This window comes from Gouania willdenowi, chromosome 8, assembly GCF_900634775.1.
Source record: "Gouania willdenowi chromosome 8, fGouWil2.1, whole genome shotgun sequence".
In the NCBI taxonomy this organism is placed as follows: domain Eukaryota; kingdom Metazoa; phylum Chordata; class Actinopteri; order Blenniiformes; family Gobiesocidae; genus Gouania; species Gouania willdenowi.
This window is the reverse complement of record NC_041051.1, coordinates 832065-895289: the sequence shown is the minus strand read 5'-3', so window position 1 is coordinate 895289 and position 63225 is coordinate 832065. Positions and strand designations below refer to the sequence as shown.

At 41.1% G+C, this 63225-nt stretch overlaps 2 protein-coding genes across 2 annotated transcripts; one reads left to right on the top strand and one right to left on the bottom strand.

The window, feature by feature from the left end:
• Positions 1-5470: 5470 nt before the first annotated feature.
• On the bottom strand, positions 5471-25166 carry LOC114468483 (complement C1q tumor necrosis factor-related protein 1-like). Its single transcript, XM_028455410.1, has 3 exons — positions 25080-25166; positions 9230-9421; positions 5471-6609 (listed from the first exon to the last, which is right to left on the bottom strand). The coding sequence occupies exons 2-3, from the start codon at positions 9417-9419 to the stop codon at positions 6056-6058; spliced, it is 744 nt and encodes a 247-aa protein (XP_028311211.1). The 5' UTR covers positions 9420-9421; positions 25080-25166; the 3' UTR covers positions 5471-6055.
• A 19202-nt stretch (positions 25167-44368) lies between these two features.
• Positions 44369-62222, top strand: LOC114468465 (interleukin-2 receptor subunit beta-like). Its single transcript, XM_028455380.1, has 10 exons — positions 44369-44380; positions 45640-45745; positions 45838-45970; positions 46091-46157; positions 47260-47353; positions 47659-47807; positions 50613-50793; positions 59376-59478; positions 59561-59639; positions 61404-62222. Exons 2-10 carry the CDS (start codon positions 45682-45684, stop codon positions 62127-62129), a joined length of 1596 nt encoding a protein of 531 aa, XP_028311181.1. The 5' UTR covers positions 44369-44380; positions 45640-45681; the 3' UTR covers positions 62130-62222.
• Positions 62223-63225: the final 1003 nt, after the last annotated feature.

Below are 63225 nucleotides of genomic sequence, written 5' to 3'. Positions count from 1 at the left end.
TGTAAGACATTCATATCCCCATTAATAACATCAAATCGTGATGAAATATGTCATCTGTATGTTGAGAAACTAACCTGATATAACTACAAAATTCCATTGAGTACTTTTGACATAATCCTGCAACAGATAAAAAACTAACAGATTCTGGTGGAAGAACAGTTTATTTCACTTAGCACTAACTGCTCCTGTTTATTGGAGATTATAGTTATTATTTATTACACTGGGAGTGTAACTACGATTTAATGATAACATAACTTTATGTTAAGGTTTCGTTTTTTTTAATCTCCTGACATGTTTCAACTGTCTTTCTCAGAGAAGTTCTGCTGATTGCCTTTGATGCTTCCTTTGATGTTTCACTCGACTTCCAGTGAGATTAATTTAGTCTTTTATTTAATAATATGTTAAGTTAAGGTTTCGTTTATTCAGATCAGGTTTTTTAGGACATTATTTTTTAATCTCCTAACGTGTTTCAACAGTTACAGTAACAGTGTCGCAATTTGTTCCGAATGTGTCACTTTATTGTGTGTTAAACAATAAGGTCTAAGGTTGTGGCAAATTTAGCTTAGTGGAGCCATACAGCTAGCTAGCTACTGTAGCATGTTAAATGAACTCTTATTTCCCAGTCGACCCACACACTGTTAAACAATAATTGCATTTTTGTTAAGGAGATTTAGACTCTATGAAGTAGATCTTTCTCTGTATCTGACTTTGTGAAACAGGGGCCTGGTGTTATTAAAAAGTGACACACACACACACACACACCATGATGTCCTAACGGCCTGCTGGCTGTTTTAGCACCACCCACTATGATGTAACGTCGCCATAGCTGCATTTTGTGATCACACTGTTGTGACGCACAAGCTTCATTGAAACTCTTCTGTTTGCTGTTACAGAAATGTTTAGTTTTTGTTGAAGAAAAAACATAGATGTTCTACATTTTATAGTGATCAGATAATTTATTTCACATTGTGCAATGTTTGTTTACCATGAAAGGGATTTTATCCTTTGAAACGTGCATTAAAAAGTGAGATCAGGAGTTGTTTACCTCATCCACACAATAAGCATTTTTTAAATGTTGCACGTCATCCTCTGAACTGCTGACCTTGCTGAATTTTAGATCACGTTTAAACCTTTGAACTGCTGCTTGTTTTTTTTACCATCATGCAGTGCACATGCCGCCATGTAGCGTAGCCTCAGTGAGCAGAAGCACAGCAGCCATGACGGCGTGTTTGTCCCACCCTCAGAGCAGCTTTTTGTTGATGGCGTGCACCAGTAGCCGTTAGCCAGTGACCCTGCACACTTTAACAGTACACATGTTCCTCCAGCTGTTTGTTTGCCTGAGATTCAAACTGAGCACATGGAGTACAGGAGCGTATTGGGGTGATCACAGGAAGAAATAGTGCCTTTGGGTGAAAACGTTTACACCGCAAAAAATAAAGTATTTTTATAGAAGGCGTTACTTTTTACTGGAACCAGAGAAACACTGAGAACGACGTCCACATGCAACGAGGTATATTTGATACGGCGTTAATGTTGTGTGACTTCATATTTAAGACTAAGAATAAGTAAGTAAAGAGTTTTCAGCAGAGGACGGACTGTGTTGTTTTCCATTGTGCTGACAATCCTGACTGGATACAGACAACGTTGTGGAGTCAGTGCTGACTCAGTGCCTTTGTGTTGCTTCTGTTTGTGTGTGTTGACATTGTGTTAGTGTACGACAACAGCATTTCATCACGTGGCAGTAGAAGGACGAGCCTGTGTTACAAGTGTAAACGTGCACCGTACAATCCGACTCCACCATGTTTACATTGACTGTTTTTTTCTGTTTGGTTTTAATTATGTCAAATTGTTTGTATCAACAGTATTAGTTGAACATGTTGCGTAAAAGCTGGAATTGTTTTTTTTTTTTACGAAGCGTTTCTTTAGTGTGAGACAAAGGTTAACGCAGTCGCTCTACACCTACAGTTCAACCTTTGTGGATCAGCATTTTTTCTCCTTCAACACAAGAATCACACATGTTGAGCTCATCCTGATTTCACAGTAAAAACATTTCTAATATTGGTGTTTTTTTTAGTTGTGCAACTGTTCATTCAGCTTTTCCTCATCTTCATGGTTTTTATACAAGTGAAATAAAGGTTGTTGAGCATGAAGGGTTGTGTGTTTTTATGTTTGTGTGTATGTGTGAATTAGCAATCAAATGCAAGGATTTTAATGTTTTCCAGGACAAATTTAACTTTAATGCAATAACTTATCTTTATAATATCTACATCAACAGCCGGATAATCTGCTTTCTATACTAAAAGTATAAGCAACATGTTTTATGTGAATGAAAATCATCTTTTTCAACACAACATTGTTTCTAAAGATTCCTTCATCCACACTGAGATACCAGAAAATATGAAACTGCTTCATGCTGTAATAAATATTCCATTCCTGTATGTTCTGTGGTCCTGCACTATGAAGCTGGATCAGTATATCCTGATATCTCTCCATTAGCGAGCTTCACCTCACCACCTCTGTCAGAGCAGCTGTACTATGAAGCAGGATATAAATGAGTTCACTTAACACAGGTGATGTCAGCCTGGCTTCATGCATGCCCCGTGACAGGAAGAGATTGCAGCATCAGACCAATCACAATCACAGATAAGCTGTGTAAAGCAACTTGAGGAATAAATATTTAAAAATGTGAAGAATTAAAATCCATAATTTAGACTAAAAACAACACTGTTACTGCAGAAAAATCAGGAAGAAAAGCACACAGGCAGGAAGCTGCTGACACTGTTAATATGTAAAGTGTGAGATTATATAATAATAATAATCCATGGGATGATGAACAGTTAGGGTTCTGATCAGTTTCACTTTATTACAGCACAGACGTGTTTCTATTCAGGTATTTATCACACACACACTGGGATGAGAGCACATTGTTTCACTGTAGTATGTTCCTGCTGATGCTGACAGTGTCACTATAGAGGATTTATGAATGAAAGAGTGTTTTTATTTATTTTTGTTTTTTAATGAATGAGAATAAATGAGTTAATCCGCCCACGATACGATGTAAATCTGTATCCTAAATGATGTCATCAGTAAATGAAAGGATTTCATTTTTCCATTAATAATCTTTCTTTTCTAAACACAGCTGTCAGATCTGCACCAACCAGGATCTTTTAACAACGGCAGCTCATTTTACAAAAGAACTGATTGGTCAGGAGGCGGGGCTTTAGTACGCAGATCTGATCCACTTCATAACCTGGTCCTGACCTGGTTAGGTGTTCAGCCTAAGTTACCATGGTGATTTAGCCCGGTAAGAAGTTAGCCAGCGTCGTAGTACAACACATACCGTATAAATCCAGGAAGAGGAAATCCAGCTTCTTAGTACAGGCCCTGTGTGTCACTGTGACATTGCTAATGCTAATGCTAACCAAACATACCTGAAGATAAAAAACAAAAACACAAGCTGCATAGAGCAGCAGCAGGAGGAGGAGTGACCATGATGGTTCACTTCCTGAGCACAGGCATCATTTCTTCTTTATCCTTGGAAAGATTGAAGCTTAAATGTTTCTGTAGTTTATTAACCCTGACATTGGACATGTTACTAAATAAAACCACTTTGTTAAAATATGATTTATAGAGCAGCATGTGTTAATCTTGTGGCTCTTTACTTCCTCAGTTTAAAATAGAATCACTGATGTTATGAAATATAATCATTTGGTTTCTCTGGTGATGGAAACATGATGAATCTGGAGCTTGTGTTTTTAGGAAGATGTCTAATATCTGTTTCCTATCTTTTCACGAGTGCTCAGACATCTAAAGGACTAGTGTTGCAGTAATTACGTGTACATGTGTGGAATGTTTGTCTATAGATCTATTGCACACACAACTGGTGGCTGAAATACACAAAAAACATCTAGAAATACACAAAAAGCCACAATAACATTTTTTACTGCTTAACAATATGTTTACAGTTTGATTTGATCTTTGATTGTTAGACTGTAAGACTATAAGCCTTTTTAACACACATTAGAGAAATAGTTCAACTTCTCTGAAAAGTCTTTTTTTATTTTTTTTACACAAAATGCAAATACAATCCATTGCATTGTTGAACATGTTAGCACCATGTTTAGCACCCATTACTAACAATATTGCATTATTATTATTATTATTTATAAACTGCTGATACACAACTCAACCATCAACAAAATGTATTTAAAAATACAGTAGATAAAATAAAATAAGAAAAAAGTCCTAAAGCTTTAGATGTTATAATATAATATATAAAAATAGTATTAAAAATTTCCTGAAGAAAATGCAAGTGAGGATGCAGGTGGTGGCCTGCACCGCACTGTATTAGCTAAGAATTATCATTAGCTAGCATTGGCTAGCATTAGCTTACCATTAACATTATCCTAGCAATAGCATTAGCATTATCCTAGCAATAGCATTGACCTAACATTAGCATTAGCCTAGCTGTCAGTGCCTGATCCTTTCAGATCCTTTCAACGCATGCACGAAACGCGTCTCCATCTGGTCGTCCGATTTTACAACAGTTTGTTTACTATTTAAAAGGTTGAATTAGAAATGTATGTTTTGAGTGAATTCTGATTTATTTTGATTGTCATTGATGCGTATTGTGTTTTTATCCATTTTATTTTTAAATGAACAATTAAAAACACCACAAAACAGTCACATATTTAAGTGTTAACTATTAACTATTAAAATATTTAGCAAATATCACATCCCAGCAGCTCTGTCGTAAGGATTGCGAGTGAAGGAAGTGACATAGTCTATGCGCATGTGTTGGAAGGATCTGAAAAGATCAGGCCCGCTAAAGGATTGAGCATTAGCATTCACCTATCAATAGCATTAGCCTAGCACTAGCACTGGTCTAGCAATAGCATTAACCTATTAACACTTCCTCTCTCTAACACTCCCTCTATGTCTGCTTCTTCCCTTGTGTGTTTGCTCCTGTTCTCCTTCTGGCTTTTGTCTTGCAGGTCCGTGGGATCCTCAGTGTGGAGTTACAGAGTCTCAACAACTCTGTCTCCACCCTTTCCTCTGCACACACCCAACACAGCATAACGTGGATGGCTGTTCACCATAGGAATGGGATCCACACAAGGTTCCTGCTGCTTAACAGAAGGTTTTCCTTGCCGCCATGATGAATTCATGTTGGGTGTGGGATACATATGTATGTGTATATACGTATATATGCATATATGTGTATCCTTAAGACTGCTCTACTGTAAAGTGTCTTGAGATACCATTGGTTATGATTTGGCGCTATACAAATAAAGATTGATTGATTGATTGATTGAACCTAGCATTAGCTGATTATTAGCAATAAGGTTGAAAAGTGTTGAACGGAGTAGATGAACATGTTAAAGGTTAAATGATCAAAATCAGTTGAAGAATGGCTGGAAATGAAGGGGTTAAAGGTTGAAAAAGCAGAAATTTCCAAAAGAAATAAACGGGAAAGAAAAATGTAACAAGTAGACACACATCAACATCCCCCACCAGATTGGTCGTCCTTATAACTCACAACCTTTGCCTAAATGTCCTAAATCTACGAACTTAGATGTATACATAATAAAGTATTATCTCATCAGAATATAACATTACTAACTATCTTAAACGTTTTCTAAGAAAAGCTGTCCTCTTACTCTAACAGAGTTAAAAAAGCGGAACAAAGGCAATAACTCCGGGAAAAATTATTGTGTGCTTCTCATTTTCGAACTCGAAGGTATTGATACCCTGAAGCCACTTATTATCCCCCTTCCACACTTTGTGGCGGGGGATAATAAGTCAATAGCTTTAAAAGTTACAAATTATAAAAGCGATAGCATAAATCTTGGGAACTTTCTGAATTTTTTGATTGCTTATTTGCCAAAATTGGACAAATGGTCGAGAAGGAGTTAGTGACGATGGAAGAAAAAACAGATAACAATAGTAAGCATGTCTCCTGCATTCTCACGAATTACTTAAAATGATGAGATTAGTTAGAAATACTAGGGAACAATAATCCATAAATGTGTTCATATTTGATTGTAAAGCTCTTTCATTGAGTCTCCACTCTGTCTTTGATGAGGTATCCATTAAAAGTGATGTAAACGTCCACGTCGTCGCTGTAGATGGCCGTCTCTCGCTCTCTCTTGTACAGACGAACCCACACCTGGTCGTGGAGCTCCAACTCCAGCATCAGACTCTGGCTCTGCATGATGGAGCGGTCACTGGGCTGGGCGTACACGATAGCACGCTCCTCCTCGTTCTGCATGATGTGCAGGTACGTCTCCTTGAAGTTCCACGTGTGGATGTTGACGTTGAAGAAGTAGACGCCCGGCACGTGGCAGAAGAACTTCCCGTTGAAAATGTTGAAATGCTCTTCAAGGTTGACGAAGACGGTGTCGAATACCAGGGCTTGGTAGGAATCCAGGCTGTGGAGGGATTTACGGCGTCCTACGGAGAAGGCTGAGTACTGGACTTTACAGGGGTCTCCTGGGGGGCCGGCCTGGCCCTTGGAGCCCTTTGATCCAATTGGGCCCATTGAGCCTGGGGGACCTTCTTGTCCTGCTTTACCAGGTGTTCCTCTGTCTCCTCTGTCCCCTTTATCCCCTGAATAACACAGTAACACGATGAGGTTCTGTTTGACCAATAATAAAAGGAACTAATCAAATACATAATTCATGACAAGTGTCATATTTCGATCCTTTAGATCTTTTTTGGCTCAAGTACCCCCTTTGTTTGACTTCAACATTTTACTCAGAATTCTATGAAAACACAACAACTATAGATCATAATGCTGGAATGAATAAGTGATAACTCACATTTTAAAGAACCCCATTGTAAAAATGTGGAATGAAAACAGTATTAAGTGCCTCCGAATTAATATATTTCTAGAGACTTTTATCATTTCTGGTCATGTCGTGCTGGCACAAGACTGACATTGTATTTTAGGTTCGTGTTCTAATCAAGATCATTATTATGATTATCATTTTTAACTTCAAAAAATGCATTACAAAACCCCATATCTTTAACGTTTTCATTTGTTAGTTTTCCACTTTCTCTCTAGTAGCCCCTGTATTTCTGATTTTTTTGTTACTTGGAGACAGTCCACTACTTATATTATGTCAACATTCAACATCTAATTAGTTTAAATATCTTTTACAACTGCTTTGCTCTTGCAACAAATAAAATAATGTATATTGCATTTGTTATATTGCTTTTTACTAAAAATTATCGTTTGTTGATTTTCCACTTTCTCTCTCTCAAGTAACCCCAATTCGGCTGCAGAAGAAAGCAGAAAAACATGAATTCTTGTCTAATTCAGTTGTAGATATCTTATATTCACCAATTTAACGATTGCATTTTTCCTTTCTTTATATCACATGAATGCAGTTATTTTTAATTGCAAATTGTGGAAACTGGTCTATATTTGACCCCTGAACTAAAAGCAGTTTGACATCCTTGGTTTATGATCTATGAATCAATAAAGGTGGAACGATATCTCTCGCCACAATATATCACGATAATAAAATGTCACAAAATGCCCAAAGGTTTCAATTAGTGCCAGAAAATGTCGTTGTGCTAATATTGTTAATGAAGAACATGTCCATAATTTAAAGCTGCTAGCCTTGATCATAGATAAAATCATATTGTCTGCTTCATAGACATATGTGTGTCAGTAACTTAGTTACTTTAGTATGACCACTTTTTCAGTAACAGGTAATCTAACAAGTTACTATTTAAAAACCAGTAATCAGATTACAGTTACCTATCCAAATCAGAGTTATTATTTATATCATTTTCCTCACCTCACGGTAAGAATGAAGGAACAACACTCTATATGCATCTGTTTACAGGACTCCACATCCCATAATGCATTGCATAAAAATGTCAACAAACAAGACCCTAAAGTAACATGTACAATAATAACCCCCCTTTGCAAAACTACATGCAATAATCTCTGTACCAGCGTCACTTACTGACAACCTGCACTAGAACTGTAAACTTTGCATCTAGATATTCTAGTTTTTATAGTCTGTTCTAACTTTTATTCTATTTGTATTTATTCTTATTTCCTAATTGTTATAACTCCACCTCTTAAGATGTTTGCTTTAACTTACTGTACATAAGATACCTCTTTGTACTATTTAACTGTCTGCACATTTCTTGTCTATTCTGCACAGTGATCGTACTGAATGCCTAATGTAACAAGTGAATTTCTCCATTGTGAGATCAATAAAGGATTATCTTATCTTATCTTATATCTCTCGTTTTGGAGTAAATTATGTTCCATTCATGAGGCATACAGTATGATTTGATAGTAAAAAAAATAGGCCATTATAGTTTGATATTTAGAAAAGATTTATTTTTTGAAAGAATATCATGATGATGACATGATTTGGTTTTAATTTTAGACTAACCTGAATTGTCAATCTCTGATTTTGCATTCTTTTTTGCAGAGCGTCACTTTTTTCATTTTAAAGAAATAAAAATATTATTATAATAATTATTATAAAATATTATTTGTGCTATTTGTTTATTTTTTTTTTTGAGTGATGTATGGTTAGTTTTTTTTCTCTTCCCTTTCCTAAATATCATATTGTATCATGAACTTTGTCTTCCATCCAGGGCCGGCCTTCCCGACAGGCAACACAGGCGGCCACCAAATTTCATCCCCCATTTTTTTATTTTTATATATATATATATATATACATATATATATATATATATATATATATATATATATATATATATATATATATATATTTATATTAATTTAAAAAGGGCATAATAAATGTGAAACACACCCTTTAAAATCACAGTACATGTTTTCTCTAAAATGAATATTAATATTAAGAGTCTAACTATACAGAACCTGCTAATCATCTGCCCATATTTATATTTATTTTAAATATTGTTCTATTCTAGTTCGATAGTGTTGTTTGCACATTGTGTTTTTTGGTTTTAAGATTTTTGTTACTAACTAGTAAAACCCAACAGGAGAGTAGAAATGTCCTTGTACTGAAACTTCTGTATCTTATTATAACTATTGATTGCACTATTTTGCATTGTTTTGATTTTGCACCATTTTTGTTATTTGCACTATACCTGTAGGTGTTATATTGTATTATAAAGCATTATTCTAAATTTCAAAATAGGTTGTATTGTTTTTCAATGGTTTGTTGGGTTGCAGAATTGCATTGTTTTGTCTCGTTGTGGAGGTCTTTACCTTTAAGGATGGTCATGTTGATGTAGGTGTGGACCTCAGGGACGAGGCTGATGCCCTGGGTTGGAGAGGCTCTGCTGCCCCCTGCTGGTTCCTGATGGTCACAGCAGCGTCTGCAGGGAACCTGAGGAGCACTGTGAGGCACTGGGGCCACCAGGGAGGACCCCATGATGAGGAGGGGGACCAAGAACATAGCTGTGCATGTGACAGAGGAGATGTGCATGAGCATGAGCAGAAAACATTGATATATGCACTTATTGAGCTAGATTTGGGCTTCATTTCTTATATCATCAGATGATGATAATCAATAAAAAATAACTAAAAAAGGTGCATTCTCTTACATCAGGGGTCACCAACAAGCTGTCTGGGGCCCCAGGTAGCCCTCATGGACCATGTGAGGGGCCCTCAGCAGCTCTAGTCACCAATGAGCTCCATCTAAAATCTGATTTATTTTCCAGGATTCAAACTCACAAAGATAAATACATGTGAGAGATGTAGTTAGTATTTAGTAGAGTTAAATACGTGATAAAGTTTTAGTATTAAATGACCCATGTTTAAATGTTTTTGGTGTATGGACTGTGGTACGTGGTATATCAGTGGTTCTCAAACTTATTTGGCTCAAGTACCCCCTTTCTCTTGTTTCTGAATCCAAGTACCCCCTTTATCCGACTGCAACATTTTACTCAGGAAACTATTTAAAAACAGCTATAGAACATAATGATGGAAGATGAATTTTGTAAACAAGTGGAAAGAAACAGTATTTAATGCCTCCTGAGGAGAAGATATTTCTGTAGTTTTCTTTAAGCTGGTGTGGGATCAACACTGACCTTTGTATTTTCAGTTCATGTTCTAATCAAGATCATTTCCCTCATCGTTATTATGATTATCATTTTTAACTAAAATAATAATATGCTATAAATAAAATATTTTTGCTAAAAACGCAAGGTGGATTTTACAAATTTTACATCAGGGGTAGGACACATTTATCACAGCATTCATGTCAGCATTTAGGATGATGAACAATCTGAGCATTAATACAGGAAAGAATAAAACATTTTTATAGTCATTTTGTGTGTTTTACTGTCATTCTGTGTGTGTTTGTTGTTGTCTTGCTCATTGTGAGGCATTTGATGCATTTCTGTTGTCCTCATAGTAGTATTTATAATGTAAAATGTATGTTTTTTGGAGTCATGTTGTTTATTTGTGCTGTTATTTTGCATTTTTTTTTACAGTCATTTTTATGTAATCCTGTTGTCATTTTGCTTGTTTGTTAGTACTGTGGGTCATTTTTTGTGTTTTTCTTGTCCCTTTGTGTACTTTTGTTGTCATTTTCTGTAATTTTATAAATATGTGTATTACTTAGGGATGTCCCGCTACTTTTTCATATTGATCTGATATTAGCATGAATCATACATACTTTAATTTATTTGTTTTTTAATACTTTAATAAAATAAAATAAATATTACTTATTATGTAGAATGAAATGTTAGCACAGGTTTGATCAAGTGATGTCACTCAAACAGAGAACAATAGTCAGCAACAGTAGGGATGAGAAAAACCTGAGCCATTTATTCATCAATATTTACCTTAAACATAAAATATCTGCAGTATTTTAGAATTGAATAAAATAAATAAAAAATAAATGATAAGACCCTGAAAAATAACCTAAATAAATCCAATAAGCCTTGGGGGAATATGTTTAAAATGACCCACTATTTCTCTCCCGTTGGCTCGTGCATCACTTACAGCTCGCTGTGACACGTGTCATGGATGAGAAGCTGTAAAACATCCTAAGCTTAGCACACAGCTGATCTATAGCCTCTCATATTAGCAGCATTGTCTATTAAAACAACATGGGCCTTATTTTTGTCAATCTTCCAGTCACGCAGCATCTCCTCCATGGTGTTGGTAATGGATCAGCAGTGTGTGAACCTCTGATCTCTGCAATGTAAAGTCAGCGTCTACCCAGAGAACAGTCAGGATCAATAAGGACAACGGTCGATGGTCTGAGCTACAGATGTCGGTGGTGAAGCTAACAACTTTAGCTTTTTCCACATGTGCGGCAATACACTTTTTATTTATTTACTTATTTATGCATCTGAGGTTTATTCCATAAAGCGGGTTATGTTCAAACTCTGAGTTTGTTCAGGCTGAAATGAGGGAAACTCTGAGTATCTCATTCCTAAACGTGAGGTATGAGTATGTTACCATGGTAACATTGTCCATGAACTAAACCTGGTCACTGACAGGTTTTATCAAAGAAACCCTGGGTTTCTACCTGGCTCCGCCCACCTGAACACTTTAATGAACCTTAACACTTTTCTCTGAAACACATTAGTGACATCACACACCACAGACGTGTTCACATCATTACTAATGTTGTGTTGATTTATGTTTTTTTTGTTTTTGTGATAACAGTAGTTTTCTTTCTAACATTGTAGATGTAGATCATTAGTGAAACACACTGAGAGGTTGATCTACATTAAAACATCTACTGACGTCTGTAGTAAAGTTCACTGGATACAAACCTGATCATTTAAATTAATCCACTTTTAAGGCCTAATTGTTGTTTTATATTGTTATACAGTTAAATCTGTAGATCATATGTCTATGAAGTTATGATGTCACAGTGAAGTGTGACGCTGCTCTTGTAAGTAACGAGTTGTGGGTTCGTGTCCTGCTTCAGTGTTTTTTAATGACATTTTTTATGACGTATAGATGACTCTGGTTATAATATTACATTAAAAATCAATATAAATGATTAGATATGAAGCATCAGTCACTGTGTTTATATCCAGTGTAACAGGAGGACTCTCTATGCAGACATCCTATGATGCTGACACGTCTCCTCAGACACATTTTATTATTATTATTATTATTCACCACTCGTCACGTCACTGAAACAATAAAGTGATGAAGTGATCATAAAGTGTTATTAATTACAGGTGATTTAATCACTATAATCACTGAAGACTGAACACACCTTTAGAACAGGATCATATTCATCAAACACAGGCTTATTTCACCCATTACGGTGAATGAATCACTATTTTCCGTTTGGTTGCCATGGCAGCTCGATTAAATCTCTGATCCATTGATGATGGCTTTTTGTCGCGCGCGTGCATGTCAGTAACCCAAGGTTTACATACTCAGGGTTTATTAACCCACTTCATACCAGCTGTAATGGAATCAGATAAACAGAGTTTATCATGGAGGGTATGTTGACCTAGAGTTTATGGATAGACTCAGAGTTTGTTAAACCTCCTTTATGGAACACACCTCTGGTGTATCGTTTTGTCTACAAGGTAGTGGCGACTAGGAATAATGTAGCGAGGCTGAGGTGCTCAATGAAGCGTTTAAACTTTAAACCCAACATTACTCACCACCAACAGGGGCTGGTCATGGAGCACAATAAACTAAGCTATCTTTTCTGTTGTAGCCAGTGCCTTTTTGCCGTACCGTGAAAGTTTCTTACGCATTTGGTTTTGGCCAGCGATGGTTAAGTGAAGGACTCAGAGGTTTGCTGTTTCTTTGCCTCGGTGGTCTTGTGAAAATCCTCATGCTGTTTCAGATACTGCTGTGTCAAATGCGCGATAAGGTTGGTCATATTAAACTTTGCGGGTTCTGTACCACCACGGGAAACTTGTGCATGACAAGTGTTGCACTCAGCAGCAACGTCTTTGTTCAAGTTTACGGTAAAATATTCCCACACGGCCGACATCACTTCTCCTTCTCCCAGTAGCGCCGCACACACGTTGTTGTTGTGATCATGTCACCTATGAATAGAGGTTCTATCCATATATATATATATATATATATATATATATATATGTATATATATTTTATTGGAGCACCTCTATCGGTGATTTTAGATGCAGACCGATAAAATCCGATATTTGTTTTCTGGCTGATATTGGACCAATATCTGATATCAATATTGAATCGGGACATCCTTAGTATTACTGATGTCGTTTTGTTCATTTTTGTGTTTTATTGGAGTATTTTCTGTTTGTCTCTTGCATTTTAATGTATTTTCCTGCAATGTTGTAATTCTTTGTATTTTTTAATGTATTCTTGCTTTTTTTGGTATAATTTTGTAATTTTTTTGTCATTTTGTACGGGAGCCGCATAAAATTAGACCGAGGGCCTCATTTCTGTTTAATGTAGAAAATGAAACAGCTTTTTAAAAGCCTGATAGACTTTCTTACAGATTAAAGTCAACAATGAAAATGTAATATTTAAGAAGCTCTTTTCTAACTGGTAGCCCTTACATTAGAATAGATACAATCTTAGAAGGAAGGTGCTTTTGAATCTCAGTGACTCTGTGTTATGGAACATTAGTATGTTTATTATCTATTTCTAACTTTGTACATTCTTTCCAGGCTAAGCTAGCTCACTTTTCACCCTACGTATAGTAACTCATATTTATGAAGAAAACTCTGGATTTTCACTGTTGTTTAGTCGTTCAAACCACGTTAAGTTTAGCATTTAGCTCAGCTCACATTCAATCAGTGAAGAGTAGCATCAGCTAATGTACTAATTTATGCTAAATTAGGACATTAATAAATGGGTTGAAGTGCATGTTCACAGTAATACTATTGGCCACTTTCTAAATACATTTAATAAATAAATAAGGCACAAAATAACTTCATAGTTAGACTCAAATGTAACTTTAAATACGTTCAGACCTAATATCAAAGTATTGATATTAAATGTGTACTTCTGAATTATGCTTTAAGTGTACAATAAAATGAGTATGTAAAAAAATTATGTAAAAACTAATTTCAATTAAGTACACAAATTTCAGTTCAAGTATATTTTAGTAAAACATATTTTTGTACAAAGTGGAATATAGTACATTTGTTATGAAGTGTGTTCAAAGTGTTTCCATGAAAGATAGTATATTTTTTTATATATTTACAAAAATAACATTTTAATATACTTAAAGATACAATAAAGTACATGTGTCTTTCACAGGGGTAGGGTATTAATAAACAAAAATTGTTGTGAAATTTAAATGGCAAATGTACTGATTTCTAACTATTGAAGTCGTTTCAAAGCGCTTCACACACCAAAGGGACTGAGTCATGCTAGCTGCTTCGTTGACCATTAGGGTGATTTCACACACATGGTCTGGTGAACTCGGTGCGGTTCAGGAGCATTGCTGCATTTTAATTTGTCTGGTCCACTTTCACACTACTTTTTGCCAAGCGCACCAAACTTTCTGAACAATGTCACACGGGCAAAACGGTCGGTCGCCTATTGGACAGAATACTTGAGCCTCCATAGACGAAAACAACACTTCTGTCAGAAAAATGCATTTTCCAAAGGAAATCCTCAAACAAACCCCTAGAAACATAATTAATAATGACCCATAAACACAATGAGTGTGGAAATATTTGTGTCATGTATGTGTGTGTGTGTGTAGCTGCAGGACAAAGGAGTGCTGGGTGTGTGTGCGGGTTCATGTGTGCGTGTGCTTGTTGCCGTGACTAAAGTTTGTGTTATTGTTGTTTGCCGCTGCCCTATATTTTACAATGGAAATACTAAAACAAACCCCCCAGAAACTTCATTAATAATAATACAAAATAATCCATAATCACACGATCCCACAACCTGCGCTAATGCGCTACATAAACACAGCCAATGCCGCTCCTTTTCACACCTGTCAGCACTCAGAGGCGTCATGTCACCGGTAACTTACCGGATCTAGAAAAAATTCAATACACCTTGACGTCAGCACTTGACTTAGCAACGCACGCCGCCATTTTAAGAGGGGTAATCATTTGCCTGACAACTGCTATTTACTGCTGATTTTGAAGTCTGACTGATTTTTACTGTAAAGCCCAGATCCTGCGTAGTATTTAACTGTCATAACCACGCCTGGCTGAAAGTAAAGATAAACTTTTACAGAATAACGACAGAAAAAGACCAGAAACAGAAAAGATGGATCCAATCACTGAGGAGAACAAACGTAGATAGAACTACATGAAGCCCAAAATCAAAGTGGTCGTATGTTTACAGTAGACATTATGTTAACGGTAGGTTGTGTATTTAAAGGATCTAATTTCTTCCTGACTGATTTTATGACATTGATTATGAATTATCCTACATTTAAATTGTAATTTATTCAGTAATGATTGAAATGTTTATGGCTAGTATGTCTAACTTGAAGACAAGCAACGTTAAATTAACAGTAAATATGCAATGTGTTGACTTGTATATGAACTGTAAGTATATTAAATAAACAAATGTGATTCATATACCATTTATGTTTTAATTTAGGCTGTATCATTATTATTATATTGTTAACGGTGCTAGCTTAGCATAGCCACATCGCGTAACGAGCCAATTATCATGATGACACAGACCTATATAGACACAAACACACATATACAGTAAGTCTATGGAATCAGAACAGTATCATAATGAATGAACTCACAAATGCACACACACTGGTTCACAAATATATATTTGTTTCACAGTTGTATTTCAAATTCACAAATATACACAATCTGTTTTGTGAATATGTATTTTATGCAAACTTGTAATATAAATTCTGAAATGTACACGTTCTACTTCACAAATATTATTTTGAGGCACACGTAATATAAATCAACAGATGATGCAAACTTGTTTATAAATGCACACTCAGCAATTTGTATCATCTGTGGATTTATATTACATGTGTTCCTCAAAATAATATTTGTGAAGTAGAACGTGTACATTTCAGAATTTATATTACAAGTTTGCATAAAATATATATTTGTGAAACAAAGCATGTGCATTTGTGAAAAACCCTGCAAGAGTTCATTCATTTTGATACTGTTCTGATTCCACATAAGCCTCCCTTAAAGAAAATATATGAGCTTTTGTAAGTCCTCATCTTCTCCATTGTGTAGACACCAGAGCTGTTAATGAGCTACTCATAAATATCAGGTCATTAGAGATCTGACCATGTGGTCAGGGTTGTTTTCCATGAACCTTGAGGTGTTTGGTATGGACATGATTCCGACCCAACCAGATGAAACTTCCCATCATATCAGTGCTTGGCCTTGGGCTACAATCTGCTGCAATATTCGTGCGACGTTGAGTAAAACCTTTGTGTTGTCCGCGGTAAAAAGTGGTTGTCAGGCAAATGTAAACCCCTCTTAAAATGGCAGAGGGCGTTGCTAAGGAAAATGTCCCGGATGATGATGTGACCGTGAAAAGGTGTATGAGGTGGCAAGATATAGCAGACGTACATGAAGCATACTGAATTATAGGGCCAGGTATTGTCAGGTAGGGTGTACCGATCCGATATTGATATCGGACATCGATCCGATATCAGCCAGAAAACAATATCGGATTTTATCAGACTGCATCTAAAATCATTGATATAAGCTCTCTGATAAAATGTTCTGCTCCAGCACTTCTATCCATACTGTGGTTCACACTCCAACAAAGTAACTACTGTCTATTGTTGTCCATTGATTATTGTTTTCTGTTTGAGTGACATCACATGATCAATCCGTTTCTAACATTCCACACTACAAAATAAGTCATAAAAGCATGTATGATTTGTGTGGATATCATATCGGATCAATAACGGTATTGGCCGATACGCAAGGCTGCAATATCGGTATCATATCGGAAGTGAAAAAGTTGTATCGGGACATCCCTATCGTCAGGTACCTCGCGATGCGATATATTGTGATATTCTTTTGCCCGTGATAATGATATTATCGCGATAATCAATATATTCATTTAATCCATTTCACAGGAATTACAAAACACTGTCAATCAATTTCACTTGAATTACAGCCACGTTTATACAGCACAGAATAAAAAGTCTGAATACAGTTTTATGACATGGTTAAAATGAGCCTGTGCAATATTTACAGTTAATAACAGTGACTGTTCTTAACACACACTGATCACAACTAGTCACATGACCTTGTGTTATGTTTAAGTCTTTAAGGAAAGCCTGATACTAAATAATGCTTCACCAAAATATGTTTGTGCAAATTAACTTTAAATCATTAAAAACAAAATGAATGCATAAAATATTAATTTCAGTGTTATATTATTAACTTCTCTGTAAACATGGACACATATTAATGCTGCTTAACAAGCATAATAATTATATCCTCTTCATTTCTGTGAGATTCACAAAGTATCTTCACCATGTTTTCTTTGACAGACATTGATTTATAGATGCACAGAAGTGAATAGACATGAACCTCCTAGACCAGCAATCTGTAACCTTCGCTCTTAAAGGAGCCATTTTGTCTAATCTCACCTGGATTAAAGTCCTTCCAGAGCTGAAACAAATACCTTCTCAATTAAAACAATAGAGTGTAAAATTATATACAGTTATGATTATATTGAATAATGTTACATGAACAGTTAATGTATTTGAAGTGCTACAAAAAATAACTTGAATTAGATAACACATGATCATGTGATCAACACATGCTAATTACTAATTTATTGCAACATATCAAACATGCATATAAAGCCGACATGTTGGCAGTTACTGTAAATAAAACACACACACACATAAAATCTGTATTTTCTTCCAGAAATAGTGTTTTTGTTGGTTTAGTTTCTTACCAGGGATTTAAAACTGAAGGTTAGTCACAGGTGGAGGAAAGTTGATGGTCTGTAGATGTTGTAGGAATGTGCTGAGTCATTATTTTAGGTTAACAAATAGTTTTATCATAATTATATTTGAAGTTAATGTCATTAATCATCAATACCGTCTGTAAGAAATAACAATTCTTTATTTTAATATATTTTTGGAAACGATAGGGAGCCATCACAAAAGGTGTCAAAGAGCCACATGAGGCTCCAGAGGTTGCAGAGCCCTGTCCTAGCCAATAGCTGGTTAATAACTGTTAATATTTACTGTAGTGGAGACTAACATCCATTCAAATAAACACGATCATTATCACATTCATTACATTGAAGAACTATTCTGTAACATTTAACAAAGTGTAAAACTTGGAATTGTGTGAGTGATAAAAAGTGTCTAGTCGTTTTATTTAAATTACTGCGATGTAATATGTTTATAATTTTACAAAAATATGGCTTTAAATCAGTAGTTCTATTTCATCCCTTCGGACCGCCAGAGGCGGTGCATAAAGAACAGGATGATCATCCTTGCGCATACGCAGGTCGAGAATTAAATGACAACAAAGTCACATGTGACCTCCTGGTGGCTCACGCTAGTCTATATAGCCACGTGATACCGGAAGCTCAGTCCTTTTTCACCTTCTCACGCGCAGGTAGGATGTGTGTGGTTGTGAGCGTGTGAGCAAACTCCACCTACTTTGCTGTTTGTTGCTGGTGGCCCTGACACTAGTAAGGTCGGAGCTGCGAGTTTTCTCGCCCTCCAAGGGCTGAAGAAGCAGCGTTCTCAGCTTTTCTTCATCACCGTTGTGTGTATTGTTAATCAGCTGGTGAGTTGTTTATTGTTGTTTTTCGCAGTTGCTTTTGCTATCGGTAGTTTTTTGTTAATATAGCCCACCTTTGTTGTGTGCTACTTATTTTGTTTAAAATAAATAAATAAAAAGAATATATATATATATACCTGTATATATATTCTTTTTATTTTATATTATTATTTTAACTACAGACATTGCCGTAATACTGTGTTCGCGTTGATTACAGCTGCTTCAGCTTGTTATCAGTTTCTGCCACGTTATTAGTTTTTTTTTTTTACAGACTCAACGCTGTCTTCCTTGATTCATTGACTGTTTATTTGAAGAATATCGGCTGTTATCTGTGAGCCTATCACAACTCGCAAGTGGTGTTTTCTGCTCGACCCGGGTTGTGGCCCCGTGTTCAAACATTCTAGAGCCACTAGTGGCATTTTCTGCTCGACCTGACTCTAGCTCACCTCATTGTCTGTACGGGACCATGTTGGAACAGCTGTGCTGCATACTCTGCTTGGCCTAGCTCCAACCGGAGGATGGCCATGATTTGTGCCCTTCTTGCATTGGTGTGGACTATCTGCGGGATGCCGTCACCAGCACTACCTGCCCTAATTGCATGGTGATGCCACATTCTGTGAAAGTTGATCTCCTGGCTGCATTCGAGGACCTTCCAGATTGGTGCACCACATCTACTGGGGTAACTGAGGGACGGCCAACTACACACAAACGCACTCCCTCGGAGACCCAGTCTCGTCCGAGGAAGAAGCAGAGGAAGGAGACTCAGGAGGCAGGTTGTCCAATAAGGTGGACAACCTCACATTGGAGCTGGCTCAAATGAAGGATCTGCTCCAAAACCTTCAATCCAACGTGGGACGCAATGTGGTGGTTCCACAGGGACACGAAGTGGCCTCTCAGGAGGATATGATGTCCGTGGCCGTGTCTGATACCCAGTTTCGGGAGGAGCATGATGTGCTAAGCTCTTGAGCCTCAGAGTCCGGTTCTCATAATTCTACGGGCTCTCCTGGCACGGGAGACGAGCCTGTGTCTGTAGCCATTAAGACCGCCCTCACTCGCTTAGGGTTGGATGTGCCACATGCACAACAGGCCCAGTCCAGCGCGTTCTTTCGGCGCCAAATGACCGCTACGTCTTTTGCTGTTCCTCCTTCAGAGGAATATGTGAAGGAGCTACACGCGTGTTGGACAGATACTAATGCGTTTTCACGGAGCACAAGGAATGGGTGAGCGTTAGCAGCAATGCAAGATGCCAATAAGTTTGGCCTCGGACAGATGCCGGTAGTCGAACCAGCCATTGCATCCCTTATTGTACATCCAGAGGAGACCCTGCGACCAAAGGCAAGGTGCCCGAGGCCACGGTGCCGGATTACAGATGACCTGCTGTGTAACGCGTACGACATGGGTGCACACACGGGGCGTATTGGGAACTCTCTCTCTCACCTCATGTTGGGTCTTGCGGCATCACTGAACGGTGGTGCTGTCAACCAGCCCACACAGGGCTTGATGGATGCGTCCCTACAGGCGTTTGCCCTAATGTCAAGGGAGCTTGGGCGTTTAATGTCTACCCTTGTGCAGACTCGACGCCAAGTTTGGCTGGTACAGTCCTCGCTTTCAGAGTCTAGTCGACGAACATTACGGACTGTGTCGGTAGTTCCTGGGGAGCTGTTTGGGTCTGCTGCTCTGGAGGCCCTAGAGCAGGGATGTCAAAGTCAAATACATCAGAGGGCCAAAAAAACAAATTTGCTACAAGCCGAGGGCCGGACTGCTTCAATGTTTATTAAAACATATTAAAATGATTGCACAAAACCTATCCAGTCACTGATGGAGTTGCCTCGTCACAATTGCACTTCAGTGTAAAGTCCTATATTTGGTCCTGGTTGCTTTCTCACATGGTTAAAATGGTAAATGGACTTGATTTTATATAGCGCTTTATCACCACACTGAAGCAGTCTCAAAGCGCTTTACATATCAGCTCATTCACCCAATCACTTTCACATTCACACACCAGTGGGACAGGACTGACATGCAAGGCGCTAGTCGACCACTGGGAGCAACTTGGGGTTCAGTGTCTTGCCCAAGGACACTTCGACACATAGTCAGGTACTGGGATCGAACCCCCAACCTCTTGATCAGAAGACAACCAACTACCACCTGAGCCACGGTTGCCATGCTTCACTTGAGGTGAACCGAGACCTACATTTTATAGAGGAACAGATTTTACTTGTTTGCTCCACATCAGACTTTGAGTGAGCTTCCACACTATCGCTAAAAGACCAGAACTATCAGAGGAAACGAAGCATGGTGCGAATGAAAGAGGTATGTGTGAAAGCACAAGGACACTTCAACACATTGACAGGTACGGGCGGGGCACGTTTCCAGGGCTCCTCCCACCAAACCCTACTTCGCAAACTCCAAATGACGTCACATTTGCAAGATGGAAGCGCCCTTCAGCGCCGTATTTTGGCTTCAGAACATTGCGTGGGAACAGCTACAGTGCACGTCCACTGGTTTGGACACAGAATAATGCTGGATCATTGTCAGTAGCTGCGCTTCCATTATCCTTGGAAATGCACAAAATCTAAAGAGAGCAACAAAAACCCCCCACACACACATCCGAGGAAGCCCCAAGCAGCCGAGCACCCAGCGCATCCCGCCACCGACCCCAACCCCCAACCCCAAGGCCCCCCGCCAGCATCCCGCCCCCCCACCCACCCACACCCAAGCAACCAACCCCCCGAGGGGAGGGACCAGAGAGCCCCCTGCCCGAGACCCCAGCAGAGGAGCCAAGGCCCCTGCCCAGTAGATGGCCAGAGCCGCGCGGAACGGGCAGCCGGCGGGCGCCGCACCCTCAGGTATGGCAGGGCACGGCCCGCACCACCCGCCCCGGAAGACCCCCGCCAGGACCGGCCCAGCCAGCCGGCCAGACCCGCCAGACCCAAAGGGCACCACCGCAGGACAGGGAACCCCTAAGGGCGAGCCCCCGGGCAAAACCCCCGTGGGGGGCACCCCCCCCCCGTCCACGAACAGGCCACAACCCAGCAGCCCCAGACAGTACAAGAACAGGTGCTCAGGCCCCGCCCCCCACCGGACAGCGCAAGCCACGGGGCAATGCCCCCCCCGGCGCAAGAGCGACCGGTGACCACCACGGGAGAGAGGCACCCCAACGGCACACAACCGATGCGGAGCAGCAGCCTGGGTTGTTGGGTGGCGGGGTGTTGCGGTGGGTTGCTCCACCGGACAGTCTAGGCGCCTTGGCCCGGTTCCCTGGGGCGCGCCTTCGCTGAGGGTGCCGCTAGCGCGGTGGGCCGGGCCGCCCGTTCCACCCCCCTCCCCAGGGGCTCACTTGGGGGATCACAGGGGCTGGCTTGTGTAGCTTCGGGGGGAGGGAAGGGTGAGTTGTGCCCTGGGTCGTGCTGGGTGGGTGTGTGTGGGGGCGCGGCCGGTGGCTCCTGTCCTGGCGGATCCGCGTCGGGAGTGGTTTGTCTGCTGACTGGGGTGGGTGCCGTGTCTGGGCGGGGGTGTCTCGGGGGTGGGTCTTTGGGTTCGGCGTCTCGGTGGCCGGGGGCTGCTGTCCTCCGAGATGTGCTGGCGTTGGGGGTGTCCCATGTTGGAGCGTGGGTGATTGGGGGTGGCCTCCATGAGAGGGGGTGCTCTGCTGGCGATGTTGGTGTGGGGTTGCGGTGCCTGGCTGGGGGTGCATGGGTTAGCCTGCCTGTCGGTCAGTGGCTGGCAGGGTGGCCCTGCCTGGGTGGTTGGTGGCGTCCTCTCTCGTCGGGGGGGGCCGGGGCCGCCCACTTGTGGAGGGTGCTATGTCGTGGTGTCGTGCGGGCCTGCGCTGGCCCTGGTGTGGGGGCTGGCCTCTCTCCTGCTCGGCCGCCGCCTGCTTTGGCGGGGCGGGCTGCTCCGGGCCAGCTGGAGGCGGTGGTTGCCTCCTGGGCTGCTGGGGGATGTGGCTGGTGCCTGGCTCCGCCTGGGGGGGGTCCCACCGTGCTCCGTATAGCCGGCATGGTTCGGGGGGGTGCTGCGGGGGGGTCTCCGGTTGGGCTGCTCGGCGCGTCCCTGGGACCCGCAGTGCCGCTTGCCTGTCTGCGCCATCTTCCCTCTCCGGTGGCCCGCCATGCGGACAGGCCGGGCGCCTACCAGACAGGTCTCCTACATGGGCACTTCACATCACTCACTCCCAGCTGGTCTGGCTCACCCACTTGTTGCACCACACTCACATACCCAACCCTTAGGAGGCTCAGGGCTCTCTTTGCGGGGTCTCTCCGGGCGGTGCCGGCCTGGTGGGGTATGGGGTGCCCCTTCCCTACGGGTGAGGCTTGGTGCTTGTCTCGTCTCCTGGTTGCCTTGGGGGCTCGCCTCACGGCGTGTGGGTCTGGGGTGGGCTGCCGCGCCGGTGTGGGGGGTGGGTGCGCTGGGGGGTTTTGGCCTCTGCGCCGGGGTTGCTTGGCGCTCCGGGATGGTGCTCTTTGCTGGGGGTGGGCTCTAGCTGTTCCGGTGGTTGAGGTCGGAATCGGCCGCTTGGTAGGTCTGTCCTGCTATCTGCGGGCTGGCAGGTGCGCCGGGGGGCGGCATTGCCCCGTGGTTTGCGCTGTCCGGTGGGGGGCGGGGCCTGGGCTGCTGTTCTTGCACCATCTGGGGCTGTGCGGTCTTGATGGGTTGTGGCCTGTTCGTGGACTGGGGTGGGGGGGCGCCCCCCACGGGGGTTTGCCCCGGGGGCTCGCCTTTGGGGGTTCCCTGTCCTGCGGTGGTGTCCTTGGGGCGGCTTGGGGCTTCCTCGGATGTGTGTGTGGGGGGCGGTGGCTGCCTCTCAGCCTGGGATCTTGGGGGCGTCTGGGGGTTTACTTGGCCGTGGGGGGGTGGCCTGGGGCTCCCTAGCCCCCACTCTTTCTGCTGGCCTGGCTTCATCTGCGGGCCCAGGGCAGTTCTTGGGTTTGCGGTAGTGGTTTTTTGCACATATACTGGTCTACGATGCACTGGCACACCTTGGGATGTGGGATAAAACTCATACTGGGCTTAACTTTAGACACGTTAATCTCAACTACCTGCTTTAGGTACTACCACTCACTCATTCCCCCTGTCCACAACCACCACCATTATAGCTAAACTTCACACTTGTCACTATACTGACATGATTACACAACATAATAAGCACAATATATTCTACAACTTCACATCTCACCCTCACTGTAAAACAATCTATTCTTCCCCACCCTTTATATTTCCTACCTTGAGTCTCTCCTCCCTGCTCCCCTCCCCCTCCCTCTCCACTTAGGTGTAACACTGCTCTCCCTTTTTATATCCTCCCTATAATAAAAGGTTTCTTACCCTTCCTTAGGGAGGGCTGGTGATGATCACAATTAACCCTAACCCTAACCCTAACCCATAACAAAACATGCATTGCTGTCTCATAATGATTGCACTTCTTGTAGTGTTGACCTTTGACAGCATGTGCAGACAAGTAAAAATAAATAAATAAATAATAATAATAATAATTTAATCACATGGAACAAAATCCAATCAGAACTCATGTGATCATTTGGTGTTACACATCCAATCTTTCTCTGTTTACAAATACATAATAACATCCCATATACATGCATAAACTGGTATGCTTTATATAGTATTCTGTAACAGATGTAGTTGAAAAAAAATCATCATTCAGTTGACTAAAACTATACGATGACGAAATAGTCCCGATAACCAAATTTTCACTAAAACTAAGTTGCATTTTAGTCAAAAGACTATGACTAAAACTACATCAAAATTTGCTTAAAACTATTCTTTCACAGGGCTTTTACATAGTTTGTTTGTTGTGTGCATGGACTGTTGAAAAAAGACTACAAATAGGTGTGTGTATGTGTGTGCTTGTGTGTGTGTGCGTGCGTGCGTGCGTGCGTGTGTGTGTGTGTGTGTGTGTGTGTGTGTGTGTGTGTGTGCATTCAATAATGCTGTTTTAACTTCTACTTTGTGAGAACTTGTCAACTTGACATCCTTTGGGGTTCAGTTGGGAAATCCCCCTGTGATATACACCAGAGCAGTGTGTGTGCGTGTGTGTGTGTGTGTGTGTCTGTCTGTGTGTGTGTGTGTGTGTGTGTGTGTGTGTATTCTAACAAAAACATTACTCTTGGTTGAAATGGTGCTTTCCATCCTCCCTCTATCGGCTCCTCTGAGCACTAAATTGTTGACATTGGTGGGTTTGGTTTCACCAAAAACGTTCCATACATTATTGTTTGTTTTTGTCAGGAGAAGTTAAACTGTAACCTATAATAACCCCTAATCTACATCAAATAGCTTATTTTTTTGGACCCAAATTTTATCTCCGAGTTGATGCCTCTTTCTGCACGCTGCATCACGTCTCATCCAAAGCCACTCTCACACATGCACAGATAACACATTTACATCAGAGCGACTCTCACCTCGATCTCTTCCCAGCTGCTCTTCCAGTCTGCTGTGGAGACTCAGAACTCACACACACACACACACATGCACACGCACACACACACACACACACACACACACACACACACACACACACACACACACACACACACACACACACACACACACACACACACACACACACACACACAGAGAGAGAGAGAGAAAAAAATCCTGAGTCAGCATCATCCCACTTCATCCCTCCCCCTCTGTGAGTGAGCAGTGGGTGGAAACCCCTTTTTCCTTTGATCCCTCATTCAAGAAACTACTGAAGAAACAATAATCTACCATGACAGCAGCAGCCATTTAGCTAAACATAACCCATCAGAATATGCACAAAAACCTCAAAAGTAACTCTAAAATGCACTTAAAAAAAAAAAAGTGTCTATTTGTCCGGTTGCCGTATGGACAACCCCCAGTGCTATTAGTAGGGTTACCAAAGTACAAATACGTAGCGTCTTAGGGTTAGGGTTAGGTTTAAGGGATAGATTAAAACCCAATATCGGAACTATTTTTAGGTTTAGGTTTGTTGTTTATGGGACTCAAATGAAACCCCCTGAACAGTCCTCGGACCATTCAGTTTGGAATAGGGAATCAAAGGCAAGGCATGGGCCGGTGCATGTTGTCTCGCACCCCAGCAAATCGTACACATTCATCAGAAAGGTTTGTGTTAGGGTTAGGTTTAGGATTAGGTTATTACCCAATATTGGAACAATTTCTAGGGTTAGGCTTGGGTTTCGGTTTAGGTTTAGGGTTAAGTTTAGTCTTTGTCGCGTGGCCTAAACTGACCAATGACTGACCTATCATGCGACCTAAACTGGCCAAATAGGGGCGCTGCGTACGCATAGAATGTCGGTATATTGATTCGGCAACCGTATGGATACCCACTGCCTAAAATATTTCCTCAGCTTCCATAAGAAGAGAAACTGTCTTGCCTTCATATGTTCTTCCCTAAACTCTCCAGTTGTCCAATCACTTGCAGCTCTAATTCCAATGAGAAACAGGAAGGATGTTGATTAGTAACAACAGGCTGTAATAGTAGCAGGTTTATCCACACATAGAGAGAGAGGGGGAGGGAGAGAGGTTAGAGAGTGCAGGGGATTGGAAAAGTGGAAAGCAGCCAGGAAAACAGCTGGAGAGGATCTAATGAAGACAGATGACGGCCCTGCGGGCTTTAGGAAAGCAAAACACTGTGGGATGATGTTTGTGTGAAAGAAAAGAAGAGAAAGAAAATAAATCTGTGGATGATCAATTTTAATGTAATTTACTGTCTCAGAGGTTTGAATCATTAGACGTTGGTGTAAAACATGCAGGACAGAAGCTCTCTAGGACCAGACTTGGCCATGCATTCCCTAATGGATAGTTTGAAAACACTGAATCATGTGGTTTGACATTGTTACGGCCCGATCTAGGATGTTTTATCAAAAAGCTTGAGAGGCCGAAACATAAATGACACCAAACAGAAACAAAAATTGTCAAAGTATTTATTTACTAAAAGTACAAAAAAAGGACTACTGATAATCTACCATTATCTTCTGCTTCCCACTCGATGTTTGTAAGTTTGTTATTTGATTGGGCCGGAGATTACTGGCAGTCCTGTTTTCTTGTTACTCAGTATAGATTGAATGTTTTTGTACCTTTTTGTAGTTTAGAGGGTGGACGCTGGGTGGGACGGCCCTGTATAGGGTTGGCCCAGTGTCCTCTTTTGTTCAGTTTGACCAGGACCTCCAGTCTCTTTGGTTTTTGTACGCGCAAATTGTCACAACATTGGAAACTAGAATTTAAATAGATCAGTAGTTAGGAGCCTCCATACCTTTGCCTTTGTAAGACGACCCTCTAGTGGTGAGCTAATTTATTACGTGGCCAGTCGCACTGCTCTCGCAGACTTACGTAAATCTAATTGATTGATTTACACCTGTGAGTGACTGGTGCTCATTTTACTGTGCGCAGCAAATCGTTGAAAAGCTGCAGCGGTCACTTATTTTTTTGGGTCACAGACTTTGGCACATCACCACCAGCCCCTGGGACATGGGACATGCTATAGAAGCTAAGTAAACCCAGGAACACTGCTGCTTCACCTGCTGTGAATCTACGGTAACCGTTGAGCCCCGAGGCTTCCTCAGTGTTAAGACTTTGTTTGGGCTGTTTTTACGGTAGCTTTTGCTTCCTTCATCAAAGCCGGTGTTGTGCCAAAATCTGTGACCCAAAGAAATCTGTGACTTCCCGGTGGTAGAGAAGTAGAGTGCTACGTCAACTGCATAAACCTCTTTGTAGCTATTAAGGCACTATTTACTCCCCCTTAAACATGACACTCTGGTGGGTGAAGTAAATGCAGACACGTTTAAGGGTGTAGTGGGTTCGATACCAAAACAAATGATATGGCTTAGTCAGACTTGTGTTTGGGTGAATTTATTGTGCAGGTCCGCCCAAAAAGTGCAAAAAGATGAATTTACCAACACCAGATCAAAGTGCAATTCTTTTTCCAATATTTACAGCTTTCTTCGTTTTTTCCCAGGAGTTGGTACCTGCCATGTACTCAGCTCCCCTTCAAGCACACACACCCCTCCTGTAGTGCTGAAGGCCTCTTATATAGCCTGAGGCCCCTCCCCCAACACAATGAAAAGAAAGAAAACTCACAGTCTCTCTTCACACAGAAACCAAATCACAAGATAATTAATTTTAGAAAATTACAAAAAGAACTAACAACAATAATATATTCACTAAAGACTCAAAAATTTCCCAAAAGAGAAAATAAAATGATTTCGTACTGAAACTGTGACGTCACTCATGCGCGCCCTGTATATGACGCAATAAGACGCCTTCACTTGGGTTGGCTGGGTGAGTGTATGAATGAGTGGTGTATACTGGAGAAATGTTTGCAACTCGGAGAAAACTATGGATGGAAAAAGGCTTGAGCAGCGGCCAAGTGTGCACCCATGGCGGCTGCGGTGGCTGACAAAAAGAAACCCGAAGACAGTGGTGGACGGAGCGGTAAGGGAAAGCTGGTCTGAGTGAGTGTGCATGTACATTTGTGTGTTAGCTTCGGGGCCCCCCCGCACTAGCTGACAGGGCTGCTCCATCACACCTTCCTCCCTCTCCCCAAGGTTGCCAAGGTTGGGCAACCAGGAAAGGTAGTCTGCCACAACGCTGGTTATGCCCTTGCAATGACGGACCTCGAACTTGAAAGGCTGTAAGGACAGATACCATCTTGTCAGCCTACTGTTGTGGTCCTTCATGCTGTGAATCCAGGTGAGTGCACGGTTATCCGTTTCAAGGACAAACCCTCTCCCCAGGAGATAGTAGCGGAGACTCTCTAGTGCTGATTTGATGGCCAAACCCTCTTTTTCCACCACCGAGTACCTGACCTCTCGAGGCAAAAGCTTCCTGCTCAGGTAGAGAATGGGCCGCTCCTCCCCTGGATCACCTTGAGCCAGAACCGCACCAAGGCCAACTGCAGAATCATCAACTTGCACTAAGAAACCCTTGTCAATCCTGGGCATGGGGTAGGCATCAAACTCTGAAACAGCGTTAAGCTTGCGGAAGTCAATACAGATTTGTAGTGTACCATCCTTCTTATACACTATCACGACTGGACTGCACCATTCGGAGTTAGATGGCTCGATGACTCCGAGCTGCACCATCGCCTTTATCTCAATCTTCACCTGCTCCACCAACTTCTGAGGGATGTGATAGGGTCGCTGGCGACATAGATGAGAGTCCTTCAGTCGGATAGTGTGCTCAATCAACAGAGTCCTTCCTTGGCAGTGAGGTGGGAGAGATCAGGTGCGTCCCCAACTTCAGCGACAAACCCCATACTCCGTGTTATGACATACGGGCCTTGCGACTTGGCCAAAAGCTTGCTGTTCGAGGAGGGAAGTAAAAGCAGTGCCCTCTGTCCTGGCTCAAAACTCTGGTTCTGAGCTTGTCTGTCATACAACCTCTTTTGTTTCTGCTGGGCCTCCCGCAGGTTCTCAACAGCCTCCTCCTGATACTGATCCAGCCGGTCCCTCATCTGGAAGACAAACTGCACGACTCCTTGTTGCCTTTAGACTTTGGGGATGTCCACATGGAGTTGAGCAAGTCCAATGGGCCCTGGACATCCCACCCATATAACAGTTCAAAGGGCGAGAAGCCCGTTGAGGCCTGGAGCACCTCACGGTAAGTGAACAACAGGAACGGTAGCCAGCAATCCCAATCCTTCCCGGAGTCATCCACAAACTTCTGGAGCATTTTCTTTAGAGTCTGATTAAACCGCTCCACTAACCCATCCGTCTGTGGATGGTAGGGTGTAGTTTTGAGAGCGGAAATGCCCAGTTGTTGGTGGAACAGTTAGAGCAGCCGGGAAGTTGTTTGTTCCCTGATCAGTCAATATCTCTTCCGGTATTCCAACCCGAAAGACGAGCTGAATTAGAGCCCTGAGCACACTTGAAGAGGTAATAGTCCGAAGAGGGAATGCCTCGGGAAAACGGGTGGCGTAGTCACACACGACCAGGATGTATTGGTGACCTCAGCCGCTCCGGGGCAATGGACCAACGATATCCATGGCAATCCGGTGGAACGGTTCTGCGATGATGGGAAGCTGTTGGAGTAGCACCCTGTCAGATTTGCGAGGAGAACCAGTCAGCTGGCAAGTAGGACATGTGTGACAGTAAGTTTGTATGTCAGTCTACATGCCCGGCCAAAAAAATTGAGTGCTAATCCGCAGGTATGTTTTGTGACGACCGAGATGTCCGTCCCAGGGCAAGGTGTGCACGAGTCGCATCACTAACTGTCGGCAACTAGTGGGAATAACTAAACGTTTGCAACCATCATTACAAGCATACAAAACGTCATTTTCAATCATAAACTGCTCTTTACCCGAAAAGGAAGGGTGTGTGCTGGTCACCACCTTGTCAAATATACATTTTAGCAAAACATCCTGTCTCTGCAATTTAGCAATATTATCAGGTACTTCCCACAGCCCATCAACAGTTAAGTCCTTGGTGTCATGCACAGTACCCCCAAACCATAATCAAAACGCCTCTGGCGCTGGGATTTGCGTGGTCCCTTGGCCCCTCCCTCGCACAGACTACCATCCAAGTCTGGCAGAGATTGGAGGCCAGCAACTATGGCTTGGGTCTGGGTAACAACAGGACACACCACATCCAAAGACTGAATGAAAACATGAGCAGAAAACTGAAATAAATCAGTCTAATGGTGTGAGGAGACCTGGTCCAGGACCTGAGGAGGGAAACCAGGTGCAGTGAAGCTTGCTCGCTCTAATTACCCAAGTATCACAGAAATAGATCAATATTTTGTTTTAGAACAGCTGCTCATTTGTTTTTTCTCTTTAGGTGTGATATGGTTTTAAAACAGTATAACCAAAGAACGAAAGGTACACGGATTAAATGGCTGTCATTTCTAAAAATGGTGCTTTTGCCAAGTTAGCTTTGCTAATAGACTAACATTACTGACTTAAATAACTGCGTCAATGTTTTTTTTTTGTTAGCTTAAAGACACAACATAAATAATGTTAAAATACCTATGCAAACTTCAACCTTGTGAACATCCCTTGGGGTCCTATACAGATAACTTAAAGTACTTACCTTTCAACAAGACTCTTGGAAGAACTCGGCTGCTGCTCCTGTCTGTTCTGAATTTGTTCAATTACACCATTAAATCTGTTTCTCATAGCACTGACGTAATCTCGACCTCGACTCGCCATAATGCACCTTGCACCACCAACAGAGTACTGACGATGCAGCCACGGCTTCTTTAAATATGTCCAGGGCCAGGTGGCTGCAAATAAGGGGGCGGGGAAGCAGCACTGTGATTGGATAGAGTTAAACAAGCAATCAGTCCTTCCACAACAATGCAGTTTTTGTGTGAATGTTGCAGGGAAAAATCCTTCATTAATGCGGTACGTTTTCTTAAAAAATGCGATGAAATGAAATTGTGGGAACTGGGGGTCTGGGGGTTGGGGGTTGGATCGGTGGCGTGGTGCGCTGGGTCCTTGGCTCCTTGGTGCTTTCTCGGGTGTGTATGGGGGGGGGCGATGGTTGCCTCTCGGCTTGGGATCTTGGGGGCGTTCGGGGGGCTGCTTGGCCATGGGGTGGTCGCCGGGGGCCCCTAGATTGCCCGCTCTTGCTGCTGGCCTGACTGCTTCTTCGGGCCCGGGGGCGGCTCGTGGGTTTTGCAGTGGCGATTCTTGGAAATACATTTGTCATGGATGCACTTGCCTTGGGCTGTGGGATAACACTCATACTGGGCTCAACCATAGACACGTTGTTCCCAAATACCTGTTTTATGGAATTTCCACTCACTTCTTCCTCTTTTCACAGCCACCACCATTATTCCTAAGCCGCACACTGGTCACCAAACTGGCTTGATGACACAACAATAAGCACAATATACACAACCACAATTTCACATCGCATCACTTGAAACCTATCGACTACTCCCCACCCATTCCATTTCCTATCTTGTATCCCTCTTCCCTGTTAACTTCCTCACCCCTCTCCACCCCCTCACCTTGGTGTAACACTGCCCTCTCTTTTTTACATCCTCCCTTTAATAAAGTATTTCTTACCCTTCCCTAGGGAGAGCTGGTGATGGTCACAATTATGCAATGAAATAAATAAATTTATTTAATTGCAATAACAAAATATGCATTGCTGTTAAAAGATTGCACTTCTTGTAGTGTTAACCTTCAACAGCATGTGCAAACAAAGGAAAAAAAAAAAAAAAAGGAAATAGGAAGGGGGGAGGGTGGAGACAGAGGGTCAGAGCTGTAAACATCCTGGTGAGATTAAAACACAACCTTGATCTGGCGTGTTGGGGAGGCCAATTGGTGATAATTAATTGTTTTCGTTACAGGCTAGCATTCTTTCCAGTAGCCTTGGAGTCCTGGTCACAGTAAAATCCAATAGTGTGGGATCAAACAGCAATTGGCTGCGACATCCTCTCCTTTCTTTCCAAGATTGATTCGATTGCATGCTAATGTTCTAAATTAGCATCTTGCATACTTTTGAGTTCGTTCATCATGATAGTCTGAGAGTTCAGTGCCCTGCCCAAACCTTCAGTGATGAGTGGCAGTCTTTCCAAAATGGCTGCCAACGTAACACAGATTTTACGATTGATCAGATAGCCGCCACCTCCAATTAGCAACATCCCTGCTACCATGATTCCAATAAGGTAGATATCCTCGACGTCCTCATCGGAGAGTAAAGACAGGCACACAACCTTCCACCGGTCCCAAGATTTCATCGTGTATCCGGCTGGAAAGGTTCCATCAGTGCATGCAGGCTCACCTCTGCCTGGTCTTTTCATTGAAAAAATTTGATAGCACATTTGGCTTTACACTTGGCAACCGATTTAACATTTAGATTTCGATTTAACATTTAAATTTACATTTAGATTTAACATTTAAATTTACATTTAGATTTAATATCAACATTTCCATTTAGATTTCACATTTACATTTAGATTTAACTTTTACATTTAGATGTAACATTCATATTTAGATTTATCTTTCATGTTTACACAGTGATATTGAACATGCTGTTTTACATTAATTTGTCTCAAATGAAAGAAAAATTAGCTAAATGTTTAAAATATGTCAGCTATGAAACAGTGACTGAGTTTTTACATTCTGCACCACGTAGACTGTTGTGGTGAAAGGTCACAGTCTTTGTCGTCTCTTTGTTTGTCCAAAGATGAATCTGAGGTGATAATCTCAAGTGTCTTCCATCATGATCAGAAATATAACACATTCAACACCTTCACCTCGCCTCCTCGGGCCTGATCTTCATGTTCTCAGTATGACATCACTGCAGTGAAGGCGTGCAGCGCTGATGGAAACCTAGAGGTGAGAAGTCAAAATGCTCTCTCCTATCTCTCTGTGTTTTCACACAAACTGTGATCAACATGTTTTTGAAGCATTGTTTCCTGCTCAGCTGCTGTGTTTGCTGTCCATGTTGTAGGTGAAGATGGGAGAAACCCCAGAGCTGTCTCCACCCTGGGATTCTGCTTCAAATTCCAACCTATCAAAGCCTGAGCCACAGTCTGCGCTCAAATGTGTTTCCAAAACATGAACAAAAAAAACAACAATTAAGAAGTGAGGTTTGAACCCACATCCATTTACCAAACCTGAATCCAACCTGCGCAGAACTAATCACATCATGCAAAAATAAACAAAAACACCCAACGCTACTGTTCATATCACATTCCAAGAGTTACATTTAAAGGAAAACACCAAATGCTTTGTACATTTTGTAAATTAAAAAAAGGATAGTAACAGCTCTTGTTGTCAAAGTCTAGAAGAGGAAATTGAGTTCTTTTTTTTAATTCTTTTTTGAGCACAGCAAGTTTATCAAAGTTTACCATCTCACAACTTCTGGAATTCAATGCAAACACAAGGAAAGAAGAAACACAGATGATAACTCTTTATAATGACACAATTTTCACCTCCACTGTTTCTGTCACTGACACCAATATTTTTTTCAATATATTTTATTGTATTTATTAACAAACAAAATGCCATTTTCACGGACAGCTGTCATCAAAAGTATACTGTAACAGAACAGAACAAACAAAGAAAAGAATGAACAAAAAACATAAATTGCAATTTAGTTCTTTATGAACTCCACTGTCTATATTGTTTAACCTAACAAAGCCTATTTATTGTATTTTATCAATTTGCTACACAAGAAGTTGCGACAATAACAAATAAGTGTCAGCACCAGGGTTAAGAATGTAGATTTAAAGTCTCCTTCTTTTACATACTGTACATACTGTATATCTAAATAACTAATAGATTTGAATTTTTTGAATTTTGTATACTTTATTATCTCACAATGGAGAAATATAATCTAATCTATCTCACTGAATTATTCAACTGTGTGATGCCCCGCCCACTGTTACACAGTAACACACGTCTTATAATTACACTAATAGGTATGAGTGACAGAACCTACTGTCACATGTTAGAGCCATTCTCAGTATAAATAACACCAGGATCAATAAACAGATCCAGGCTGTTATTGATTCACCTTCAGAGCTTGATCTGTAGCTTCTCACGTTTACATACATGTTGCTATAAAACAAAACGTATGTTTGTCTCCTCTCAACTTACCACAAAGAGCCGTTTATTGCTATAGGCGTAATATGACAAAGCATAAGACCCAGCATCCTCTAGGCCAGATATCAGCAACTACATGCAGTCTGCAAAGTAAACACACTAAATAACTGCAATAAACCAACATAATTACAGAAAAATACACAAAATGACTCCAAACAACACACATTTTTGGAAAATTACACAAAATGTGTGACGTGTAAACATACAGAAAAATACATAAAAGTACAACAAAAATGACAAACTGACAATACAAACAAAACAAAAACAAAAAAAACACACAAACCCTTTTGTCTTTCCTGTATTAATGCTCAGATCGGTCATTATTCTAAATGCTGACATGAATGTTGATCATGCGGTCCTATAATCAGACAATCACATTTTCATGTTCCTCACTGTGATAACAGTTTCTTATCTCTGCTCTAGGGCCTCCCATGAATAAGGTAATTTTAAAAATGTATTTATGGAAAGCCCTTGTTTTAGAGGGGGATCAATGTAATGTGCATTTCATGAGGTTATGAAAATGTCTACTTCTACTAGCAGCCATAGAATGATTTGTTATGCAAAGCAATGCAGTATTTATTAAGAAGAACAAAGAAGGACTTGGTTCAGGTTTTTACTAAGAAAGTGAAATTGTTCCTGACTGAAAAACTTGTACGAATCATCACAAAGTGCACGACAATGGTAGTGGCTATAGTAGCGCTATAAAGGTCAACTTTATGTGCTAAAATATGAGCTAATGAAAACATTAATAATTAAGTTCATTTGTGACCTAATTCTTAAACCTAGAATCTAAAGCTGCAGTTTGTAAAATCCTCCCTCAGCTCCATTTTGAAACCGAATTCAAAGCTTAGTCTCCCTTACCGGTGTTTTTTGTGAATGATCTTAGCTACTTTTTTCTCAATAGAGTTGAGTGACAAACTTTATCTTGTGTTAGTGGAGATTTTTCTTGTGTTTTAGAGACTCTGACATAAATGTACATATCACTGTAGTTACTGCTGCTGTCAGCTCGTCCACGCCATAAGTACACACAGAGACGACTGTGATCTCAACTGTCTCAGCGGACTGACAACCATCACTCTGTATCCAGACTAACATGAATTCACCTTGGATAAGCTTCTGTTAGGTTTACACACAATTTATCCCATCTGTCATCACTCTCTCTTTCTCTGACACCAGTACGTGTGTTGGACCCTCTGCTGTCACGGGGATCTGCGAGCAGCCAATAGAAAAGCCCAAAACACCCCATGGAGCACATGTGTTTGTAGAAAGATCTCTGATTGGCTGAATCCAGCATCACACTCCTGGATTTATAAACTTCATTTACAGAGCCAGGAGAAGGAGCAGAGGTTCACTCTCCACTCAGAACTCCTTTGTGCTTTCTAGGGTGTGTGACACCCCCCCCCCCCCCCCTTTCTGCTAGCCTGGCTGCATCTTCGGTTCTAGGGCAGCGCTTGTGTTTACAGTAGTGGTTCTTACACGTACACTGGTCTATGATGCACTGACATGTCTTAGACTGTGGATAAAACACGTTGATCCTAAATACCTGTGTTAGGTTTTACCACTCACTCATTCCCTCTGTCCACAGACACCACCATTATAGCTAAGCTTCACACTGGTCACCTGACTGGATTGATTACACAACATAATAAACACAATATACACAACTACAACTACACATCTCACTTTAAAATAATCAACTCTTCTCCACTCTTTACATTTTCTACCTTGAATCTCTCCTCCCTGCTCCCTTCCCCCTCCCTCACCCAGGTGTAACACTGCTCTCCCTTTTTATATCCTCCCGTTAATAGTGACACACACACACACACACACACACACACACACAGTCCAAAAACGCAGTAGGACACGAGGAGGATAACACAGACATTTACAATGATTCAGCAATTATTCTGTGTCCAAACACTCAACTAAATAGTGAGAGAGGCTTGATTGGCAACGGGTCAAACATGAGACAGCTAATCACTAACAATCCAAACACAGTGACATCACTGGGAGGAGGAGACACCAGCAGGAATAGCTGGGAACACAAAGACAAGAGGTAACACATGAAATTAGAACTATAATGTGATACAATTCCTTAATATTTTTGTTTTCCACAGAGAATAAACCTCCATTTTCTGGTGTTTATTACATTTTCATTGTGTCATGTGATGTAATGAATTTGACAGTGTTTTCTTTTTATCTGCTCGTCTCCAGGAGCTTCATCTCCTTGGATGTCCATTAGTCTGACTGACTTTAACCCTGACCTCTGATACGGCCATAGATGAAGTGGGTACGTGCACATGGTTCTCCCTTATTTTCACTGGTATACAGTAGATGTGCCTGTTTGATAGGAATGTAATTTAACTGTGAGATTTGAAATCTGAAAACCATTATATGTTCTGTGTTGTTCTTTTTGCAGTCGAGTGGATGGAGAAAAATATCATGAGACAAAAGCACAAACAGCACATCTGACAATAGAGTTACTGCTTTCATGTTGCTACACCACATGAAATAAGAAATGTAATTAAAAATTAGATACTTTGCAGCTGATGTTCGCAGAAATTCTGTCCTTGAGTTTCTGATTTACAGTCATATTTAAAAAGTGAGTCACCTACTGATGAGACGTTGATGGTCCGTCTACGTGTTTGAATTTTTTCAGGAGCTTCAGAGAAATACTGTGATGTGGAAAACTGGTAGCATGGAAGTGGTTTTACTGAAAAAAACCCACTGAAACCTGTGTTGTTCTCACAGTCAGTCCTACTGCAGATGCTTTCAGGGCACGTCCTTATTACCTTGAGAAGTTAGAGTTACTTAGGGTGACCATATGTTCATTTCCAGAAAAGAGGGCACTTGGGCCGACATCGACATACTCAAAAACTATATCTTGTAACGGCAAAATACAATATAGTAGATAAATAAGTTATTAATAATAATAATGCATTGGATTTTATTTAGTGCTTTATCATAGAAACTCAAATTGCTTTACAGAATTAAGGCATTATTCTTTCCCTCCACACATAGTGGTGGTAAGCTACTATTGTAGCCACAGCTGTCCTGGGGCAGACTGATGGAAGTGAGGCTGCCATAGTGTGCCATAGGCCCCTCCCACCACCACCACCACTCATTCACTCACTACATTCATACTAGACAATGTGGGTGAAGTGCCTTGCCCAAGGACACAATGACAGATACCACAGCAGTGACTGTCCCCCACTGTGACCCCTGGAGTTCTCAGTGATCTCCATCATCTACTGACCAGGACCAGACCTGCTTATCTTCACAGATCTAACCAGATCAGCCAATCACAGGCTGGTATGGTCTTATGGTCCATAAGGTTTAAAAATTAATTTATTTTTATCTTATAATATGACTTCAAAAATAATCCTAAATCTGTGGTGACTCAAGTCAGTCACCTTTATTATGCATCAGAATAATCTGTACTTCAAAAACCTCAAATAAACCTTCTGAGAAACACACACACACACACACACACACACACACACACACACACACACACACACACACACACACACACACACACACACACACACACACACACAGAGGCCGTTTGTTTATTCAGATTCTACAGTATTTAATCAGTAATGTGATGAATTATAGGTGAAATTGTCTGAAAGCACAATAATAATAAATAATAAACACAGACAAGGGACAATATTTAGTCATTTTTGAGTTTTTTTTAAGGGTTTCATAAAGCGTGTGGACTCAGGCTGATATAAACGTCAGATCCATGTGTCTCGCCAGGATTTTTGTTGTGAAGTTGCTCACAGTGCACACAGGGAGGCAGATGTCAACTGCTCAGTAGCTGATCCTCTTCCACAGAGCGTTTTTTTGAGCTCCTTTAAGTCCAGTTTTCACACATTCAAAAAGCACATATTTGATTTGCTCTACCTCTGATGTGAGGATACCGATTTTAATCTTGGAAAAGTTTATTTTCTTGTTTGACCTCGATGGGCGGGGCCTCCGAAACAGGAGGGAGTAACAAGTTAATGACAATCGGGGGGGTCTTGAGAAAGTCTCGAGTTTCGCTTCACAACTAAGGAATAAAAACAAATGTACCAATTTAACTGTTTTTATTATTCATTTTTCTCATTTCTTTAACATACATTTCTAAAGCTGAATTATGGACCTGTCAAAATGAATTCAAAATGTTCAGCCCCCACTGTAACTTAAAGGAGAGAGTCTGTTGCTCAAATTAATCAGTGTTATTTTTTATTGTGTTTTACATGATATATCATACCATCCTCAATACATGTGCTTTAATATGAGACACTTTAACATGGAGGGATAGAATAGCAAATCGCTGAGTCAGACACAGGTATGAAAGGATTAAAAGCATTTAAAAGTCCAACAACGTAGATTATGGCATTAAAAGTCTCTAACAACGTAACTCCACCTTCACTGAATGTCTAAGTGCTCTCGCAGCCAGTGGACGCCGATTTTGTCGCGGGGGAGGGGGGAGTGGATTGGAACAGCACCGCTCAATCCACTGCACTGAGCGCGGTATTTGCTTGTTTTCTCAGTGCATCACTACAAACAACAGACTTATGGTTCTACCGATCACCCGCAGTGTCCGCCATGTTGTAATCAAAAAAAAAAAAAAAAAAAAGTAATCAAAGCTCCGGGAAGCCGGAGGGTCAAATGTCATCGACTTCTGGTCCTTTTAAAACTTTTTTACTTGATTTTAATTTGTGAACCTTTGAACTTTATATATATTTATGTACATTATGTTGAGAATTTTTATTTTTTTGAATGAATTTGGGAAAACTTAAATAAAAAGTTTTGATCACATGGGGGGATACGCCCCTGCTTTCCCCGCAAATTCCGCGCATGATGACAATTGAATTTTGCCGCCATATTTATCAACACCCGATTACTGGTACGCTTGGATTGGTCAGATACAAATGTTTCATAAATCACACGTTGGTCCTGTCGTACAACCAAATGTGAACTCAGATTAACACAACACAAGGTTGATAAATGAGGGTCATTGTGAATACATGCAAAGTATGACTTATACATGCATTCACTGCTCAAACATAAACATAACGTAAAGGCTTAGTAATGTTACACTAAAGAAAGTCATTTAGCTAACATTTAGCTCCAGTCCCACACACACACACACACACAAATTTGTCAAAACAAAGTGGTATCTTTAATGATTCCGTCACAAAATCCTGTAATGACAGGACACTAGCTTTAAAGAGAGACCCTTTAACCTTCCAAACTGTTGGAATTTCTCAAATAGAGAAAATATTAGTGGTGTTACGGTTTTTTAAATTACCGTAATGCCTGAGATAAAGGTCCCTGGAAAACCCGGAAATTGATTAATTTGTAAAATATCTCTGGACGGCCCAGACTAGACGTTAAAAGAGGACATGTTTGGGTCAATCCAGACATAAGGTCACACTGAGTCACTGGGAAGGCTGTGCAATATAACATGACAGAGCAGACCAGGCCAAGTAGTAGCTAATGTTGTTTGTTTTATACATGTGATCTGTTAATGAGGTACCTTTAACCCACAGGTGAGGTGCCAGGTGGAGTAAAGATACGTCTCTGTTAGTGGTTTACAAGTGTTGAGCTCCCTGCCCTGTTGTTTTTCTCACCCTCTCTCCACAGAGCTCCCTCTTCATGTTGTGGTATAACGATTTCAACTCTTCTTACTGCAAACGCATCACCACAATCATCTTGGCAGCTTCTCACCTCATGTACCAGCAGGAGTTTGACCTTTCGATTCCTCCTTGAGCTTCTAATCTTTGCACCTCTGCAACCTAAAGTCTATTTTCCACCTCCATCCCCTGCTGTTCTAAATGACTGATGTATTTATAGAGCTCACAAATCTATTACACAATCTCATTTTTTATTTAACTGATAATATTTGTACTGCTAAATTATTTCTATCTTGACTTGGGGTAAACATGAATCTTTAAAGGTCATTTGTCATTTCTTTACATCTTCTGACGGAACAATTATCAGTTCTCAGGAGTTATTGTTGGAAATCTATTCCTGTCTTTTGGGTTCTATCTGCATGTTCATAATTCTTTGTTATTTCTTTATGTTTTTGTACTCATTTATTTATTTAGACTCCTGAATATGTCTCCACACAACCGCAGGTCAAAAGGGTTTCCTTCTCATTCCTGTCTCTACCAGTTTAGCCCAATCTCCTGATTGTCTTCCCAGCACTATTTAAGCTGTGCTTGTTTTTGCCCAAACTGTTTAAATTTTACTTGACATATGGATGTTTTTTCATCAATTTCATATTTATTTTTTGTTGATATTTTTGGTTTATACTTGCACTTGTTAGTTTGTATATCCTTTATTACATGACTTTACATTGGCATCACTTGGCCTAACGGCATGTTTCTTGTCCTCTTTGTTTAACCTCCAACTTCAACGTCCTGCTAAACCACCAAACCAAGAGGAAACATTAGCTGTAATATTTCAGCTCTTTGACATCCTTCATTATTAAATCAATCTTGCTCTTAGTTTCATGACTCACACCATTTTTACACATTTCCTTTATTAAAACTACACCCAAAGATAAATATAGTCGCAAGCGGCGATAAACAGCCCTCGCCTTTTCCTGCGCCGCCTTTGCCAATGCTACTTTGCAGAGCCGCCTTTGCCGCATCTCCTTTGCCACGCTGCCTTTGAAGTGTCACCTTCGCTGCGCTGCCTCAAGTTCATACAAAGACATAATATAACAGTGAATTTTATACTATCAATGCATTACTATTGATTTGTTTAGAGAGAAATTTACTATTGAAATATAAACTTAGACATATTTATGATTTTTGTTCTTGTACTAACACATCCAAGAATTTTACTGTAGTTGTAAGAGTAGCAATAATAGTAATAGTAGCTCCAGGAGGAGTGCGTTGAAGTTTGAGCTGACGATTTTCAAGATTTGACCAATTTCCTATTAACACAAAATGGCTTAATCTCTATACAAAATAACACAATAAAAAAAGCATGCGTCTCATTTTCTTTTTTGATCGAGAGGCCAAATCAGAAGTTCGTGAAAAATTCCAAACATTTTTTTTCCCCCCATAATAAATTCTCTTCACTCTGTAGGGGGCGCTAACGCGCTAATGTCCGTTTTTCCACATTGAGCTGGTTTTGGACCGAGAGTTTAACAACTGAGTCACATTTGACGCAAATCAAAGTTTGTACAAAAGGGAGCATTTAAAAAAAACAAAATAAAAAAATGAGGCTTAGATTCCTGCCTGGTGTTTGCAGCTGCAAACACCGTAAAAGTTATCAAGAATCCATGGATTATTTTCAGTGTCCGACTTCTCTAGATGATCTCAGTGAAATGCCATAGGAGAATTTTTTTGGCAATTCCTATCTCGTAATGCATTTTTGGAATACTTTTACATTTTTTAAATCAGAAACAGAAATTAGAGAAGCGCGTGATTGAATTTTGTTTGAATATTTTAGACTCTACATAATAGTTCAGTGGGTGAAAAGTAGGTGAGTTGGTTCTGACACTGGGAAAGAAAGAAAGAAAGAAAAATAATCCAACCCAATAACAATGTTTCCCCCTTTTTGAGTACTATGAACTATATAGCACGAGGGCATGCCTACATGACAAGGGTCCCTGGTCACTGACGGGCATGTGGCGTTCGCATAGGCTCCACCCTTTCCCTCGTAGTGTGGCCAAGAGAGCAAGAGGCCCTTAGCCAGCTCGTGGCGCTCCTTATCATGCACTCCTGTACCCAACCCTAGCCAATGCACTCTTGACATTTTTGAGCAACAACACAGCATCAGGCATAACGTTTATATTTGTGAAACCTACTGCCACCTACTGACTTCAAGGACAGTTGGATTAGTGCAGTCCTTCAGCAATTATATCAGTAAAGAACACAGCTACAGCCGTGTCTCTCTTTGTTTGTGTTTAGGTCTGAGGAGATTGTGCGTGTCAGCAGTTTCAGTTTTCAGTTCTCTCTGTGTGCACCTGAGACTGTGTGGATTTTAAAGAGTAACTAAACCCCTGCTTTCTGCTGAACTGCCACTAGGAAGGAAATTCAAAAAAATTCTTAATTGTAGCAGTAAGACACGCCCACTCAGTCAGCCCACAGCGCTGTACAAAGAGACACACAATGATGTGTCTGTGTACACACACACACACACACACACACACACACACACACACACACACACACACACACACACACACACACACACACACACACACACACACACACACACACACACACACACACAGCAACTTCACACAGGAGAGATGTGTCACTACAACCACAATCACGTCGTGAATCTCACACACAGCCTTACAGACACCACTCAGGGATAAACCCTCCTGCACTCCCACCCCCTCACGCACACAGCGATAAGACGTACACACACGTCCGTGCACATGCAGAGACAGACGGGAATACACTCATAGCATAGATGTGTCTGTAAATACACATAGCTCAAAGAACCCTCTGATTAGCGCAGAATCTGCTCTTTATAGAAGCTCAGAGTTAAAAACATCACTGCTACAGTGGCTGCTTCACACAGAACCAGTGGTTCAAGTGGGCCGGTACGCACCTGTACGGAGTTCTGGGAGTTCTAAAAATGTCAATTGAGCATCCTGGCACTTCTCCAAGTGCCAAGAAAGTACTTTCAGCAAATAGCTGCTCAGCGCTTATCAGAGCACATCAGCCTTTGCAGTGCTGACGTAAGTACCAAATGTGTCCGGGCATCCAAATTAGTCCAGGGTCTGGCGCGCATGCGCGAAACGCATCTTTATCCGGTCGGCCTATTGTACGGCATTTCGCGTCGTATGGTCGGTTTTCATTCAAATATCACGTCCCAGCAGCTCTATTGTAAAGATTGCGAGTGAAGGAATTGACGTAGGGTTAGACTGAGGGTCACTTCCTTACAACAATCAGAAACTAAACAAAAATGTATTATAACAGCAAAGGAAATGTGATGTTCTCATTTGGATTATTTAAATTCTATATACATAAAATACCTGCTCAATTTGATCATAAGTAAGGATTTGAGCCAAGTTCGTTCCTTTCCTTTTGCACAGACTCCGTCTGACTCCATCCAGCTGCCTTGTAACTAATATACAAAATATTAAAGATCTTTTGTTGTGTACGTGGTCTGCTAACTGCTGCAGAGGTAAAGTTCAACAAACATTGTTGTTGCAAACTCATGGGGAAAAATGAGGTGAGTTTGTTCAGGGTTGAGCTACACATGAACGTGGAAACCAGCATCTTTTTTGGGCCACTTAAAGAACTGCACGGAACACAGTGGACTTCCTCATTAGAACTGTCAATCAATGCTCACCGAGGGCCGTGATTGGAGGAAACCCTCCTCCCTCCTCTCAGCTTTTATAGGAGGGGCGGGGCCAACCGTGAAATTCCAAAGAATCTGTTTCAGCCAATAGCAAAAATCACCGATAAAAACACGTTCAACCCTTAGCGGGCAATAACTAGAACATTGTACAACTAAATATGCAAAATAAAATAATTTTACTACAATTTAGAGAGTAGGACTAAGATTATTGAACAGCATTACTTAATACCTAACAACATACTGTATGTATTCAGCAGAAAAAAGAGAGTTTGTGGTTTAGCTCCTCTTTAAAAAAAACAAAAACTTTTGTTTCTAAATTTGCTGTTTTTCATCTTTAATCATTTAAATTTCCTTTTCATCTGAGTTTCATTATTAATAACCACTTCATAGAGTAGTGAGCAGGTTTTTGTGATCAAAACAGGATGTGGTGTTGCTTTGTCTTTCTTGCTCTCAATACAAAAATCTTCACCTTGCCTTTTATGACAAGGCCTGAGCATCCAATGATGATGATGATGATGAGAACATTGTAGTTTAGGTTTTGCAGTGTCAACCGCCTTCTCCTCCACCTCTCTCACTATCACTCACCGTTGTCACGAAGCTTCTTGTGAGGACACAACATGAGCTGCAGTTACCAATAGCAAATGTCACCGGGCACCTGAAGCATGGAGGGATGAGAGAGAGAGAGAGAGAGAGAGGGGGGGGGGGGGTATTGCACAAGAAGGTGAGAAAGTGATGAGCGAGTAGAAAGAACGAGGGAGGATCTTCTCACTGGTCTAGACTAGGAGGTCACAATGTGTTCCTCCTCTTTTGCCGTCAGCTACCAACTCTTATGAGGTACTGTGTGACTTTCTCTTGTTATCGTTTCACCAAAAGAACTTAAAATATCAAACACTGCGATATAGATTTATGGGTAACCTTTTATACTATTGTTATAGTAGTTAATAGATAATTAATAAAGTGTTAGTTACTATTTGCTAACAGTTTTTATAACTATCTTATAGATAGCTAATAGATAACGTACAAGCTGTATAATGTATATAAAGTTTGACATTTAACAAGCCATTCATTATTAGTTTATTAGTAGTAGTTCAATTACTAATTCATAAGGTATAGTTATAAATAATCAACATACAGGTAACATGTAATTTACTGTTAACTAACAGCTTGTAAGTGAACTATTAGCTATCTATTAGGCACAGTTATAAATCCTTAACAAACTGTTTATAACAGTTTATTAATGATCTATTTATATTAAGTGTAAGCTTTTTGTGCTACAGGTTTTATATGAGAAGTTTCATATTCACAGATGAGCGCCTCGCTTCAGTCTTAGATACATGAATAAAAAATAACTCTGGTAAAAGTGAAAGTACTGAAGTTTCTCCCTTACTTGAGTAAAAGTCAAAAAGTAAAACAAATGTTCCTTCAATCACAAAACAGGGTTTTTTCAACCAGCAAATTCCATAACTTTCTTTTTTTTTTAAGAACTGGTAGAAAACTGGTACATGTAAATTAATTAAATATGTTCCCATTTATGAACACCAGGAGAATTTAGCACTCATAGATAAAATGTATAAATAAAATGTTTTAAGAACAAAAATGCAAATGCTCAATTAAACCCAGAGCAGCTTTGAGTTTTTTTTTTATTTTACATTTTTTAAAAACTTAAAAATGTTAATTATAAAACTAAAGGACCTGCCTGACAGAAAAAAGCTACAATTAGCAACATTTTGCATCTTTTTACATTGTGATGTCATCTTAAAAAAAACTTGATGATGACTCTTTAATAATCCTATTATGCGTCACTTATTTGCTTTTCTACATAAAGCTTTTGCGTTGTTAACTGAATAAAGCTGATGGAAACATTCATCTCTTGCTGTTTTCATGTTTTCATGTTAGCCACTCGATGCTTTTGTCTCAGTAAAGGTTAAGTGTACGCTCTGGTTTTATGATGTTTCAATTTAAATCATCCAGTTTCATCAGTTGTGGTTTAAAACTAGAAGAGTTCTTAGGAGTGAATCTGTTGCAATTTGCCAAAAGTGATCAGACACAGAACCTTACAGTTGTGTTTTACTCTTATTCTTCTGTTTCCTCAGACATTTAATGAGTGTGGCAGATCTCCTCTGCTTACAGTGAAGATGCTGTGGACCGTTTACGTCCTGATGGCCCAGTTTTCAGTGCATGCTGTGAGCTCTTACAAAGGTTTGCACTCGTTTATTTTCTTTGAGTCTTTGTTAAAACTAAGAAAGTCCTTCACACTGAGTGATGAGGTTGTTATGTCTCCTTCACTCAAGGTCTCGTCTGTACGAATGACTTCATCAACAACGTCAGCTGCATGTGGAACAGCTCTGACTTGAATCCAGATGTGGACTGCTTGGTCTCGGGTGTAAAGAAAATTTGGGTCCGTAGGAAACAGCGATTGATCACGTAAGACATAGAACATAAAGGATTCATGCGTTTCCATTGAATTGATGTTTATTTTTTCACCACAGCTGATTATGTTTGCAATAACTTCTTCTGATTTGATTTTGTTTTGTGTCAAACCAGTCAAAGCTGCAAACTTGTACACAGTGGAAACTCTGTCCCTGGCTGCAGTTTTGTTTTTGAAAACAAAGTAAGTCTCAGACATGAAACTAAATTGTCCATTTAGCTCTTTTTTACCTTTCAGTCGAGATGATTTAAGTTAAAGAAGGCAAACTAACAGATGAGGTCAATCCGTGTACCCTTCATTCTTTGGTTATTCCATTTAAAAACACCAAAAACAAGATAATTGTCCTGTTTGTGTGATATTTGGATATTTACGAGGAAAATTAGAGCGAGAACTAAAGTCCACTGCACCTGGTTTCCCTCCACAGGTCCTGGACCAGGTCTACGCACACAATAGGACTGTTTAGGATTTATTTGATCAGTTTTCTGGTCCTGCTCATGTTTTCATGCAGCCTGTGGAGGTTTTTGCTCATAAAAAGCTGCTCACGTTTTAAGTTAATTGTTTTATGGTGTTATGGTCAGGGGTGTCATCATGCTTCTGCCACAACACATTGGTTTCAACCGGGTGTGTTGGAGCAGGGACACATCTAAAAGTCTCAGGAATCAGGCCCTTGAGGACTAAAGTTGCCAAACCCCTGATGTAGGTGATCTTAACAGTGTTACGGTCCAAATAGTGTCCAAATAACCAGGTGACTGACGATCGACTGTGAGGCTGGTGTGATTAACAATAGATGTTAAAACACTTTTGCAAAAATAATTACACAGCTTTTTTGAGGGCAATAAAAATATGAATTTTACATGTTTTATAATACCGCTAGCTACGAACGGCAGCCGTCAACACACATGGAAGTTGATCACAAGAAACGAGGAGCACCAGTAGATCATTACACCACCTCTGCTTCCTTTAATCACATATCATGTGCATGCTTAACGTAGCATCCATTTTCTGTATTAATAATGTTTCAATTCACCAGTTCATCAGTGTCACTTACTGTATGTGCCTGCCCCTGTCTGTTGGTCTCTGGTGAGATTAAAACATGAAGCTCTTGTCCTAGTTTCCCTTAAATATCCAAAATATTACACAAACAGAACAAGATTTATTTTTAAAACTGAAAAACACTGCTTTTCTAATAACCACACTGTTTATTTGTTATTTTGAATAACCAAAGAACAAACAGTACACAGACTGAGGTCCTTATCGTTGGTTTTGTCTTGGTTTTTCCGTACAGGAATTCTCTGGCTCTGAAGTGATGCCAAACATCAGCATGAAGTGTAATGGCACATTGGTGGAGACCATTAATAAATACAGGCCAAGCAGTCACAGTAAGTGCACGACCATTTGTACCAGTACCACGTGTCCATTACTTTTTAGCGTCATTTACAAAAGATAAAGCGTTAACCCCACTGCTCACAGAAAGGTCACAGAAATTATTTAAAAATTCAGCCACGGGAACAATTTTGAAGACTTTAAAATTTTGATGATTTACAGTTTGAAATGAATCAATAGTTTATCAGACAAAGATGACTTGATGATTAAAGTACTGTAAGTGCAAACATTCACACCAAACTCTGTGTTGGAGAAATTCATCCAACATTGTGATGATATTTCTGTGTGATTGTGTCTGCAGTTAAAATGCATCCTTTAGCTGCTCCCAACATCAGCAGCACAGCTGGGCACGTGCACATGTCATGGAGCCTGGGTCCTCGTGTCTCCGATTACTTCACATCTGGCTTCATGTTCCAAGTTCAGTACAAACAGAACCATCAAACCTGGAGGGTGAGACACACGTTTACATCCACCCATGTCCTAGATTCAGATCAGAGTCAATCAACCAATCACTGCTTAGAGGCAGGATGTCCATGTAGTGGGTAGTTTTAGGGTCAGGGTCAGAGGAGCAGAATTAGGGTGAGTATATGTTTTGTTCATTAGATTTTATGTTCAGAAAAAGATTTTAAAAACAAAAAAAATGAGCAGTTATTTGATTTTCATTTTAAAATGAAACAAATCAGTTTGAAATTCAAGGCTATTTTTTTTTATGAGTCATGAAGGGATAAACACAACTTTAAAGAATAACTAAACCCCTGCTTTCTGCTGACCTGCCACTAGGGGGGAAATTAAAAAAATGCCATGATTATGGGCGTGGTTCCTGACGCAATAAGACACGCCCAGTCAGAGAGCGGTCAGTGCTGGCAGTAACAGAGCGCTGTCTTCTCAACTACTACACACAATACACAGCCCACAAGCATAAACACAGCCCCACAGATGCTATATTACTCACAAACAGTCCCTGCTCTCCCACCATGAGCCTCAGAACACTGTGGCCACACACACACACACACACACACACACACACACACACACACACACACACACACACACACACACACACACACACACACACACACACACACACACCGCAGCAATAAGTACGTGCATGATCACACACACGCAGAAACAGACGGGGATACGCACATGATGTGTCTGTACATAAACACATACTGTAGCTTGATGAACCCTCTGATTAGACCATAGGTGGGCAAACTACGGCCCGTGGGCCACATCCGGCCCGTTTGTCTTTTTAATCCGGCCCGCCGAAGCCAAAATAAACAATTTAAACACAAAATGAATCGTCTTACTCCGTCATTTATCTCAACACCCGTTGGAACCAGATGTTTTCACATTCTCCGCTTACGCCCGTCCTTTTCCAGCCTCCCAGCCAATCAACACGCAGAACACATGTAAACAAAGACAAACATTGGCAGAGAAAGCTGCACGTAACAATGATGCCTTCACGGCCATGGGAAACCACAACACTCGTTGAATAAACTACATTGGGACTCAGTCTGTTATAATATCATAATTATGACTGTATTCATTTAACTTAGTCCTGTGATGCCTGACATCCTACTAGGTATGGACAGAACATGTAAGATGAGGAAGAAAGCAGAGTTAGATTATTCACCGCCATACACACAAAGAAGAAGAGAAGAAGAAGAAGAAGAAGAAGAGAGAGAAGAAGAAAGAAGAAGAGAAGAAGAAAGAAGAAGAAGAAGAAGAAGAGAAGAAGAAGAAAGAAGAAGAAGAAGAAGAAGAAGAAGAAGAAGAAAGAGAAGAAGAAGAAGAAGAAGAAGAAGAAGAAGAAAGAAGAAGAAGAAGAAGAAGAAGAAGAAGAAGAAGAAGAAGAAGAAGAAGAAGAAGAAGAAGAAGAAAGAAGAAGAAGAAGAAGAAGAAGAAGAAAGAAGAAGACGAAAGAAGAAGAAGAAGAAGAAGAAGAAGAAGAAGAAGAACTTACTCATGATAGAAGCAGAAACTTGGATATCTGGCCAGATAAACAGTTCTTCCACGTTGCTCCAAGGCAACAAATGTAAAAGTACAGCAGTCCAAATATTCAGGAAACAACAACACTGTTTACAATCTGTGCCAAAAAGCTTAAGAAAGTAAATAAATGTCTTAAATCACATAATAAAAGTTTGTTTATGTTTCCGCTCCACTTCATATGCCGACGTAAATCATAAGGTTTGTATTTTGGTTCCACGTTACATTTTGATCCCAGTCAATATCTAATTGTAGTCTTAATTTAATGCTCTTTTCATTTCTGATATATTTTAGGATTCTAAATTTGTCTAGTAATGATCTTTATTGTTGATGAAGAAAGAGTTTTTAAGAAGATTGACATGAAATAGAAAATGTCCACCAGTCATGTCTCCATTCTCTACCACACACTGAGAGAAGCACTGCTCTATAACAGACCTGTCTCTCCTTAAATGTACAAACCTTTCTTTAGAATTGGGGATCAATTTGGGTGAAAGTTGTAAATCTGTAACACATATGGTTGATTTGTTATGAAATTTTATAAATTTGAACTTTAGAAAAGAAGAAGAAGAATGTATGTATGCATTGGGTGCTGACCACGCCCGTCTGTCAATTTTTAAAAGGCCATGTGGCCCCTGAGAGAAAATGTTGTCCCACCCCTGGATTAGACCATAATCTGCTGTTATAGAAGCTCAGTCACATACATCACCGCTACAGCGGCTGTTTCACACACGGAACATTAGACCTCCTCATTAACACTGTCAATCAATGCTCACTGAGGGCTGTGATTGGAGGAAACCCTGCTCCCTCCTCTCAGCTTTTACAAGAGGGGCGGGGCCAACAATGACAGTTGATGACACAGGGCAATCCAAAGAATCTGTCTCAGCCAATAGCAAAATTCACCTGTAATAGCCAGCATTCAACCCTCAGAGGGCAGTAACTCTGACATTTTACAACTAGATACGCAAAATGTAAATACTTTTACTAAAATGTTAAAAGTTGAACAAGGATCCATTAACAGCACTACTTAATACCCAAATACTTATGCATTCAGCAGAAAGAAGTGTGTTTGGGGTTTAGTTACTCTTTAAAAACCAACTGATTTTCATTTTCTGTTACTAATAACAATAAAATTAAAATGTTAGCAATCAAGATGACGGTTTTGAATTTCCTCCTGTTTATTCATGTTTGCTTACAAATTTCAGCTCCTCCAATGTTATTTATTGTTGGGATTCATCCTCATGATTCTATATATATTTTTTTTAACAGGAAGCCAACAATTTTTTCACACAACAGCAGGAAGAGTTCATATCTATGGAGCAGCTGAAGGGAATTTGGCAGTTCAGAGTGAGAGTCAACCCTGAGAAAAGGACTGATAGCCAATGGAGCCAATGGAGTCCAACCACTTCCTGGGTTGGACCATCAACCAGGGTGGATATGTCACCACCAGGTAGAATCAACTGAAATTATGTTTTTTTGTGGTTTAAGCCAAAGATGCTGATAGATTTTCTCATCACCTTCTTTATTTTGTTGAATGTAGACATACGTTTTCCAGTTGTAATCAGCCCGTGTTAAGTTAATGGTCAAAATGTGTTAACTAATTTATTTGTTCTGGAAATGGTAAAGGAAGTGAATCCAAACTGTCTAAGTTTGTCTTTAGCCTGGTTTCAAACAGAGGTGAAGGTTCTCTGATAAAGTGCATGTCAGGTCACAAAGGCAGATAAAGATATGTGATACATTGGTCCCTTGCGGTATCGCGGTTCACCTTTCGTGGCCTCGGTGATTTGCGGATTTTTTTACAGTGCACTTTTGGATGCATTTATTTTACAGCGTATGAACACGGTTTGTGTTCTGAGTCCTGATTGGCTAATGCTGCCTTCACCTACCAGCGACGTATCCAACTCGGTGAGTTTCACTGCCTGCTGAAGCGAGGAGCTGTGCTCCTTTTTCTCCTCTCATAAACATAAACCACTAGTGAAAAAAGCCGGTGTGATTAGCGGCTAATGCTATGCTAGCTCAGTGCTACAGAGAGAACTTTTATTTTTTTTATATTAGCTGAAGGATGTTACAGATGCTGCCACAAAGGAGGTATCGACTGTGTCGATGTTGGTGGCTCTAAGGTCTCAGTTGCATAGGTCTTTGCTGTGTAGCTGTGGCCTCTTTCCCAACACAAGCTCACCATAGAGGAGGTCTGTGAATTCACTAAGATCTGAAATAAAGGGTGGTAAACCAGTGAGGAATCCAGTTTCCTCACCTGCTCCGAGGAATTCACTAAAATTGCTGCAATGATTAGCGTGAATGCAGAAGTGGTTAAGACTGTCCTATTTAAAGGCAGGGTAGGCGATTTTCAAAAGCTAGCATGATTTTGAATGTAGCCTCCCCAACGGCTCCGCCTTTATCCCCCTCCCCTCTGTGCTCTGTCTCACTCACATGCATGTGCACAGCTACTGCAGCAGCAGACCTCAGCTCATCACTTGTATTGTGTAGAAACTACGTTGTCTCATTCAGCAGTAAATAAACACACTTTATAATTATATATGTTAAAAAACATGACCAAAAACTCTGTTTTAACTATGTCAGTGGTGACACGCTTTCAGTGTGAGCTCGTGCATGTGAGGGACTGAGAACGAGCAGAGAAACGTGATTGTGTTTTTTCCATTGGTCATAGGTATTACAGGTTTACAGCTGCTACAGATGACAGATTTTCTTTGTTCCTTTTTCAGAGAACATTAGATCTTAACTTTTGTCAGGACATGAAGACAATTTCAACCAAAAACTTAAAAAGTGTATCTGGAGGAAATCGCCTACCATAGCTTTAAATTAGCATTTTGCTCATTCAATGTGGAGAGGTGAATGCACACAATGACATTTGAGGAAGTTAAATTGGAGGCAGATGGACTTCTGTCTGCTGCACAAACATTTATTAATGTAAAACACTAAATAAACAAATACAAATTTGTTTTTTTAAAACAACTTTAAAACCTAATAATATTTTTTTCTCCCTAATTTAACATGGCTGCTCCTTCAGGTCCTGTAACTTTGCTCTGATCAGTCCATGAAAAACAGGCAGATTTGGACAGAAATCATCCTATTGATCTGCCATTGATCTGAGTTAATGCAGCAACACAGTCTGTCAATCAGTCTGCATTATTTGAAGATGATCCACTGACCATCATCCAGAAGGTCTGAGCTGCGCTGTGTCATGCGCACTTTCATGTCAACATTGCGCCATCACTGAGTAAATTACGCATCTGATCAGCTGATTCTGGCCTGACAGAGTGCGACACAAGAGTTTTACGGTCAAAACATAAGAGATAGACACAGAAGTTCACTGGAGCTGTGCGTCTGAAGCAACATCCATGGAGGTTCGTGCACAGCAACCCTCTGGATCTGCACCGCAGCGGACACACACGTACCGGACTCCACACGGGCTTCAGGCGTCCAGCTGTTCTCTTCCTCACACACACTTTACTCGCTTTATTTTCTCATTCAGTGGATGCTAAATTGCTAATATTGACAATTGTTTTTTTTTTAAATTATTTATTTATACTAGAAAGCTAAACTGGAGCTTTTTCCCATCTCCGCTGTGTTTTGTGTAATCATTTACTGCAGCGTGTTGTTTGCACCTGCTTGTCAGTCGTACTATTTTCCTGTGCTAAAACAATCACTGCAAACAGTTCCAGATTTGATGAATTGGCATTGAAGGCGCATTGTGACCTGCAGCAGCCGCGCTCCTGATTTCCTGGGGTTTGCATGACTTATTAGCGCATGGAGTGACGTTTGCACAAGTTGTAATACCCCTAAACCTTTGGTGAATCCGCCCCTCTGTTGGGCACATTGTCTTCCCAGGAGATGCTAAGTATTCTGTTAAGGAAGACGTGGAGTCTCCTTTCTTGGTGAGCCTTGAAGGTCCATTTCTCATAGGCATACAGAAGTGTGCTCACAACACAGACCTTGTATACTAGCTTTTTAGTGTGGCCTGTGAGTCTGCTGTTTTTCCATACCCTTGTGGTCAGCCTCGCTAATGTGGTTAATGATTTACCAATTAAACTATTCATCTTTGTCTCCAGAGACAAGGAGTCTGAGATGACCTAATCAAGGTATGTGCATTCATAAACAGCTTCAAGTTAATAGGATTATATCCTGAAGTAAGGGGGACATTCCAAGCCTTGAGCCATATTTTTTGTCTTCATGATGCTGATTGATAATCCAAAATCCTTGCATGCCCTGGAGAAACAGTTAATCAGTTCTTGGGGGCTTTGCTCATCCTGTGTTGAAACTGCAGCATCGTCGGCAAAGAGGAAGTCTCTCAGAGTCCCTGTTCACACCTTCAGTCTTGACAAGTTGAAGAGTTTGCCGTTGGATCTATTGTGACGATAGATGCCTTCAATGGACTTGCCTAAAGCCTGTTTGAGGAGTACAGCAAAGGAAATTCCAAATAGGGTGGGGGCAAGCATATGGCATTGCTTTACTCCACTGTGGATGTCAAATGCATCAAACGTTATCATTAACTCATTCAGTTCCAGCCATTCTCAGATTCTCTACCCCCCTCAGTTCCAGCTGTTTTTGAGCATTTTGACTGATTTTAAAGACCCACAGAATATTTTCTACTATGACTATCTGAAATCTTTTCTGTTCATAAACATAAACTTTCCTCTTTCCCTCTGAGCTCTGCTGAGCATGGATGATCTCTCATCCAAAGGTGTGCTGCTACCTCCTACATGTCACCTATTATTTTGCTATCTGGCTCACAGGTTGGGGGTATTTTGTACCCCAAGAGTCTCAATTGCTGAATTGAGCTCTTTTGCACTGTGTTCCACATCAAGGGTGTCCATGATGGGCAGGTGGTCAACTGCATTCCGAGTGTCATACGTGACAGTGTTCTCCCAAGCATAGAGTTCAGAAAAGTGTTCCACCCAGCACTTCATTTGACTCAGCTTCATTTAACTTTAATGTTGCCTACATCTGCCCCCAGCTGTATGTGAGAGCAGAGCTTGAGCCAGTAGTCATTTGTACAGCCTCTGGCAGTCTGCTGAGTCATGCACCTTGCCACTCAGAGCTTGATTGGTATGATCATTTGGTAGCCGTTTGCATTCGGCAAGCGCTTTGTGTTTTTCCTCCAGCACTGGATGCATGTGCTCCAAGTCGGCCTCAACCCAGTCCTGGGTTTTGCCCTTCATTTTGCCAAATACAGACAAGAGCAATGCGGTGTATGGCTTCTGTTAGTTCGACCCAGTTCTATGTGGCGTCTTTGCTTTGTTGGTGGGGTAGTGAAGCTTCTGAAGTGCATGAGAACTTTTCCACACTGATGTTCTGTGATATTGCATTGGTGTTTATGCTTGGAATATTGCATTTTTTGTGGATGCAGTTTGACCTTTATCTAGACAAGGTAATGGTCTGTGTTGCAGTCTGCGCTATGGTAGCTGTGAGTAAGTTTGACTTGGTTGAGGTTGGATTGTCTTGTCAGGATTCAGTTCAGTTGATGCCAGTGTTGAGACCTTGTTTGTTTCAAAAAGAGCCTGTGTCTCAGTTTTGTCCCAAAGATTCACCGAGAAAAAAAGTTGTTGTTGGTGTGGTATGCCGTAGATTGTGGCGTTGAGCTTTTTAACTCACTCAGTGCCATTGACGAGACAACTCGTCATTTAAATTTTTTCAAGGGGATTACTAGAAAACACCCTAGCGGAGATCCCTCATCAATGATGACCAACTGTGCCCTGAAGATGGCAGCAGTGCACCTTTAGATGAGAGATTAGCCACTGATGCTACCCAGCAAAGTAGGAAGAAGCAGGAAAAAGGGAGATTATGGCGCTACAGAGTGATATTGTGATGTATCCAGCAGCTCACAGCTCCACATACTAACACAGAACATGTGGACCTGAGTGGATTATTGATAATGTTGCAATGGTGAGATAAAACCATCAACTAACCGGGCTAAACGGGTCATCGCTGAGTGTTGGGAGGGGGGGGGGGGGGGGGGGGGGGGGGGTACAAAATACCCCCAGTCTGTGAGCCAGATAGCAAAATAATAGGTGACATGTAGCAGCACACCTTTGAATGAGAGATCATCCATGCTCAGCAGAGCTCAGAGGGAGAGGAGCAAAGGCGTTTACGAGACAGGAAATGGCGCTACGTATGAGAGTTGACATTCCCAGCAGCGCACACTCGTGTGTCAGATTTCAGATAGTCATAGTAGAAAATATTTTGTGGGTCTTTAAAATCAGTCAAAATGCTTAAAGATGGCTGGTACTGAGGGGGGTAGAAAATCTGAAAATGGCTGGCACTGAATGAGTTAAGGAACTTGTCCTTGACATCTGGGGGGGAAGTGAGCACTGACAAGGCTGACAGGTCCAGCTGATGTCTACAACTGGAGCTTCAGTAGCCTCTCTGACCCCAGAGATCGGAGTATGGTGCAGCTAAACAAGCTGTTCCTGATAATAAAGCCGACACTATCTTATCTCTTCCCTTCACATGCTTTTCCCTGCCACAAGAATGTACAGTCCTTCTTCCTGAGGATGCCAGAGGCAGAAAGCCTCATCTCCTGAAGTGCAACAATGTCCAGCTGAGCCTACACAGCTCATTTTTGGTGAAAGCTATTTGATGGGCATCATCTAATTACCGGAGGTCCTCAGACAAACCAGGTCTCGAGGTTCATACATTCCATGTGCCAAGCTTGACGGGCATAGGTGGGGCAGTGGTTGGCAGACACCAGGGCATGTCCACACACCGGTTGGTCTGCACTTTATGACTCTGGGTCCCACTGCTGTTTCCATGTTGAACTGCGGGGAGGCACTGTAGGAGTCTTGGTGGGGGAGAGGCTGTGTATCGGCAGGAGGAGGCTTTTGCACTGTGTGCCTCTTTTCACCTATGCAAGGAGGGCTAGCCAGTGGCAGAGTATAGACTACTGTGGCGCCACAAATACCTGGTCAATAAAGCTGATTCTGTTTCTGATACTGATACTGTAGCAAGCAGGAACCTAATGGTACATGATTCAACTAACTAACTACAAGCTCTTCTACCATGATATTTCTGCACTGACACACACCACACACACACACACACAGTAACACAATGCTTTAAGAAGAATGAAGTCACAACATTGACAATGTTAGCCTAGTCTATGTACAAGGGTTTCTTTCTCTTGTAGCGTGTAGTTATCTCATTCACATGGTGTGGTTGCATTTTATCATTCTGGTTTGAGACATGCATGACTTATGTCCTCGCAGAATGCCTTGCAGCACTATACCTTAAAGGCTACCCGTAGTAAAAATGTATGTAACAAAAAATGTGTTTAATGTATTACCAATAAACAAAATATGTGGACCTTTTTATTTTAAAAAAATTACTTTTTAGAACAATTTTTTACATTGGGGCATAAACTATGGAGAGCCGCCATTTTGGACAGGATATGACATTAAGTCCTGTTGGCTGTTGCAAGGCAACAGTGTTCCATTGGTCTACAGTTTCTGGACAATGGTGGAGTGTAAAGCCAATGGTTGTTATAACAAGAGAAAAATCCCACAGAAACATTTATTTTACGTCTCTAAGCCAAATAACGACATCCAGCCATTGGCTCCATAATATCAGTCCGGGATACACACTTAAAATGTTTCTGTTCAGATGAAATAGAGTGATATGTGAGGACCGCTTCAAGCCAAGCTGCTATGACAGGGACCTTTGAGCTAAGCTAATGGGCTAAGCTAATACACCGCTTAGGGCCCCCGAGCCACTAGAGGGCCCCCAACCTGGCAACCCCACTTGCATGTTACTGGTACTGCTGTGCATTGCGCGCATCAAAACTGGAAACGCCTACTACTCTTAAACATGTTCATAAATGATTCCATACCACTTTAGCACTGAAATATTATTTGTAAAATTACATGAATCTCTGTAAAAGTCATGTTTTTCTATTAGCTCTGTGTGCTAGCATAGCATCTCTTCTTCACTGCTAGAATAGCTGCATGCCAACCAACCACTGAGTTACCAGCGCACCCTGCTGGTCGAAACAAATATCTGATGTAAATACAGTACACTGACTAAAATGGAAAATCTATTATGAAATAACTAATAGCTTTCACGTTTTTCATGTTGTAGGCTGTCAATCACTGAAGCTTCTGAGTTTCCTGATTTTACCCCTTGGCCATGTGGACATAATAGTCATAATTTCAAAATTCCTGTCAACGAACATTTTCTTTTTTTTACAAAAACACGGTGGGCCACCAGTGGGCTTCTGTACCACCACTGCTGTTTGACTGTGTATGCACAAAACAGACATTGTGTTTGTTAATTGACTCAGGTGTGTTTGGTCTTGTCATGAGCATGTGTAGGTGCAGACCCAAATGCAGGGATGGAGGTGGAGCTCAGGTGCATTATTCCAATATTTATTGTTTCTTGAGGCATTGTCAGACAAGCAGCGATTCATCACAAAGGTGGTCAGTCCAGGGAACAAAAAGGCAAACCAAGAACACAGAGCGAGGGTAAGAATGTCCAAATGCAGGGGAAAAACACTTGTTGTCAATCCAGGAATTACTGGCATGAAACCGAGCCCAGATCACAGGTGAAAATCCATAGTAAATGTGCCAGCACTGAACTGAAGCAAAGCCTCCCCATTTATACCCAGCATTTATTCAGTTGCAGCTCGAGACCAATCAGCAGGAGAAGGCTGCTGGGAGGGAGGCCAAGATTTCCTGCCTGCCCTCCAAAATAAAACCCCATCCTGACAGGTCTGCAGTGAGATTGAAATATTATTTCAGTTAAATTTTTGTTTAATACTTACATTTAGAGTGTTTACCTGTTGCTTTCCTTGAATTTAAAGCAAAATAAAATATAGGTATATAAGCATCAAAATGTTTTTGTTTTACCAAAAAAAATTTGCGCGTGCCAGCGCACTATGGCCCCCATATACCAATTTTGCTTAGGGCCCCCAAATGACCTGGGCCGGCCCTTTGGCATCAAGCCAAAGTTACATCTAAAACCAGTCTTGGTCTCGAATGAATTCTTTCACAGATAGTCTCAATGCAGCTTGTAAATGTACTTGTTCAGAGCACTACTACGTTTCTGCTTATAGGGAGCAGAAACGTAATCACATTACGGGCACTAATCACATTCCCACCATAAGTGGTGAGTGGTGGCCTAGTGGTGCTGGGCTTATACATAATTGGTGGGTTGCTGGTTCAAGCCTCACCTGGGCCATCACTGTGGGATGTTGAGCAAGTCCCTTAACTGCACAGCAAAAAATGGCTGCCCACTGCTCCTCAGGGATGGGTGAAATGCAGAGGACAAATTAATTAAAGGCCAAAGCCCTGATTTAATCTTTAATCTTCCCTCTTATTTACAGAACTCACCTGTTTATTAGGGCCACATCAGCTACTGATCCTCGGAGGTAGTGAAGCGCCCTCCCATCCTTTCATACAGCTTTCATCGCAGTTGCTAGTCATATTTTTGCGCTTCCAACACCTAACTACTCAGCCATGGTTCGTTTCTGCTGGTAACAACAGCTCTGTCTGTGAGATATAGTTGCTGAAAAAGGTGATCTTTAATCGCCTCGTAACCTGTATGCTACACTTCATCACCAAAGGAGAGCTAGGCGTGGCTGTTTTGCGCCGAGAGCGGACAGGAAAACTTCACTTCCCACAATGTAAACAGACCTGTTATGCGTCTCCCTCCCACAATGCACCATTTCCGATCAATAAACGTGCATCATATCCTGACCAAAATGGCAGCTAGTTTATGTCAAAAGGTATAATGATATAATATAATATAAAAAATACATTAAACACAATTTTGTTATATACATTTTCACTACAGGCACCCTTTAATGCAGTGATTATTTGGCGTCATTCTCACTAAAAAAATTCCTTCAGTGAATATGCATGCATTTTGTTTTTTATCTTTTAGTCTCTGTTGGTGTTGACAACTTCTGATTTTATCTTGTATTGTGACAAAGTTTATGAACTTATTATTTATGTATTTTACTAACACCTTCACAGTATAACCTTCCCACCAGCATTGAAACACATCTCCTGTCTTTTCCAGAGAAGTCGATGTATCTGATAACGATAACTACAGGACTGGCCATCCCTTTGATTGTTATGGGGGTTGTGATCTTTGCCCTTTACAGATGTGCTAACACCAGAGGGTGAGTTCACAAGAACTTTACGTGTTAAACTTTTGGTGCCCTCAGTATTCTTGACTAACTAATGACTGCTTAATCTTTTCAGCCTCCTCAAAGGAAAGCCTGTGCCAAACCCTTCAGAGTACTTTCACACTCTTCACTCTGTCCATGAAGGAAATTTAAAGGTAAAAATCCTTTTTTGATCATCAATCCCACTCACATTTTAAGTTTGCAATAAATAAACACCCACTTGTTGCACCACACTCACATACCCAACCCTTGGGGGGCTGGATGGTGGGGCTGGCGGTGGAGGGGGCCGCCGCCTGTGCTACTAAGTAGTGGCGTGGGGGCGGCACTCCCTCCTCTGGCTGCCCTACTAATCCCCCCAATTTTATTTACACCACCTTTTTTTTTAATAGCACTTCATACATTCACTAAACACACACATTCACTCAGGGGATAGGGAAGTGCCTCTCCATTGGGGAATGGAGAGGCACCATAACAGGGTGGTTGGTAGCTTCACACATTTGGGCCTGTTGGGTCGGGGTACAAATACATCAGGAGGGTGCGGTCGGACGTGGAGGGGTGTTGCTGTGGGCTCTCTTTGCGTGGTCTCTCCGGGTGGTGCCGGCCTGGTGGAGCGTGGGGGTGCCCCTTCCCTACGGGTGGGGCTTGGTGCTTGTCTCATCTCCTGGTTGCCTTGGGGGCGTCTGGGGATGTGCGGTCCTGCTGGATTGTGGCCAGTTCGTGCTGGCGGGGGGCCTTGGGGTTGGACAGCGGGATGCGCTGGGTGCTCGGCTGCTTGGGGCTTCCTCGGATGTGTGCGTGGGGGGCGGTGGCTGCTTCTCGGCCTGGGATCTTGGGGGCGTCTGGGGGGTTGCTCGGCCGTGGGGGTGTGGCCTGGGGCTCCTTGGCCCCCACTCTTTCTGTTGCCCTGGCTACATCTGCGGGCCCGGGGCAGTTCCTGGGTTTGCGGTAGCGGTTTTTGTACATACACTGGTCTACGATGCACTGGCACGCCTTGGGATGTGGGATAAAACTCATACTGGGCTTAACTTTAGACACGTTAATCCCAAATACCTGCTTTAGGTACTACCACTCACTCATTCCCCCTGTCCACAGCCACCACCATTATAGCTAAGCTTCACACTTGTCACTATACTGGTTTGATCACACAACATTAACAAGCACAATATATTCTACAACTTCACATCTCACCTTCACTGTAAAACAATCTATTCTTCCCCACCCTTTATATTCCCTACCTTGAGCCCCCCCCCCCCCCCCCCCCCAGCACCTAGGTGTAACACTGCTCTCCCTTTTTATATCCTCCCTATAATAAAATATTTCTTACCCTTCCTTAGGGAGGGCTGGTGATGGTCACAATTAAGCAATAAAATAAATCTATTTATTTTATTGCAATAACAAAATATGCATTGCTGTCTCATAATAATTGCACTTTTTATAGTGTTGACCTTTGACAGCATGTGCAGACAAAAAAAAAAAGTAAGTTTGCAATAAAAATCTGTTTTACAATTAGATCCTTGGTTATTCTGTTTGAAAACTAAATCAAAATAACAAACTGTCGTTATTTTGTTTTACGGACTTAAAAAAAAAAAAAACTTTTTCTGTTTGTGAGATATTTGGATATTTGTTTTATTTATGTATTAATAACATTTCAATTCACCCGTTCATCAGTAATGTGACTTGTTATGCTCTTTTTTTTTTGCCTCTGTGACCTTAAAACACGAAGCTCTTGTCCTGGTTTTCCTTAAATATCCAAATATCTTAAAAACAGAACAAGATTTAATTTTAAAACAAAAAAATGCTGCTTTTCTGGTTTTGGTTGTTTCTGTATTTCTGTTTCTGGGTACATGGATTAATAAACTGCACAAACATCTGACTGTCATTGATCTGGAACATTCCTCACTCTTCCTGTTCTTTTTCAGAAATGGCTGAATCACTCAGTCCCTGAGTCGTTCTTCACGGCTTCACCTGATCACTTTTCCACTGTGGAGGTTTGTGAATCCTGGGATGTCAGCCCCTCCCACTCTGCCTGCTGCAGCTCCACCAGCGACACGTTGCATTTTCAGAGCCGCCCCTCTGTTGGATCCAACACCAGCAAAGTTGTCGACAGTTCCACATCTTCGTCTTGCTTTTCAAACTTGGGCTACTTCATGTCGAGCTCGTCTGAAAGTTCAGATCAGACCTCCCCTCCTCCAGCTTACTTCACCTGTGAGAAGGACTTCCGATCCTTCCAATCGTTCATCTCTCCCCCAGTCTCAACTTGTCTGAATTATGAAAGATTAAAAAGGGGGCCGCACAGCCCGGACTCTGGTTTTTGCACTGGAAATGAAGACAAATCGAACACTGATGTGGAAATGAACCAGGACTTGGAAGATCTGAGCTTTCCTCTCATCTTTCCTCTACATCTTCAACATCTGATGGTTCTGTCTCCATCTCCGTCTCCGTCTCCTCCAACCCTCCATCAGCCTTTCAGTCCAGCACAGTTTTCCGCTGACAACCAGCAGGTGGAAGATCCTACAGCAAATTTTGAGGCTTGGCCTGTTTCTGATGCAATGTGCAGACCTTCGTCCATGCCAGTGGACTCCTCAAAAACTGGCTATTTGACAATTAAAGAGCTGCATGCAACTTTTAGCAACAAATCCATCTGAGCCTTCTGAATAACTCACTCTGCAGGAAAATGTCCACTTACATCATTTTCTAAATGTTTTATATCTAACATCATAACTCTATTGACTGTAAATATTAAATAATGGCAGCTCTCTACTTTTTGCTGCTTTCTGTTTTCATGAAAATCACATGAAATGCTGTTTTAGCTGCTGAACGACTCTGGCTGCTGTTAAATGGAAGATCTCGTGAAATTCACACTGAATTTCAACTGTTTTTAAAGAAACAATAAACAATAACCGACAGGTTTAAGGATGTAAAACCAAAATAATCAAGATGCAATGAGACCTTTATTGTGATCATTTCTAGAAGTCTGTAAATAATACCAAAATTATAATAAAACTGTTTTCTACATGACAGCTTTTTTTGTTTTGTTTTTTGTTTTAAATAACGATGAATTATCTGTAAAAAGTGAAGACTAAAGTTAAGTTTGGTCAAAGTTAACAATTTCTTTTTAAAGGGGCAGTAATACAGTGATATACATTCCTTTACCCTCATTCAGAGGGACAAAGTTTCCTATTTCCTCCCTCTCAAACTACCTCACAGCTAAAACAATCACTGCTGTTTAATATATAATATAGTATATATGTAAAGCTACATACACTAAATGTGTTCTCTGTATTTAACCCCTCCCTGAGGAGCAGTGGGCAGCCACGGTGTAGCACCCAGGGAGCAGTTAGGGTTAATATAAGGGACTGATCAACATCCCACAGTGATGGACCAGGGAGATTAGAACCAGTGAGACTACCATTACAAGCCTGCTCCCTTAACCACTAGTCCCTTTATCCACAGATTATATGTTTACATTTAGTATATAGATTATCCTGTATATAAATAATCCTGTGTATAGATATTTCGAAGCACAATGTGAGCGTTCACAATCAGTTCCATTTTATTATTATTTATTCTATCGTCTTTGATATGATCTGACGTGTCTGTGACCCAATGAGATGCAGCTGTAGAACAAAACGATGGACTATCGTCTTAAATAGATTATTCCTGTGGGTTGAATAGGTGAGGATGACAAGAAAGCCACGTAGCAGCTCTGGTGAGTGTTTGAAACATCTGACTGACTCCACT

What these genes read in the sequence shown, in the direction of transcription:
- LOC114468483 (XM_028455410.1), bottom strand. Translation starts at nt 9,419, where the DNA reads ATGTTCTTGGTCCCCCTCCTCATCATGGGGTCCTCCCTGGTGGCCCCA. An exon ending in CAACATGACCATCCTTAAAG is followed by an intron (nt 6,610 to 9,229) that starts GTAAAGACCTCC and finishes TGTGTTATTCAG; the next exon opens with GGGATAAAGGGGACAGAGGA.
- LOC114468465 (XM_028455380.1), top strand. Translation starts at nt 45,682, where the DNA reads ATGCTGTGGACCGTTTACGTCCTGATGGCCCAGTTTTCAGTGCATGCT. An exon ending in AGGAAACAGCGATTGATCAC is followed by an intron (nt 45,971 to 46,090) that starts GTAAGACATAGA and finishes GTGTCAAACCAG; the next exon opens with TCAAAGCTGCAAACTTGTAC. An exon ending in GTTTTGTTTTTGAAAACAAA is followed by an intron (nt 46,158 to 47,259) that starts GTAAGTCTCAGA and finishes TTTTCCGTACAG; the next exon opens with GAATTCTCTGGCTCTGAAGT.